Source organism: Magnolia sinica, chromosome 12, assembly GCF_029962835.1.
Source record: "Magnolia sinica isolate HGM2019 chromosome 12, MsV1, whole genome shotgun sequence".
Lineage (NCBI taxonomy): Eukaryota > Viridiplantae > Streptophyta > Magnoliopsida > Magnoliales > Magnoliaceae > Magnolia > Magnolia sinica.
Genome location: NC_080584.1, coordinates 29,054,221 through 29,126,309, shown reverse-complemented (window position 1 = coordinate 29,126,309; position 72,089 = coordinate 29,054,221). Strand labels below are relative to the sequence as shown.

Genomic DNA, 72,089 nt, shown 5'->3' with positions numbered 1-72,089 from the left:
AGTGCAACCACGTATAAGCTTTTTCTTTCAAGGACAAAGGAAAGAGTTTCAACCTAACCATGTCCTTAGACACGTTAGGAAAATATAAAGTGGTTATAATCACGTTAAACTCTTTCAAGTGTAGATATTGACTTTTAAATTCAAGTACAAGGAACTTCGAAAGGAGTTGGATCGCTCTTAGCTTGATATCCATATATTTTCTGGAAAGTCCATACAGGAAGGGGTGGTCACCCCCACCGATTATAAATAGTCTCGTAAAGTGCGAGGCGGGGGTGCTCGATGCAACTCATTCTCATCCTGGATTTCCTCAACCCTAGGTTGAAGTGGATTTGGAGGCTAATTGGCAGCCACAACTTCAATTAACTCTATGGATCTCGAGTGGTGTCTAATCATGTGATGGATAGATAACCCCTCAACCAATCCTCCTTCACTCAAGAGATGTCGAGTGTTGTCACAGACCCACTTGGGCATGAAACACTCCCAACCCTCAATTTCAGAATCTAACCTAAACCTAAAAGGAAAGAGAGAAATAAAAATCTAGAAATAGAAAGAGAGAGAATTAGAAAGAAGTTACCAAATTAGAAGTTTCTATATTGGGATCCTGCAGAAGAAGAAGGAAAATAAATTAGTTTCTAAAAATAAGAAAGCAAACTAGTTTCTAAAAATAAATTAGGAAAGTTTCTAATTCTAAAAATAGAAAGTAAATTAGTTTCTAACAATAAATTAGAAAAATCCTAACCTAAAAATAGAAAGTAAACAAACCCTAATCTTAACCTAATTCTAAAACTAGTTAATTTTAGAAAAATGTAACTGTTAGTCCTCGGCAATGGCGCCAAAAATTGTTCACAACCCCAAGTGTAAGGTCGTGATGTAGTAATAATCTTGGTAAGACCGAGGTTGAATCTATAAGGACCAAGCTTGTGTGTATTCTGAAAGCAACTAGAAGTAGAACTAGAAGAAGATGTGAATCTAAATCTGAAATTGTAAAGAGTAATTGTGAATTGTTTAACTAAAACTCGTAAATTCAAAGGTGGGAACTAGGGTTCCCAAGGATCCACTTGTATCAATCAGGGTGATTCCTTACTTAATTCAAGTAACACAATTGGAATTGGAGTCCTATCCTATCCAATTGGAAGATATAGCAATTAAGATCAAATCTGAACTTCCTTTGACCTAATTCTTAAACGAGGAGAATTATGATAATTGGCAGGGATTTCATCACCAAACTATGCCCATGAGACGATGGGAAATAACATGATATACCAATCCCATAATCTCAAAACAGGAAAAGAAGATGCTCAAATCTATTGCAGATCTACTGTAATTTAAGTCACAATATATTATTAAAAACTGAAAGTATTCCTTAAATATTCAATTAGAATCAAAGTAAGTTCAGCATAAACATGAATCAAAGCAATAAAAATATCCCATCACGCTACAAGCTTCATCTCTTAGCCCTAGCTAAGAGGTTTAGCCAACCATAGATATGATTGGATCTAAAACCCTAGAACAAAACATAAAAACTAAGGAAGAAAGGAAGAAAAAAGCTTGATGACGGCTCTCCACCCTTGTGCTTTACTCCCCTAAACCCTAAATGATCCCAGGGATGCCCTGGGGACTCCTATTTATAGTTAAGCAACACCTCCTTTCTCGCTGACCTGGAAGGATCTAGAAACCGCCTCAAATTTATGCAGTCCGCATAAAATCTGTGTAACAGCTTCAATGCATCGAAGGTCTTTCGATATGATTTTTGATATAAGCTTCGATACATCGAAGGTCTTTCGATATCATCGAAACTGGTCCAGAACTGTCCAACGAGTTTGGCTTAAAAATCCTGTAATTTTTTATTCCACCTTCGATACATCTAAGTACCTTCAATATGATCTTCGATGCATCTAAGTACCCTTGATATGATTGAAGGTGATTTTGACAGTTTTTCAGAATTAGACTTTTCTAGTCCCGGAATTTGTTTTCAAGACAATTTTCAGGATTCTTTTTCTTTACTTTAAGTCTTCGATTCTTTTCCTTTATCACTTGGTTTCCTTGGATCTTTATCATGTGAATTCTTCAATCTTGGTCTCCTAAGATCCATCCCTTGCCTTGGTGATCTTTGAGCATCAAATCCATGTTTTTAGCACTTTTTCTAATCCAAGCTCTTAAATTTACCTCGCAACACAAACATGAGTAAAATAAGACATTATGTAGTATCATATTCATAAAATTATGATATAAATGGGGGATAATATGCAATATTTGACCCTCAACATCCATCCCTTTAAGGGCATATTTATCATAAACTTCTGAATTACCTCACATGACAAAAACATATATAATTAAATCAAATCATCAATTAAATGTCAGGAAAACTAATGTAATTAAAGGGTTAAAAATATGTAATATTTGAGTCTCAACAATTTACTTACACTGAGTTTAATGAATATTGCAAAGATAAAAGGATTATTAGGCACAACACTGTGTGTCACACCCCCGAACAAAATGGCGTGGCTGAGCATATGAATCAGACTCTCTTGGAGAGGGCCTGTTGCATGTTAAGTAATGCTGGGTTGGGCAAGGACATATGGACTAAGACTGTTAACATGACTTACTATTTGGTGAACCAGTACCCTCCTACAACAATCGATTGTAAGATTACAGAGGAAGTATAAAGTGGTCATAAGGCTGACTACTAAGATTTATGCATATTTGCTTGTGACGCTTACTCTCATGTACTGTCACTTGAGAGAAATAAGCTAAACCATAGAGCCAGAAAGTATATCTTTGTTGGCTATGGTGTTGGTGTGAAAGGTTATAGGTTATACAACAAGGTCACACGCAAGGTCATCACTAGCCGTGATGTCAAATTCGACGAAAGCTCCCTATTCCATAAGAATGATCAGGAGGAGTAAAAGGAACCTAAAAGGTTAGTCGTAGATGTTCAAATTAACACAGATAATACTCAGACAGAGACAGATGCAGAAACAAAGGTACAGGAGTAGGTGGAGTAGCACCTGTGAGAAGAAACCCACCGGGAGATCGCAGGTTACCAACAAGATATAGGGACGACTCGAATATTGCATATTCCCTCATAACAAATGATTTGGACCCATCTATTATTCAGGAGGTTCTTGATTAGCCTAATGCAGAAAAGTGTAAGGCAACTATAGACGATGAGATTGACTCTTTGTACAAGAACTATACATGGGAGCTGGTGGAGCTCCATTGAGACAAAAAGAGATCGGATGTAAGTGGTTATTCAAAAGGAAATAAGATAGATACAAAGTGAGGCTGGTAGTGAACGATTACACTCAAAGAAAATAAATCGACTTTACAGAGATATTCACACCAATGGTTAAGTAGGTGTCTATTAGATTCATGTTGGCACTGGTTCCCCATTACGATCTCGAACTGGAATAAATGGATGTGAATACTACATTCCTGCACTAAGAATTAGAAGCACAGATCTACATGATACAACCATAGGGCTACGAAGTTAAAGGAGTGGAGAACAAGGTTTGTAGGTTAATGAGGTCGTTGTATAGCCTGAAATAATCGCCTAAGCAGTGGTATAAAATTTTTTATTCTTTTATATTGAGTCAGAAATTTATAATGAGTGAATATGATTACTATGTCTATTACAAGGCACTAAGTGATGACAAGTTAATCATCCTACTAATGTATGTTAATAATATGTTGATCGCCAGTTATGATGTCTGAAATTGACATACTGAAGACTCAATTATTAGAGACATTTAAGATGAAAGATCTGGAGGCAGCAAAGAGGGTTCTCGGCATAGATATTCATAGAGACAGGAAGAGGAATAGGCTTTGGTTATCACAGGCAGAATATCTTGAAACTGTGTTGATCAAGTATGGGATGGACAACGCAAAGCCAGTGAACGTTCCCCATGCAGCTCACTTCAAGCTTTCATCAGAACAATGTTCTAAATCTATTGATGAAAAGTAAGATATGTCCTGTGTGCATTATTCGAATGCGGTTGACAGTTTAATGTATGTCATGGTGTGTACAAGACCAGATATTTTATAGGCAGTTAGTGTTGTGAGCAAATATATGTCAAACCTCGTAAGCAACATTGGTAAGTGGTGAAATGTCTACTTCGATATATTCTACGTATAAAAGACTACGTGTTAACTTTTGAGAAGATAGGGGCAAAGTTGGTAGGGTATATGGATTCAAATTACGCATGTAGTATGTGTAAGTGCACCCAACTTTGCACACTTGTTTGTCAATCACGTGACTAGTTATATCTAGTAGTCGAATGAGTTCTTAGCAAATGAAAACCAGTGGCAAAACTAGATTAGAAGCATCGAAACCACACTGAAGACAGAGAATTGCTTCTACGATCTTGACCTTGCAAATAGATGATCCCAATCTGAATAGGAAAACCTACTTAAGTCATCTATTCAAAGCCAATTACGAGTTCATCTTTTCTATCATTTAGTCTTGGCTTTAGCAAGTCCCAAGTTGATGAATAACTAAATGGACAAAAAGGAAAATCTGTCCACTTTCGGTAAGAAGAAGGTGCCACTGAATAGCAAATTCGGTATCACCAAAGGTACCTTTGGTGTTATCGAATGAGCTCAAAACAGTCCAACAAAATTACAATGATAATTTGGTGTCACCTTTATAGGTATATCTTATACAAGGTTCTTAATCATGAAGCTGAACCAACAGAAAAATCCAAGCCACGCGATCGGGGGAGCACAGGGAAGCAGATTCAAGCACAAGAGCACGAAGATCAAGCAACTCAAGACGAGTTATAGAAGAGAACTAAATCTGACAAGTAAGTGTCATTATAAAGAGTTTAAAGTTTAGTCTTTATCCTTGTGTAGGATTGAAGCTAAGAGTTTGCTATCAACAAACTCGCATAAGTGCCTTGTACGGGACCTTAGCTGGTAGGCCTAAACATAGGTGCCTTGTGTGGGACCTTGGCTGGTGGGCCTAAACGTAGGTGCCTTGTGTGAGACCTTGGCCAGTGGGCCTAAACGGAGGTACCTAGTGTGGGACCTTGGCTGGTGGGCCTAAATATGGGTTCTTAGTGTAGGACCTTTGCTCTTGCGGAGAGCATAAATTTATGTCCTTAGTGTAGGACTGTAAAGGTTATTGGTGAACCGGTTTTAAAATCATTAATAGTGGAATCTGATGCACTCTGAGATTGAGTGTGGATGCCGAGAGTGGAGTAGGCATGTAGCCGAACTACTATACATGCTTGTGTTTGGAATTGTCATTTGCACATCTATTTAATCATGTTTATATATGCTTGAATGTTTAAATCCTTATACATGATTAAATGAATGCTATAAATTGATAGGAAGCACATTACACACACAAAATCACAACACTAGGCTAGTTGTTATATTCTCATATATTTAATAGCCTTTGTGATTGGATCCTCTATTGGCTTGGAAGCCTTTAGAGTTATATTATCTTATTTGTTTTTAAACTAAATGATTGTTTAAGTTAGGCAATTAGGATTTTTAAAATAGGAGAAACAATTGAAAAGTCCTATTCACCCCCCTCTAGGACCTTCTCTCATATTTATTCTTCAGTATCAGTGGTATAAACCGCAATTTCAGTATGGATTCTAGAAAGTTGACTTCAGGTTACTTGTTTGTACTATCAGGTGGAGTAATCAGTTAGATGTCAAAACTTCAGTCCATGGTGGCTCTTTCCACGATCGAAGTTGAGTATATGGTAGTGATAAAGGTTTTTAAAAAAGGTGTTTGGTTGAGAGGCATGATAAATCAGTTAAGGCTTTAGTAGGAGGTCGTGCCCATTAATTGTGACAGTGAGAGAGCTATCAATTTGGCTAAAAAATTTATTTATTATTCACGTACTAAACACATTGATGTTTGTCACTATTTTATCCGACAAGTGCTTAAGGAATTAGGTGTAACTCTAGAGAAAATTCACACGAGCGTGAATCCGGTGGACATGCTCTCTAAGGTGGTTCCTATAGAGAAGTTCAAGTTTTGTACGACTTATTTGGGCTTGACGAAGGCATAAAAGGAAGATAGAGTGTGCACGAGAAGCATTGATAGACCTATGATGCAAGGCATAGATAAGAGAAGAGGAGAAGAAGCTACATGTTTGATAATTGGAGACATGGTGGAGAATGTTGCAATTGTTGTCTTAAATCAAGTCAGTTATAGGGCCCATCGATGCCATCGACAGACTGTTCGATGTCATCTTTGATGAATGGTGCTTGATCCCATCGAGATTTTTCAGATTTTCTCCAGTTGGTCTGTGAGACCCGCATCCTAGCCCGTACCATTCCGTAGACTTCCGCGGTCCTCCTGGTCGAATTTTGGTGACCCGCAATTCGTAGACAGCATTTATGCGTAACCATGAATTGTATCCCATATTTCAGAGTTGGCTTAACCTGAGACTTGTACCCTAGCGACCACACCGTCGCCACGATTCTGATGCCGCGTCTCGCGCGCTGAGGAGATACCCAGGCCAGGAGATGTGAGCCCGCGTTCAGTTCGAGAAAATGTCATGCGTTTGCAAACCCAAGAGAATCTCTAATCAAATCAATCCCATTAATCACCATATCATGTCAAGTACAACACCATCCCCAAAGTCAACTCTCTCTCTTACACACCCTTACATGTCAAGTACACATCACTTCATCAGACATCACTTCATCACCCATCCCTCTCTCTCCTTACAACCCTCTCTCTCTCTCATTTCTCTACCCATTCTCCATTTTCAAGCAACCGTCCATGGCTTCCACCCCATTTCAACCCATTGCATGCACCATCTCCCCCATCCCAATCCTCTAAGTCTTATCCACACCACTGAATCATGTCCGTGGATCTCTAGGATGCTTTGGTGGAAGAAGGAAGAGAAGATCAAAGGTGGGTGTCTTTTTAGGATTAGAATTATATTTTTTGCTTGGATTTGATGATTTGATGGCCCACTTATGGTGGGACCCATCTTGATGTATGACTTATATTATGAGGGGCCCATAGTGGTGGGGTCCCTCCCATCTCCACCATTCTCTCTCTCTCTCTCTCTCTCTCTCTCTCTCTCTCTCTCTCTCTCTCTCTCTCTCCCCTGGTTGTTGGCCCACCTAGGGACGATTCAGACCGTCCAGCAGGTGGGACGGCCTTGCTGCCGACCCTACTAGACTGACCGTCCAGATGGGCAATCTGGATGGAGGGAAAACACGAATATAAGCTTGATTCAAAACCTTAGTCGACCCCACCTTGATGTACGCAATCCCCATCCACACCGTTCGTCCAGTGGAGAGGCCAGGCCACATTGGACACTGTCCAGATGGGTTAAGTGCTGCTGGATGGTCTACTGTCTAGCAGCAAGCTTGGCCGGTAGTTTAAAATTATATAAATATATATATAATATAATATAATATAATATAATATAATATATACAATATTATGGTGGGCCCCATGTGGGACCCACCTACCTGGAAGCATATTGGCTGGTGCATCATATCAACTATATAGCTACTGATTTAATGTCAGCAACCCGAGGATCTGATCATGAGGTATGTGTTATAATCCAGACCGTCCACTCTCGTGGACCCCACACTAATGTGTATTCTAGATCCACCCCGTCCATGCATAGTACGTGGGGCCCACCTTATTACTACCATATGTGGCCTGCCATGATGCATGTATGTGTATATCCAGCCATCCATCTATTTTGCCATGTATGTGTTTCAGCACCATCCAGCAGTTGCTGGACGCTGGGGCCCACATTGATAGATGTGCATTATCCTGGCCATCCACTTGCAGTTATATGGGGCCCACTTTGAAGGCATGCTGCCTCCAGCATGTGAGACCCACCTTGAAGATGGGCTGCCTCCAGCATGTGTGGCTGTTGTTATATTGGCTGGTGTAGAACAGCTATACAGCTGCTGTATTGACGTCACTAAGCTCCGTGAGACCCACTGATGTATGTATTGTATTCTACACCGTCCAGATGGCTGGGCGGTGGGACCCACCATTGATGTATTTATTCTATATCCACGCTGTCTATCAGGTGGACCACGTTGCAAACAGTAGGAGATTGAACACTTACCATTGAAACCCTTTTGGGAATGCAGAAGTTTTGGATTTATATGAAATTTGTTTTTCCTCTTAGTCTAGGCCTTTGTGACCTTATGAAGAGATTGGATAGAAAATAAATGTCGTGGTGGGCCCTGGGAATTTTAAGCAGTGAAAAACATAATCACCACTGCTATTTGTGGTATGGTCCAGATGATTTTCCAATCATCATCTCCGTCGCTATTTAGGGTGTGGTTCATATGATCTTTCGATATGATTCACTTTTGGAAAGTATTAGGCCCATTGATGTCGCCCATTTGATGTATATAGGCCCATTGGTGCAGCCCATATGATGTGGCCCATTTGATGCATGTCAGCCCATTAGTGCTGCCCATTGATGTGGCCCACTTGACGTGATGTGGCCCACTTGTTGTATATAAGGCCCATTGGTGCGGCCCATTGATGCGGCCCACCTGTGGTATATTTGAGGCCCATATGATGTGGCCCGCCTGTTGCGTACCGAGGCCTATGGGCAAGGCCCATTATGATGTATTCGGGCCCAAGAGATGTGGCCCGCTTTGATGAACATGAGGCCTAGGTATGAGGCCCACTTGATATGTATATAGGTCCATATGATGAGGCCCGATGTGAAGTATAAGACTTATAACATGTGGCCCATGAGATGTATGTGTAGCCCATGGGTTGTGGCCCATTGTGAGGTATTAGGCCCATTGACGCAATCCATTCGATGTATATGAGGCCTGTTGGTGCGGCCTATTGATATGGCCCACTAAATATATATTGGCCCATTGGTGCAGCCCATATGATGTGGCTCATGTAATGTACATTGCCCATTGGTGTGGTCCATATGATGCGGCCCACTTGATGTATATTGGTCCATTGGTGCAGACCATGTGATGCGGCCCATTTGATGTATATGAGGCCCATATAGTGCGGCCCATTTGATGTAATGAGATCCATGCATTGCAGCCCATTGTGATGTATGTGAGGCCCATATGATGAGGCCCGATGTGATGTAATCATGGCCCATGTGCTGAGGCCCACTGTGATGAGTATTTGGCCTACGAGTGAGGCCCATTACAAAGTATATTAGGCCTTTGTGTGAGGCCATGGGCCCACTTTATGTTTGGCTCTATGTGGGCCACTGCTTGGGAGCGATGTTGGTTAAATGTCCATATTGATGGGCGATGATGGATAAATATCCACATTGTGACCTTCCCTTAGGCCCTTTCTTAGGGCGATTACCGATTCCGCTTATCGAGGCCGATTCTGATTATCGAGGCCGATTGTTGAGGCCGATTCTGATTCTAATTGTCGAGGCTGATTGTTGAGGCCAATTCTAATTTAGAGTGTCGAGGCCAATTATTGAGACCAATTTCGATTCCGATTATCGAGAATGATTGTTAAGGCCGATTCCGATTCCGATTCCAATTGTCGAAGACGATTGTTGAGGCCGATTCCGATTCCGATTGTTGATTCCGACTCCGATTGTCAAGGCTTATTTTTTAAGCCAATTCCGATTCCGATTGTCGAGGCCGATTCCAATTGTTGATTCCGACTCTGATTGTCGAGGCTAATTGTCGAGGTCGATTCCAATTTCGATTGTTGAAGCTGATTATCAAGGCCGATTCCGATTGTCGATACCGATTCCAATTGTCGAGGCCGATTCCGATTGTCAAGGCCGATTGTTGAGGCTGATTCCAATTTCAAATGTCGAAGCCAATTTCGATGCCGATTGTCGAGGCCGATTGTTAAAGCCAATTCCGATTCCGATTGTCGAGACGATTATCGATGCCGATTTCGATTGTTGATACCGATTCCGATTGTCGATGCCCAATGAGATATATAATGTCACGCCCCAAACCTAGAAATTGAGCTCACAAAATTTTTGATCGCTGAATCCAGTGCAAACAGCCTCTGTAGTACCCCATTCTCAGCTCCCAGCGCGCATACGCCAGATTCCGATCCTGGGATCCTATAAGGAGGATTTTCCAACGTACATTTGTCTCATAATAAGCATAACCGAAACTTTACCCAAATCACAAAGGCAAAATCATCATCACATATCCACTAATATAAACATTTGAATACAGTGTTAAAAGGGAAAATATATATCGAAATCAAAGCTCTAGAAGACCACTGCACACTCCATGCTCAATGCTGCTGCAACCTAGTGCCACCTGCACACATCTATCGTGCATAAGCTTATAGAAAGCTTAAAGGGTGGTGAAAGTGTCTGCATAAGATAAGTGCCAAGTATTCAATAAAGCCCATAAATCATACATCATCCGAATAAGCAGAAATACTGACAAGATCATGAATCATACAATATTAGAGTAAGCGAAAATATACTGGTAAGTCCATGAGTCATATAATATCAGGGTACGCAATGCAGATCATAATGAGCTAAATATCATATACTACGAATGCAATGCAATATGCAAATCCTGACAAGTCTATCTAAGCCACATAAGTACAAAAACATAGCAATCCAAAATGTCATACGACGTGGATGACAAACAATATGCAATGCAAATGAAATGACCAAGTTGGAGTGAAGTCGGGATAATAGTACGTAGTATCGCAGGCTATGGGGTCCATCACAAGGGAATTCTATCCAAACCAGTCCCATACCTAAATTTGGATAGTCAAACACAATGTGGTAAACTCCTGAACTCAGGTTAGTCTCGCACCTCAACTGAAATCCTGACCATTGCGAAGGTATACGTAACAAATAGTTACACACCACCAACCTGAGTGGATAGTGAATGGATAAATGAATGAGTATGTAACTCCTGCTCAGTAACCTGCTAGCACAGTAGCCTGCCAACCACTGGTAGCTCGCCCAGTGTGGTAGCTCGTCCAAGCCTCAACCCCGCCCACATCACACCTGCCCACATCAGCATCGGCCCACGTGCGCCTTCCCACATGTGCAATAGTGATGGGGTGTCATAATAACATCAAGTCCACATATCATTACTGTTCCTCTCTGGGAAATCACTGGGGTCTATTACACTCCACACTGACTATCGCCTCCCTAGCCGCACAACTCGGCGAGCAGAATATACCACACTATTTGCCTGATCAATAGTTTGCCAATACCTACCCGGCTCGTCAATAGCGGACCCATTTACAAGCTAGTCAAACTCAGTCTATCTTACAGCCCCCTCACTCAGGCAGATAAGGCCACACCCCTCCTAACCGACCATGACACAGTGGGAGACGCGGCCTACTGGCATTCGGCACTCGGGCGCTCATGTTTCACTCGGTCTAGACGTTGGGGTGTCTCCTAGCCTCGGAGGTTCTGGGACTTTCACTCAAGGACATCCTAAGTGCCCATAGTGTTAGAACCAAGTATTTTCGGTGTCCCATCTGACCATCCATAATGTGTGTGTGGAGGCCACGGCCCTGATATCGTTAGGACGTATAATGATCATGTCACACATATGCAAGATGCATGAGTCATATCGTATAGTTATGCAGCAATCCCGTGCGTACCACGCGCTCATGTGGGTAACTCCTATCAATGAGTCCCATAAATAATCTGCCTAATGGCATATGCAATGGTCAGTCACTACTCATATCAAGCATACATATGATGCATATGGGCACGAGTCATGGAGTTACACTGAGCATGTTATAAGGTGATGAACTATCCTCATAACGAAGATAGGCCTAGATGGCCTACACACAACAAGTATAAGCCTATTAATGGGCCCTAGGGAGAGTTATAATGCGGACATTTAACCAACATTGTACTTATAATGTGGGTGTCAAACCATCATTGCTCCCAAGGTATAGCCAACCATAAACATCATTACACAAACTATGGTGGAATCACACATTACAACGGACTTGTGTACATCCCATTGGGCCTCAACCCATGGGCCTCAAATACATCTAATGGGCCGTATCACATGGGCCTCATATATATCAAGGTGGGCCTCAATGGACGGGCCACAAATACATCAAGATAGGCCTTATCACATCCCCAAAAGAATCATTTGGACCATACCACAAATAGTAATGAAGATAATAATTTTCACGGTTAAATAATTCACAGGGCCCACTATAAAGTTTATTTTCCAACCAATCTAATCATAAGGTCATAAAGACCTGGATTAAGAGGGAAAAACAAATTCCCTATTGATCCAGAACTTCCGCGACCCAAATGGGTTTCAATGATAGACGTTTAAATCTCACTATTTTCTGCAGTGTGGTCCACCTGATCAATGGCTGGACACATCACGGAGTGGCCCACCGTGATGTGTTTGAGATCCAACCAATTCATAAGTTAACATAGAGATAAATGAAGTGAAAACAAATATTGGCTTTATTGGAAACTACTATGGCCCTTGGAAGTTTGAACGGTGGATGTCACTGTCCACATTGATGGTGGGTCCACCTGATCCTAGATCTGTCTTATTTTTAGTCTCAAGCCTTAAGACAAGTACACTAAATGGATGGACGGTTTGGATGCAACATATGCATCATAGTGGGTTCAATAGATGAACGACATGGGTGGAGCAAGTGGGACCCATGGAAGTTGGTGACGCCACTACAGCAGCTATGAGGCTGGAGTGAGGTACACCAGCCGTCCCACTCCCATGGACAGTGTGGGTTAAACCCACGTTGGGTAAAACAGATACATTATGATGGTGTCCCACCATCCAGATGTCACTGGACGGCTAGGATAAAACACTTAACATCACACGTGGCTCCACACGTACATCACGTGGGACCTATAGGGCATACGGCTGGACCCACGTCCCTACCCCCTTACCGCCCTAGGTGCAGCAGGACGCTGCTGCACGTTATAGAAGTTAGCAGCAGCACCTGTTGCATCTTTTGTTATTTTTTTTTAAAATGGTCTTTCCGCTATTTTCCCCCGGTGGAGCCTACATCAGGAGGATCCACTCCACCCGTTGAATTTTATGGCTCAAAACAAACCAATCAAGCCCAATATTCAATGTATTTCGGTGTGTAGAAACATTAAAATGGATTTTAACGGTAAAAACAACTATTTTCTATGAAATGGCCCACCAAATAATCGAATTGGCCTCATTTTTTAGCTCAACGCCTAAAATAAGTAAGGGAATGGGATGGACGGCGCGGATTAGATCAATGCATCAAGGTGGGGCCTGTATGAGTGGCCCACTCAAAAAGTATAAACTAAGCTTACTTTATTTTTTTCATGTGTTGTTGTGAGTACAACCCACTGTCTGTTCACACTTCACTCGACCCATGTCCAGCATCCAGGGACGCTGGACGGATGGTGAATACATTTCATCAAGGTGGGTTCTACATAGACGTGGCTCATTTGATTTGTATCAATCTAATATTTGTGTCTTCCCATTGCCATAAGGTAGGGCCCACATGGTTTGGACGGTGTAAATCCAACACGTCCATCAAGTGGGTCCCACGAAGGCGGACAACATGGATACATTGCATACATCATGGGGCCAACAACAAGAGAAGAGAGAGAGAGAGAGAGAGAGAGAGAGAGAGAGAGAGAGAGTGAGTGATGGAGGGACCCCGACACTATGGGCTCTCCCATGATTTACAACATACATCAAGTGGGTCCCATTACATATGGGCCCATCGATCAAAATTAATGGTCGAGATCCTTTCTCTACCGAAATGCAAGGTCTAGATAACCCTATCCATGCAAGGAAAATAAACATCATGATAGGATTCCTGGAGAATGGCCCCATCATAGAATGATCATGGGAATCAAGGTGGACCATAAGCCACATCTAAGGTCCAAAGTGAGACCATACCATCAATCGGTAGGCCTCACTTGGTCCATTATAAAAATATGAAATCTGGGCCTATAGAAACACCCACCGTTTGATCTTCTTGGTCCGATGGAACGCCAATCTTCTTGTGTCCCTCTTTGATGGAAGATGATGAGAAAGGAATGTCTAGGATGATGGATCTTGGGGTGGGAAGTGGGCCACACACATGCACTTTTCTCTCATGGAAGAGCTTGGAAGTGCACCACTTTTGGTTGCTAGGAACTGTGAAGAGAAAGAGAGAGAGAGAGAGAGAGAGAGAGAGAGAGAGAGAGGGTGGTTGTAAGAGAGGTAATGTGTGTGAGTGATGGATGTGAGTTGATAGGTGTACTTGACATGTAAGGGTGTGTAAGAGAGGGTGAGAGAGAGTTGACTTTAGGGTTGCTCTTGTACTTGACATGAGGTGATTGATTGATTGATTGAGTGATTGATTGATGGGACATGTTGTAGAGATTCTTTTGGGATTACAAACGCGCGGTGTTTTCCTTGAATTGAATGCAGGCCCACATCTCTTGGCCTAGGTATCTCCTCGACGCGTGAGACGCGGCATCAGAACCATGGCGATGACGCGGTCGCTAAGGTACAAGTCTCGGGTCGAGCCTACTCTGGAATACGGGACACGACTCAGGGTTGTGCGCAAATGCAGTCTACGCATCGCGGGTCACCGGAATATGACTAGGAGAATCGCAGAAGCCTCCGGAACAGTACGGGCTAGGATACGGGCCTTACAGCTCTCCCCTCCTAATAAAAATTTCATCCTAAAAATTTAAAACATGACATAACCAATACAGAGTTCATAAGGGAGGGAAATCCTATCACTATAGATGTAATCATCAAACACCCAAGAGATGGGGGCAACACCTACAAATACCAACCTCTTACTCCCAAGACACCTCATCAGTACTATAATAATCCCACTGAACCTCGGATCCTGGATCAGAAACAATCGAAGCTGGAATACTATGCAACCTCACAATCTTAACGGTAGGGAGCTATATCAGAAAATTTCTAAGTTATTCGAACTCAGTGATCTAATCATTCTAAGTTCTCAACAATCATCGAGTGAAGGGTAGCTATCAGCAGATATGTGATGTTATCTTCAGGTATTCCGAAGTTATGCTTTGATACCATCTTCTGTCATGCTCCAAACCTAAAAATCGGGCTCACAAAATTTTCGATCGCATAATTCGGTGCTAACAGCCTCAGTAGTACCCCATTCTCGGCTCCCAACGTGCATACGCCAGATTCCGATCCTGGGATCCTACAAGGAGGATTTTCCAACGTACATTTATCTCGTAATAAGCATAACCACAAGTTTACCCAAATCACAAAGGCAACATCATCATCACATATCCACTAATATAAATATTTGAATACAATGCTGAAAGGGAAATACATATATTGAAATCAAAGCTCTAAAAGACCGCTGCACACACCATGCTCAATGCTGCTGCAACCTAACGTCACCTACACGCATCTATCATGCATAAGCTTATAGAAAGCTTAGAGGGTGGTAAAAGTGTGTGCACAAGATAAGTGCTAAGTATTCAATAAAGTCCATAAATCATGCATCATCAGAATAAGCAGAAATATGGACAAGATTATGAATTACAATATCAAAGTAAGCGAAAATATACTGGTAAGTCCATAAGTCATATAATATTAGGGTACGCAATGCATATCATAATGAGCCAAATATTATATACTACGGATGCAATGTAATATATAAATCCTGACAAGTCCGTCTAAGCCATATAAGTGCAGAAACATAGCAATCCAAAATGTCATATGCCGTGGAAGACATGCAATATAAGATGCAAATGAAATGACCAAGCTGGAATGAAGTCGGGATGATAGTATGTAGTATCGTAGGCTATGGGGTCCATCACAAGGGAATTCTATCCAAATTTATGTATGATAGTCAAACACAATGTGGTAAACTCCTGATCTCAGGTTAGTCGCTCACCCCAACCGAAATCCTGACCATTGCGAAAGTACATGTAACAAATAGTTGCGCACCACCAGCCCGAGTGGATAGTGAATGGATAAATGAATGAGTATGCAACTCCTCCTCAGTAACCTGCCAGCACAGTAGCCTACCAACCACTGGTAGCTCGCACAGGCCTCAGCCCCGCCCACATCATACCCGCCCCACATCAGCGTCCGCCCACGTGCACCCGTCCACATGTGCAATAGTGACGGGGTGTCATAATATCATCAAGTCCACATATCAGTACCGTTCCTCTCTGGGAAATCATCGAGGTCTATTACACTCCACACTGACTGCCACTTCCCTAGCTGCACAGCCTGGCGAGCGGAATAGACCACACATCCGCCTGATCAGTAGTCTGCCAATACCTACCCGGCTCATCAATAGCGGACCCATTGGTGAGCTGGTCAAACTCAGCCTAGCTTACAGCCCCCTTACTTGGGCGGATAAGGCCACACCCCCTCTCAACCGACCACGACATGGTGAGAGATGCGGCTTACTAGCATTCGGCACTCGGGCACTCATGTTCCACTCGGTCTAGACGTTGGGGCATCTCCTGGCCTCGGAGGTTCTAAGACTTTCACCCAAGGACATCCTAAGTGCCTATAGTGTTAGAACCATGTATTTTTGGTGTCCCATCTGACCATCCATAATGTGCCTGTGGTGGTCATGGCCCTGATGCCGCTAGGGCATACAATGATCATGTCACACATATGCGAGATGCATGAGTCACACTGTACAGTCATGCAACAATCTCGTGTATACCACACGCTCATGTGGGTAACTCCTATCAATGAGTCCCATAAATAATCTGCCCAATGGTAAATAATCTGCCCAATGGCATATGTAATGATCAGTCACTACTCATATCAAGCACACATATGATGCTTATGGGCATGAGTCATGGAGTTACATTAAGCATGTTATAAGGTGATGAACTATCCTCACAACGAAGATGGGCTTAGATGGCCTACACACAATAAGTATGGGCCTATCAATGGGCCCTACGGAGAGTTACAATGCAGACATTTAACCAACATTATACTTACAATGTGGGTGTCAAACCATCATTGTTCCCAAGGCATAGTCTGCCATAAACATCATTACACAAAACATGGTGGAATCACACATTGCAATGGACTTGTGTACATCCCATTGGGCCTCAACCCATGGGCCTCAAATACATCTAATGGGTCGTATCACATGGGCCTCATATATATTAAGGTGGGCCTCAATGGACGAGCCACAAATACATCAAGATGGGCCTCATCACATCCCCAAAAGAATCATTTGAAGGATCATTTGGACCATACCACAAATAGCAATGGAGATAATAATTTTCACGGTTAAATAATTCACAGGGCCCACTATAAAGTTTATTTTCCAACCAATCTAATCATAAGGTCATAACGACCTGGATTAAGAGGGAAAAATAAATTTCTAAATGATCCAAAACTTCTGTGACAACAAAAGGTTTCAATGACAGCCACTCAATCCCCACTGCTTTGTTTTGCTGTGTGGTCCATTTAATAGGCAGATCTGCCTCATTTTGTCTCAAGCCTTAAGGCTAGCTCACTATAGGATGGACGGTTTGGATGACATCAAAGGTGGGATCTAGTGGTCGTCTAGCGGATGGGGGTTCGGCCAATGGTTGGACGACATAGATAAAACACATACATCATGGCTGGGACCCACGATCCTAGGCCCGTCCGTCCATAGCGTAGGAGCGCAGTAGGACGCTGTTACGCGTCAAGCAGCGGCAGCACCTGCTGCCTCTTATTATTTTTTTATTTTTTAAAAATGGTTTTCTTGAGGTTTTTCCCCGATGGAGCCCACATCGGGAGGATCCACTCCACCCATTGAATTCTATGGCTCAAAACAGACCAATCAAGCCCAATATTCAATGTATTTTGGTGTGTAGAAACATTAAAGTAGATTTTAACGGTAAAAGCAACTATTTTCTATGAAATGGCCCGCCAGATAATCGAATTGGCTTCATTTTTTGGCTCAACGCCTAAAATAAGTAGGGGAATGGGATGGACGGCACGAATTAGATCAACACATCAAGGTGGGCCCTGTATGAGCGGCCCACCCAAAAAGTATAAACCAAGCTTACTTTATTTTTTTCGTTGCTGTGAGTACAACCCACTGTCTGTTCACATTTCACTCGACCCATGTCCAGCGTCAAGGGACGCTGGACGGATGGTGAATACATTTCATCAAGGTGGGTCTCACATGGACGTGGCCCACTTGATTTATATCAATCTAATATTTATGTCTTCCCATTACCATAAGGTAGGGCCCACATAGTTTGGACGGTGTAAATCCAACACGTCCATCAAGTGGGTCCCACAAAGGCGGACAACATGGATACATTGCATACATCATGGGGCCAACAACAAGGGAAAATATAGAGAGAGAGAGAGATCGGGTGATGGAGGGACCCCGACACTATGGACCCTCCCTTCCATGATTTACAACATACATCAAGTGGGTCCCATTACATATGGGCCCACTGATCAAAATCAACGGTGGATATCCTTTCTCCACCGAAATGCAAGGTCTAGATGACCCTATCTATGCAAGGAAAATAAACATCATGATAGGGTCCATGGAAAATGGTCTCATCATGGAATGATTATGGGAATCAAGGTGGACCATCGGCCACATGTAGGGTCCAAAGTGAGATTCATACCATCAATCAGTAGGCCTCACTTGGTCCATCATAAAAACATGAAATATAGGCCTATAGAAACACCCACCGTTTGATCTTCTTGGTCTGATGGAACTCCAATCTTCTTGTGTCTCTCTTTGATGGAAGATGATGAGAAAGGAATGGCTAGGATGATGGATCTTAGGGTGGGAAGTGGGCCACACACATGCACTTTTCTCTCATGGAAGAGCTTGGACGTTCACCACTTTTGGTTGCTTAGAAATGTGAAGAGAAAGAGAGAGAGGGTGGTTGTAAGAGAGGTAATGTGTGTGAGTGATGGATGTGAGTTGATAGGTGTACTTGACATGTATGGGTGTGTAAGAGAGAGGGTGAGAGAGAGTTGACTTTGGGGTTGCTCTTGTACTTGACATGAGGTGATTGATTGATTGATGAGACATGTTGTAGATATTCTCTTGGGATTGCAAACGCGCGGTGTTTTCCTCGAACTGAATGCGGGCCCACATCTCCTGGCCTGGGTATCTCCTCGACACGCGAGATGCGGCAACGGCGCGGTCACTAGAGTATAAGTCTCGAGTCTAGCCGACTCCGGAATACGGGACACAACTCAAGGTTACGCACAAATGCAGTGTACATATCGCGGTCGCCAGAATTCGACTGGGAGGATCGCGGAAGCCTCCGGAACATTACGGGATAGGATACGGGCCTTACACATATGCGGCCCGTAATTGAGGCCCGTTGTAATGTGTATTCAGCTCGTGTTTGAGGCCCAATGTGATGTATATGAGGCTTATGTGATGAGGCCCACTATGATGCATTTGAGGGCCAAGCGATGGAGCCCATTGTGATGTATGTTAGGCCCATGTGAAAGGCCCATCGTGATGTATATTAAGCTCTTGAGTGAGGCCCATGGTGTTTTATATTTCCCTTGTGTGAGGCCATTGGTCCATTGTATGTTAGGCTCTATATGGTCATTCCTTGGGGGCAATGTTGGTTAAATGTCCACATTGTCGAGGTCGATTGTCGATGCCGGTTATTGATACCGATTATGAGTATATGATAACATAACATCATGATACATGCCCATACGCATCATCTGCATGTTTATTATGAGATATAATTGACCATTGCACATGTCATAGTACCAGTTGTTATGAGACTCCCTGATAGGCGAAGATTGTCTCACATGAGCACACGGTATGCGTAAGATTAATGCATGAGTAGATCGTATGACTCATGTATCTTACATTGTGTGTTGTGATTACTGTACGCCTTAGCGACATCAGGGTCGTAGCCTCCATAGGCATATCGTGGATGGCCAAATGGGACACTGAAAATATGTTCTACATGGGGTGGTATAGATATCCCTGGGTGAAAGTCCTAGAACTGTCTTGGTTCCAAAGGTTCCTCCAATGTCTAGACCAAATGGATGCATGAGTGCATGAGGGCCATATACCGTTAGGCCACGTCTCCCACTGTGTCATGGTCGGTTGGAAGAGGGTATGGCCTTACCTGCCCGAGAGGAGGGGAAAATGCTAGGCCGAGTCTGACCAGCTCGAGGAATGGGTCCGCTATCAACGAGCAGGGCCCGATATTAGCAGGCGGATAGTGAGGTCTCTTCCACTCACCTTGTTACGCGCGATAGGGGCGACAATCTAGTTTGAAGTGTAATAGACTCCGGTGATTCCCCAGAGAGGAACCGTACTGATATGTGGACTGGTTGAGAAGGAATTGCATACTCATTCATTCATTCATTCACTATCCACTCGGGCTGGTGGTGCGTAACTATTTGTTACATGTACCTTCGCATGGCCAGGATTTTTGTTGGGCGCACGACTAACCTGAGATCAGCAGTTTACCACATTGCGTCCAGCTATCCAAACCAGGTATGGGCCAGTCTGGATAGAAGTACCCTGTGATGGACCCCATAGCCTGTGTTACTACGTACTATCATCCCAACTTCACTCCAGCTTGGTCATTTCATTCGCACCTCATATTGTATTACACCTGCGGCATATGGTATTTTGAGTTGCTATGTTTCTACATGGCCTAAATACGGCTGACAGGTATCCGTGGACTTGTCAGGATTTGCATATTGCATTGCATTCTCGGTATATGATATTTGGCTCTCTATGATTCCGCATTTGCATAACTGATCTACATTGTATACTCTCATACTGTATGATTTATAGACTTGTTAACATTTTCGCTTACTCTAATATCATATGATTCATGAACGTGTCAGTATTTTCGATATTATATGATTTGTGATATTGTATTGCATACTTGGCACTTTCCTTATACACACTTTCACCACCCTAGAAGCTTTCTATAAGCTTATGCATGATAGATGCATGTAGGTGGCGTTAGGTCACAGCATCGTTAAGCTTGGAGCATGTAACGGACTTTTGGAGCTTTGATTTTTGACATGTGTATTTTCCTTTCAACATTGTATTCAAATGTTTATATTAGTGGATATGTGATGATGATATTGCCTTTGTGATTTGGGTATACTTAGGATCCCAGGATCGGAATCTGATGTATAGGCGCTAGGAGCCGAGAATGGGGTACTACGGAGGTTGTCGGCACCGGATTCGGCAATCGAAAATTTTGGGAGCCTGGTTTTCGAGTTTGGGGCATGACATGGCCGCTAGACTAACCGAGTACTTTTTCGATGCCATCGAAGAAAATCAGATTTTCTAATTTTGTCACTGGACAACTTGGGCATTAGTTCTATGACATTGACATGACTTCGATGCCATTGAACTGATCGGCACAGATTTACGTAGAACCGCAATTTTGCGGGATTTGTTTCCGATTTTGTTTAAAATTCCTTCTTTTGCTTATAAATATGCATGTAAATGGGATTGGGAGTGTATTCTAGGGTTTTTAAATCATCCAAGGGTTTCAAAGGGTGTAGCAAGGGTGAGATTTGAGGTTGTTCGAATCGGATAAGCTTTTTTTCTTTGTAATTTCTGCTTTTATAGTGATATTTGTCGATTCGAGGTTGTTTGAATCAGGTAAGCTCTTTTTCTTTATAATTTCTGCTTTCATAGTGATTTTATCGCTTTATGTCATGGTTTTTTTTCCTGCAAGGATTTTTTTCACGTTAAATTGTTGTGTTCTCTTGTTGCTTGGTTTGTGCGATTGAATTACTATCCTAGATTGATTCTACTCCGTGTTCTTCCACGGTTCCCCAATACTATTTTAATGCCACCAAAGCTATACAGATCTTTACATGCTTTACAAGTACAATGGTTATCTAACGCTCTGCGGATGTAATAGATGCGTAATACACTAGCCACTCTAGTATCCCAAGACACAACAACTATATAAAATGCTTAACGGTCAACAGCTACTAAGGATCTTGACACCACCGACTGCAAAGACGATTAGCCATTGCAACAACAATTCAAGCTTCAATGTAGATATTCCAATATGGATGAGCAATGAATTTTTCATTTAGCAGTTTAATGCGTTTAGCTTGCTTATTGTACTTGGTTTTTTTGCTTTTAAGCAAGGATTTTGCCCAGTGATATAATTGAAGGATTGTGCTATTTCACATCCTAGATTGCAAATGTTGTTAGAATTAGTGAAACCGTTGGAAAATATTTTTGGTTGCAAGTATCTTCAATACAAAGAACCAAATAAAACTAAAGAAAAGAAACATTCTTGTAAAATTCAAATAGCATCCTTCGTGTGTACGACTTTACTGAGTATAATACTCTGTATTAAAGACTACTTCCAACGGTAAGGGGTTGTTTGACTAGTAGTGGTAGACAATGGTAAATGTCCATGGTTAACCATCAACACTAGTAGTCATGGATAATGGTAATTGCCCATGGTTAACCAGCAACTCCTTGTACACATGAACCATAAATTGGGTGTCTTTAGTGCAGAGTCAGTCAACAACATTTTTTTTTAGAGTTTTGGTGCAGATGAGGTTTATATTTATTTGTATACATACATGACATATTTTCATGTGCGACAAATATAATTGTCTGATTTCAAACATCATATGTACCACCATCAATTTTCAAGCACTAAAAAATATAGCATGTGTCAATGTTCACATGTTTAAAATGTCAGCATACACATGTATAAGTGTAAAAATGTATGTAGTGGGCATGGGTGGCACGTGAGGGCTAGGCACGAGCGATGTTCGAGAGAGGCAGGCATGGACAGCATGCTTGGGAGCCAGGCATTGGCGTTGGGAGTTAGTGTCAGGCATTGCCGGCAAACATGGCTGGTGTGCTAGGGGACAGGGCATGGGCAAGGGCAGCAGGTGCGTCTGGGATGCCCATGCCCTGGGCATGGGTACCAAATGTGGTCGAACGGACGGCATGGTCATTGAGTAAGAGAGGTGGGCAAGGGTCTAATCAAATTTTAATTTCCCCACACACCACAACTTATCCATGCCATGATCTAGGGTGTTTGACTAACAAGGGATGGAATAGGTTGTTAGTCACAGGATGTCCATGATCAGCTAGCCTTGACAGCATGCCATAGATTGTTAACTACAGAACAATTTTGCCCAGATCCAAAGAAGCCCCTACCATACAACTTAACCATTGCCACACTACATGCCAAGGCGACTGACACAGTTGGTTACATCATTGTAGAGATAGAGATGATGAAGACTTAGTTATATAGTCCTAGAAAGCTTGAAAGTGGACACTGAATCATGCTGACACCACTAAATACGACATTTTCTACATTATCAATGACTAAGAGAATCAACTACAAAATCTCTTTGTTCTCCCTGTCACAAATTCACAATATCTTTGCTTCTTAATGTCATACCTTTGATTCTGGCAAATAATGTGATGGCAAGTATTGAAAGGTGATTCTGATTCCAATACAGTATTTAAAATGACCATTCAAAGTTTCCCACACTTCCAATGTCCTCTAGCTGCAGTAGGGGTGGCATGAACCCAGCATGGGCCTAGCACATGATCAGGCCCAAGACAGCACAAAAAAATTGGTTGTGCCTGAGCCCAACCCAACCTGACTGGCCCAAAAATCTTTAAATTCCTATTTCCCACTTGAATCTTCCTAATCTATCTGTCGATCAAGTGGGCTACACTTGCTCAGAGAAGCAAACATTTTAGAGGAATGAAACCAAGGGTCTACATTAAAGATCGATCAGTTGCCTAACCAAGGATTTGAAAATGACTTAGCCCAGGCCTGAACAGAAATTCGATCGAGCCATAGATGCAATGGCCAAGCCTGGCCCAAAGCAGGGTCGGTGGGCTATCCCGGCCATTGACACCCTTAAAAATTGGATTTGTTTATTGTATGATATAATCCATCGTACTGGAGCAATCCGAGAAGAACGATTAGGGTCATATTCGAGCCATATACATAGACTATCATGCCTTCTTCATTCAGATACATGGATCCAAGTCACGTTCTTCTTGAGTCAGTTTAAAAACTCAATTAGCAACATTCCACTTCTATTAGCAGGATTCATTTTGGTATTCCACTTTGTTTGGATGCCATGGGCACAACTACACCTTAATCAATCAATTATTTTTACAACAGGAAATCTTTTTCATTGTTGGTAACATGAATCATTTATTACAAACATTAAAATACAAAGAGATGATTCACATAACCATATGATTGAAATTACAAGAAAAGAAAAGAAAAAGGTTGGAATAATCTAGACATTTGGAAGGGAATGATTGGCTACATCAGCCTGAAAAAAGCCTGAGACGGGACGTGATGCGCGCACGACAGATTGGACATTGAGATAAGCTCTGCCCACAGTCTCTACAAGTCTGCATTCATATAAATGTTTCACAAAGGCGTTAGGTAAAAGTACCAGTTAATAGGCTAGAAACCAATGTTGTTATAGCTTACCATATGCCCGCATCCAAAGGCCAAATCTTTTGCATTCGTTAAGCAAATCGGGCAGACCTATGTAAACAAGAAGTTAGAAACATAACACAACAGTCGATAAGGTGTGAAAAACTAGAGAGTACTATTGCATTGAGAAATCCCGTCTTCAACTGCCGAGAACAATGCCTCACATGCACCATCTTGCCAACTAGAGAGTACTATTGCCCAGCTCAATCATCATGTGGATCACCTGATTAATGGACTAGCTGGGTGCTAATGAATGTTCATGTGGAGAACGTCTACATGTAGAGCATTTGCACATTGTTCTTAAAGATGGCCCACCTCAAAATAACATTCCTATCATCCTTACTTGAGTTTGGTCTTCCGATGGTGATTGTTGGGATGATTGTAGGTTGCTTATTTCTCCCAGTGGTGGTGGTGGACGGGTGTAGGCAACTGGCGGGGGGCGTGGAACAACTTTTTTAGCTTTCCCTGTCACACGTCTTTCATCCAAAGCAGACATAAGCATACAAAAAGAGATGAAATAAAACGTGTTAGAAGAAGAGAACTTAGCATAGGCACGGATATGCAGTTTATTCTCCCTACCCAAGGATATGAAGTTCCTTGGTTGCTTGATACTGAATGGGAATCTCCATTAGTGCAGCGAGAGCAAATGCAGCTTCCTTCTCAGAGGGGCTGTTATTTTTAGACATGATCGCGGTGAAGTTCACGAACTGCACGAGTGAACATACATCTAGTAAAACACACTTTGTACAAAAGAAAGGGCTATTGTTGTGTGTTGGAACATGAAGAGTCTTGTGGCTTAAAACAACACTCATGTGGCCCCTTTTTGCCAGATGGAAGCCATTATCCTATGGGCCATGCCATCTAGATTCTTTTTCATAAAAACTAGGCTATTTTGTTATCAGGTTAGGATACATACAAATGAAATTAACAGATAAGAGAAAATTGACCAACGATCTACATTTAGTGGACACAAGCTGTCCACCTGATGATCAGATCATCCTAACTATTAAGACAAGAAATCTATAAAGTGGGATCATAATGATGCCATGACCATTTGGAATTTGAAACACCCAAAACTGGATGGATGAAGATGCTTCAACATGCAAGAGCTTGAAGGCATTTCAATATAGGATAGCTTCCTTAAGGGTGTTTTTTCGGTACATAGAAATCTTAGCCATTCCTATGGAAATGTGAGCTTATGTTGTTCGGAAATTGAATTTTCCATGGAAATTTAGTTCCAATTGTAAGTATCTTCCATGGAAGATGCCACTTTTTCCACCTTGTAGGAGTTGGAATCTGTGTTTCCTTGGTAACAAACGAAAGCTTCTTTCCATAGTTTACCATCTCCATTCCTCCATTCCAAGAGCTACTTCCCTCAACGAAAATCCTTATGGAGATCCAAATGAATATGTTTTCTTCATCAGTTACAATGACTGAATACAAATGCATAACCATTACAACACGCTTTCTTTAGAGACCAGCTTTTGCATGCTTTTACAGTCTAATACCTTGACATACACCAATCCAGAACCCTTCATGGAGTGTTGCTCTCATTGCACACTAACTCCATTTGTAGCTTGGAAGAATCCCATAGGTATAGATTGGGAAGCCATTAGGACACTCAGTACCATGTCATATTCAGCGAGTGGTCAGACACTTTTGGGCACTCAGTAGTTGCTCACCATATGCCATCGTGATTTGAAATTTGGCACCCAAAGTTATTCAACAGCCAACTTTCCAAGCTAATGAGGTATGTGAGTGCTTCATGATTCTACCAAGATAGTGATGCCCTATCATTTAACCAATCCCTAAATCCACAGTGTCTGAGGTGCAACTGTGCTCGCCAAAGCATGGATGGAGATTTTGAGAATTTTTTCATGTAGATTCTCCACTACTCTCCCCCCTCTGAATGAACCTCTTCTGCTCTGTCCAAACTGTAATTCTGCAACAATGGCCAGTGATGAACTTCTTGTCACTGTTAAAATGAAATCCCTTGTCATGACAACCCTTTATTTCAATTGGAGTTTACTTCTTGACTAGCAGAATGTGCAATGCAGATGGCCACGACCCTAACAACCTTTCATATAATGTGGCTTTCCCATTGTCCAGCCTCATCTGACTTCATAATTCAAGGAGATTCTCTTCCTGTAATCATGCCGCAAGAATGACTACAGAAATACTAGAATGTTGAAAGATTTTTCACACCTCGTTTGAACTACTTGTACTTCTTTGTTCGGTTGGCGAGTTTCTTGAACTTCGTTGACAGAGCTTGTTTAGTGGTTCCACAAAGACTTTGTATGCCATTGGCCCAAATAGATACATAAGCATCTATGAACTAACTCCAAACAACAGCTCGTGACTCCTTCTGAGCCGATGGTCCCAGTGTATGGTGTCCTACTCTAGATGAAATGATGCTAGAGCTACATGCCACCTTTCTGGAGTTCAATATAGATGCAAGAAAGTAGATCATCACCACCAAAACATGAAAATTCTAATCTAACATATCTAGATTGGAAAATCATTCTCATAAGAATATTTTGGCTTTGGGAAGCAATTAGAATGTTTCTATGATGACTGTCAATACTATCTTGAGCTGATCATTAGTGGAAGATCCACATGCTTCTGCTCACACTTCAAAACTCTTTTTCAAGGGTATCGATTCAGCATGATCTTAATTGGAGTTTCCTTTCAGTCCTTCCAAAAAGTTTCCAATCACTTGATTGTCTCTTGTTGTCCAGTTCCTCTGGTCATGCTTCAATACCAAATGATAAAACCAAAGCAGATGAAGGGGACGAGTCAGCGGAACTCTTGAAGTGGGAGAGTATTGAGAGAGAGAGAGAGAGAGAGAGAGAGAGAGAGAGAGAGAGAGAGAGAGAGAGAGAGGACTCATTCTCGATTGATTCATGACTTGACAACCCACATTAATAGTCTTCCCATGCATGGTCCTCCCAAACCCTCATGATCACCCTAAGATCTATATGAATCCACCCTAAATCTAAATTCTCTCTCCACAATATCTAAAAGAGTTTCTCAAAATCACAATCTCATATTCCTGTGTCATTCTTATTCAGGGAACACCCTGGAAAAAAATAAAATAAAATCAAAATCCAATGCAAACTGCTACTTGTGTCCATAAAGGGTCATTTGGAGACATGGCAAACTAGAATTTTCCCTTTTGATATTGGAATCCAATTCCAAGGCCAATTTCACATTGTGCAACCCAGAATTTTTTGCCACAATTGAATTTCAGTAGGAATTGAATTCTTGATTAGAAAAAATCTATGATTCTTTCTTAAAAGCTCTCTTGGAAATTCCTAAAAATTAGTTTTCTTAAAAGACATCATGATTCTTTCTTAAAAGCTAGCTTTGAAGACAAATCGCTTTTCTTTTCAAAGTAGGTTCAATGATTGGACAAGCCAAACATATTGCAAGTTCATCAACATTTATTGGATCCAAAACATTTTCTTGGTAAGTGCCACCCTAGACAGCCAACCTCCTCAAAATGATCCAATTTGGAAGATCCCACCCTTCCAATTGTTAATTTATATTATTAATTGTTTTTCTTTTTCTTTTTGGTGAGGCCCATGGATATTGAATCATAACCATTTGTTTACCAAGCCCCACCATGAACATCTGACCTCCTCGAATTATTCAATTCAGAAGCTCTTCACCTTCTAATACATGGCGTCAATTATCAACTGTTGCTGAGTGTTCATGCAAGTGAGGCCAATGGCTATTGGATCCAAACTATTCACTTAACAAGCCCCACCATGGATAGCTGACCACTTCAAATTATCCAATTTGGAAGATCATAACCTTCCAACACAGTCCTTCTGTTATCAACCATCGTGTGCTCATGAAAGTGGAGAGCATTGGTGTCAGATCAAACTGTCAAATTGATAGGCCCCATGATAGTGGAAGCCCTTAAAAATTCTACTTCAGAAGATCCTACATATCTAGGAGAAGGTTTCTTTTCAACGTTGCTCTATCACCCGGTTTGATTTCCCCCCCTTAAATACCATATCAAACAGTAGAAAGAAAAATTGCCTTTCCAACAAAATTCAACTGTGGAACCCAATAGCATTCATGCGTTTCATTTTTATTCATGTCCTGAAAATTTCACTCTTGTGGGAAAATGTGATTTCCATGATTTCTTCCTTGTTCTGCTATTTTCATGAAAGAAAGAAAGACACACCCTAAATAAAAGAAAAAGGAAAAAAAAAGGGTGTTTTGCTAGTAATTCACATACACTACTATTTTCATGTATCATGCATGTACATGCACACCTAGAATTTGGCCAAGGACATAACATGCACAATAAATTATATGATGCTCATCAGCTAAGGGTGTGTTTTGGGGCCACTAAAAATGCATTTTAATGCATTTTCCTCCCGACAGCGCATGTCAGTACCTGTCGTAAGAATACCAACAGTTGGGAATAAGCTTAAGATTATGGCCCACCTCTGTATCCAACAGGCCTGAAATTTCATTGGAATGGTTTTTTCGTGATGATAAGTTTGAGCAACAGTTCGGATTTTTTGGGATGACATGTCTGATCAACTTTGGGAGAGGTGATCAACATGCAGACTTAAGTAGAAATGAACAATGTGGGTCAATCCAAACACACCCCAAGTATATTTTCACAGATTTGCATTTTATAGGTGGAATTATAGAGCAGTGATGCATAGGGACATGTTTAGTGTGCTGATGTAGCTAGTCCAATGAAGTGGAATCCATGATTTAGTAATCCGAGACTATTGATTTATTGAGTCCTATCATGGACACAAATATGCCCAACTGATCTGCCAAGTTGGAAGATCCTGGACATCAAATTTCTGGCCTTTTGCAGACCATTGTTGTATCTTTCTCTTAGCCATCTATTCTGGACCAGTAATTGAAGGGCTAGGATCTTCCAATCCAGCAGAATTTTTGGTCATCTCCCATCTACCATAGAGACCATCAAATCAAAGATCAGTGAATGGGCATGTGTTCAGTTGAAGGAATCTGCATGACGGGACCCATCTGATGGACAACATGGATCTTACATGTTTGTAAATGAGTTTGGACTTGCAAAGCTCATGATTTTATTCCTTTTAGACACATCAGTTGAGACATGTAGTACCTGAAAATTGTCGAATACACGTGCAGGGATCTTGTCATCAAAACCCCTCATGTCATCCCAGGGTCCATCACCAACTCCAATGAGCACAATTGATAAAGGATAAGAACTGGTCATGGAAAAAAACAGAGAAATAAAATAAGTCTCAAGGCTTTCTGTAACTATGGATTGCATGAAAACTAGCGAACTTAGAAGGAATTAGCTCTCTTGCTAACAAGAACAAGATATTTACATAGGTATATTCGCATTCCATGCTACCTATGCATAACATCATTTAGAAGCTCGGGGAAAAAAAAAAACAAAAAAACAAAAAAAACAAAACAAAACTCGACCCAACTCACCCAAGTCAACTCTACTCAACCAGATTTCATCAAGACTCCAGAAAAAACTCAATCTGGTCATGAACTGATCGAAACATGAGAAAAACTTGGCACAACTCAACAAAAAACAGGAACGAACTCGACAAAGCTCAATAAAACTCAACTCTATTCGGCACAACTCGACATTATTTATATATTATTTGTACTTTTTAAATATTAAATAATACTGAAAAAGCTTAGGAAAACTAGTACACGTTCTCAAGAAACGCACCCAAGTTTTCGAGTCAACTCAATTGACTAGGTTTTGAGTCGAATTGAGTTTTCGTGGTTTTAAACTATGATGCATAATAACAAGGTTTAGAGTATTGGGATGTAAAACGATAAATTCATGTAGGGATATGATACTAATGTTTGTATTGCAATACAAATATTTATTGAGAATATTATCTTCTTCTTCTTCTTTCTGATACAATACAATAGAAACATATAGAGTATTGGATGTGTCCAAGAAGTATAGGGATATACCTTGCAGCGACTATTGCATCAATCGTGCTCTTCTCCTGTGGGCTGAGTTTTCCATCCTCTGTATCAATGCTTCTGGTGACCTTTATAATTCAAAAGGTATACATCAGATTGCTGTAAATGATAAGAGTATCTAGAAATAGAGATTAGTCTTTTGGAAATGACCTGCCCATCTGCAACGATAACCAGCACATGATATTGCCCATGATGGCTCTCAACGATGTCGATTGCAGCCTCAATTATTGGTCCAAAAGAAGTGGGCCCTTCCAGAAGTACAAGAGATCATGTAACAATTATTTTAAGGACAGAAACATGTGCAAAGTAAAGAATCAACATCATCCAATTTTTATAACATTTGAAACTTTCGGGCATTCCCATCATCAGGGGAGATCTATACATGTCTATTGGAAGATATGGACACTTGTAGGTGCTGACTTATTTGAAATGTGAAAAAATAAAACCCAAACAAATAAATGAATTTTGTGTATCATCGAATAGTGAGAATTTATCGAAGACAAATAGAAGGAAAAAAAAAGGTCAGCATATTAAGAATTCAGTTAAAAAACTGTCCAAGAAAATCATCTCACATACAAATCCGTACCTGATAAAATAGCATTTAGTTTCATAGGAAGGGAAGTATTTCAGCATTCAATGTGTATATCCATAGGAACTTTCCCATTGTGCAATGAACAAAACTCATGGTCCATTGCCATACAGTGAATGTGGCTGTTCAGTGAGTGAATCCTGACTGTCCAATTGGTTGGCACGAGTATGGATGGTCCATAGTATAAAAGCCACTCATAACTGAAAAAATATTGGCAGGTAGTTAACAAACTTCCCCCTTTCTAATACAGACCATTGCACCTTCCTTGTCCATCCAAAGCCCAACAAACCAACAGACAAGATTTCCTGTCCCTTCCAGGTGTTTGTTGTGTTTTGTTTTTCATGGGTGGTCAGTAGTAGGGCCTACCAGATGAATGGCCTAGAATTAATAAGTGTAACACCTGGTCTACCACAAAGTGGTAACAATAATCTAGGAATTCTCAAGGACTTAATAGCATTCTGAGATGATAGTGGCAACTCTATTTAGCAGAAAAACCATAACAGCATCAAGGTTTTAACACAATAAAATTAGAAACTACCTTTTCTACTTTACAAATGATTTTGATGAGGAAAGAAAAAGAATGGAGGAAAAGAAGAAAAAGCCAACCTGACAATTTCAAGTTTGGAACAATCCGCTGATAGCAGGCCAAAACTTCTTCAAAGCCATGGCAAGGTGTATGATCAGTGTGGAAGCTGAACACCATTTGATCATGCGTGGTTGCTGCTATGTGCAAAATAATTAAGAAAAAACTATGCACCTAGTAACACACTACAAAGCATATATCTCCTTCTTGCTTGTAATCTTTATCTTTAATACAGTTTGATCATTGATCAAGAAAGAGAAAGGAGAAGAAATAAATGAAAGCAATATGGTATATGAACTTTCTTATAGTTCTTCCAAAGAATGAGAAAGGATGACTAACCATCACCAAACCCGAAACAAGGAATTAAATTGTCTTCGTCAAAGGGAGCCAATGCCTTTCCAATAATAGTTATGGCTTCTTCATATGGATTGGGTGTGGCACCAATCGCATGCAGGCTCTGGTTTCTGAATGAATGTTTACCTTCAATGAGGAAAATAATGCAAGGATTTCAAGTATGCTAACTGCATAGAAAACAAGATCCCAAGTCCTGCTAAATAAGAATTGTGAGAACTTTCACAAACCTGTCCACTCATTGCTTTTAGTGAAATCTATTCCAAGTATAAGGTTTGATGATTCTAGCCCTGCTTCTCTCAAGGCAACTGTAACCTATAAAAACCAAATGCCCAGTCAGGACTTTGCAAGGCTTATGTTTTGAGATGAAAATGTACTTATAAATCACCAAAACTCTTTGCAATGGTAAAAGTTAATGCAGTTTGTTAGAGTCAGTTCAAAATATGAACACAAAAAAAAGTGAAAAGAGAGAGAATCAAATAGACATGGGTTTAAGATGGTGCCATGATTGGAAGAATTAGTTCAAGATGCTTTTAACTGCAATTAACTAGGTATCAGATACATTGGTGTAGTGTAGTCATGTGTAGTCATCATGTACCATATTTTATTGAGGTATCTAGGTATAGTGTAGTCATGATGAGTATCAGATGAGCTACTTTTGTAAATGAAAAGCAAGTTAGTGTGATTTTTATAGTTATCAGCTCCTCTCTTAGTTTATGCATGAGATTTCATATTTCTAATGAATTGAGTTAGTGTGATTTTCTATATATTATGGGTATATGAATTTTAATGCATGTTCAAGAAGCATGTTGAAGATTTCTTTTGTTTCTTTTAAACAATAGATAAGTTTCCAACAATTAATATCAAACAGCATGGTCTAAAGGGAGGCCTTTGGAAACAACATGATCGTATGGATCTAGATTGATCAGATGTGTGTTCATAAACAACGTGAGATGTGTTTGTGAGTCATGCTATTGAATTTAATGTTCAGCATAGTTGCTGCTATAGTCAGATCATTCAGTCAGGAAATAGTGGTGAAAGCACACTTTGGCATGAAACAAAGCCAAGAGCATAATTTTCGCAAGGCGAGAGACAAGGTAATTAGTGGGTACATCTTCTTTGTGAATGGTGATTTTACAAAGGGCCTTAACATTTCATGATCAATTAGTTTTGGGTGTTTATGTTTCAAACATATGATTGATCGCCTATATCTTTATGAGTTTCAGACACGGATCATAACTTCTGTTGGAAATTCAACTGATTTCTCTATGGAAAAGAAAGAAAAAGGAAAAAGTCGGATCTACGAAAAGGTTTTGAAGATATTGAGAAAATGGTCAGTATACAATGAAAGACTTTAGAGGAGTGCAGTCAGTATGTAATTTGTGGATATACTTTTTGAAAGGTCCCAATTTAAACAAAGCTTTCATTATTGCATTGTAGTGAGTGTTCTAGGGTTACTTGTTTTAAATTAGGAAAGTCTTGAGTAGCTACTTTTAGTGGCTCGCAGAATAAGTACTCTATATTTAACTGAACATGAGAAAGTAGGATTTTAAACGATATAGGGAAATCCCTCTTTCAGAGTAGAATCACAAGTTTACCCCTATATGCACACTAACATCTCTCTAAGGTCCACTTGAGGAGTGGGAATCATGTGCCTACATGTCTCTACACTCGTGCTCAAAATTGAAGAGGATGAATAGCATCAGTTTGTTGATAAAATAATCATGTTGGACCCAAGGCACTGCCTATTGAGATGCAACACAGGGCAGAGTCACTTCACATGCTAAATATTTTCTCCATTCAAATAACAATAGCATTCAATATGCTCTACACGTTCATGGAAAACCAGATTAGAAGCAACATTGAAGGCCCTGATGTTGACACCAGAGGATGGCATAGGAGTTCAAAGATGGATATTCAGGTCATTAACCCTTTACCAACATGATCTCACTATAGACTGAAGGCACTGCTTCATATTCTTCTCCTTCACGGGACTTAGAAATAGTGCATTGCTTCTTACATTTCTAGGAGAAAAGTGAACCTCCAAAAAAGAAACACTAGCCTAAGGTCAAGCAACGTGTATGTGGGCATCTTCGCTCAATCAATGTTAGAATACACTCATAGAAGGAGAGAGCTAGAGGAAAAGAAGAGTCCTCTATGAGTCATGCCCTGAAGGTGATGAACTATACAATGGATAGCACTATGATGGATATGGCAAGGAGCTGTAAAAAGTAGCTCACAACTTCAACAGCATGAGATATATCAGGACAAATCATTGTGAGGTAGATAAGAATTGTCGATAAGCTGTTGGTAATATGCCAGCTCTTATAGTTTCTCTCCGTCATCTTTTTTGTATTAAATATTCTCATTGGGTGTGTCAAAATGCTTGTCATTGTTAATTTGGCTATTCTGGTAAGATCTAAGGTATCAGTTATCCATCTGGAGAATAAGTGACCTCTAAACCAAGAAGGTATGTAAGAGATCATGGATCCTTCATCTTGAAAGAGCCACTAAGAAATTTCTTCAACTGTTGGATATCAGTAGTGTCATCTCCAGTAAAGAGGATGCCATTCACATATAGGAGTAGCACAATAATATGAACTACTCTAAACAGTATAAACAAGAAGTAATCATTGTAGTTCAGAGTGTACACTTCGAGTAACTTGCCAGAATCACTCAAACCATGCGTCTGGAGCCTATTTTAACTAAGATAAAGACTTCTAAAACCAAGAAACCAAAAACCAGTTATGATAATATACAAGAGGATGCTTCGGTCTCTTACAGATTGCCATGCAAGAAGCCATTTTCATCTCCATCTAATAGATAGGCCGTTGATGATAAGTAGAGATAGCTACAACTATATGGATCATCACTCACATTTGTTCATCATCATCTGAGCCTTATCCCAATTAATTGGGATATGCTAAATGAATCCTGTTATGTCATTCAACTCTATCAAGGGCCAGACCTTCAGTTAGACCATAGGCCATCGAGTCTTTTCTTGCCACCTCCATCCATAGGTCACTCACATTTGTTGTGTTTGATATTTAAAACAAGTTGAAATGACTCCTCAACACTGTAAGACCATGTCAAAAACATCTCCTTCTATGATCAGACTTAAGACCCATGTAATGCAATCTCGCTAGATGATTGGCATTGACTTTCCTAAATGTCACTTTTAATCATCAAATTGTAAATTATTTCATACTCTTCCCATACTAAAATCCCTTGCTGAAGTAGGATAAGTTCATCAAAGATGAGTTTTGCATAATCAAGACAAAGATTCATTTTGTTTCATCTCCCCCAATGCCTCATAAAGGGTTGCCTATGGCCATATAAGAAGCCATCCGCATGGTGTCACCAAATAGGAAATCGCCTTGTAGTTCCATCTTCAGAAACCTTTACTCTTTGCTTCTTCATCACAATCAAAGTAGTCTTCGTGCGAGAGCAACCAATCTTGGAAAGTGTTTGGGTTTGGCTTCCAATGAAAGTCTAGAATGTCATCACTTACACACTTTGATCCTTCATTAAATTTATTTCCAACAATCCAATGACCATGTGTTGATAATCTAACATAAAATCATAGTCCATCATCCAAAAATGCAGCTACCCATAAACACTCCCCTGATCCCTACATTCCTCCTTTGGTGGTTTCAAGATTACCATTTCTAAAGCCTACTAGGTGAGGCCGTTCTTACTGACACGCATATGATAAATCGTATAACATCTTAGACTCTGGGCAATAGTTATCATCTTCAAATTTTGAAAGCTAGTTCTCCCTTATTGATCATACCTCCCAAAATGTTTGGGTGTGTGTTTTTCGTCAATGTTGTTAGTCCTTCACAGGACAAACCCATGTTTTGTTCCATTTGTTGTTTGTTTCTAGGTTTACTCTAGTCCTCACGAAAGGCATAAATATTATTGTCACATTACTAGGCGTGAATGTATCATTAAAGTGTTACGTTCTTTAAGGATGTTGCCTACTTTGGGACCAGAGTAGGTCTCTTTGCTTCCTCTTCCAATTTTGGACATGAGCGGGAGACTTTTAAGACTCATAGCTCTACACCATCTGACAACTTGCTTGCAAAGCCTAACGATGCTTTAGCCTCACCTGATCTTCCTATTGTAATTCTTAAAGCTAAATGCTCTCTCTCTCTCTCTCTCTCTCTCTCTCTCTCTCTCACACACACACACACACACACACGCCTACACAAATCCATCTATGGCCTCAGACAGGCCCCACGAGCTTGATTTGATAGCTTCACAAACTATTTATTAGAATTGAGCTTCAATGGATCCCAGGCAGATACGCATCTTTTTATTCGTTAGACAAATTCACACAGCATTGTTCTCTTGATATATGTTGATGACTACATCATTACAAGTAGTGATTCATCCTCTCTCCCATCCGTCATTTTATCATTGGGGAATATGTTTTCTATGAAGGACTTAGGCCTTCTCCATTACTTTCTTGGCCTTCAAGTCTTTCGAGATCACAATGGCATTTTCCTCTCTTAAAACAAATATTCTATGGAACTCCTCACACAAACATCTATGTTGGGATAAAAACTTACCCCTCTCTAGGTATAAGAAAACAAAAATTTGTGTAGGAAAATGCACCTCCTCTTCATGATGTTATTGAATATCACGGTGTAGTCGGTGCTCTCCAAAAATTTGTGTAGGAAAATACACCTCCTCTTCATGACTCAGTTGGATCTCTCCTATGTAGTCAACCAGGTTTGTCAATTTATGCATCAACCTATTGAGGACCACTTAATAGCTATGAAGTGTATTCTCCGGTATATAGAAGGCACACTTACTCATAGCATTCACATCTCATCAAGTGCCCTTGATTTACAAGCATACTCAGACGCCGATTGGGTTGGTAGCCCTTATGACCGCAAATCCATTTTTGTGTCCATCTAGGGGCTAGTATTGTTTTCTGGAGTTCCAAGAAACAATAGGCCGTTGAACAATCTAGCACCTAATAAGAGTATTGGTCCCTTGCCCATACGACTACTGAGCTTATTTGGATTCAAACTCTTCTCAAAGATCTTCATCTCTATCTACACTCTCCCCTGACTATCTAGTATGATAATATCAGTGCTATTTCATTGGCCTCCAACCCTGTCTTCCATGCCCAAACTTAACATATTGAGGTCGATTACCATTACATTAGGGGGAAAGTCATATGAAGGATCTAAACATTTATTATATATCATCTCTAGATCAGATTGCTGACATCTTCACCAAAAGGCTATCCTCAATATGATTCCAAACCTTGAGAGGCAAACTGAAGGTCTGTGATCTCCCCATCAGTTTGCAAGAGGTTATTAGACCATCATCAATATCATATTCTGTGATATCTCATACAACTCACAAATCCCTAGAAACAAGGAAACCTTGAAATGTACAACATATATATGGCCAAAAATCTGACAAAATCCTATCCTCCTAATTGAGAAAATCCTCTTTGTAAATCTAGAAAATTCCCCTTGTAATTTTATAAATATCAAAATATAATTAGCACAAAGTGTGTCGGAAATTTTCAATTCGAGATAAACTTCCTTTACCAAACTCATGGCGCCATCAATCAGCTAGGCCAGGCTAAGCAAAATCAAATTTTTTAATAGGATGAGCCCATTGACAGCCCTACAAACACAACCTAAAGAAAGAAAGGGTTGACGCATGAATCTCATGTTGAGAAGCGAATTGGTGAAATATTTTCTACGAATTTCTTTTTATTATTTACTTTGTTCTCTTCATCTTTGTTCAAACATAGGTACTTATGTTTTCCTCTTGGATGTTTGTTTGTGTCTATTTACATGTTTCATTTCTTAAGATGGCCAACGACACACTAATTACCGTAGGGTACAGATCAATTGGTTAGGAAGATATATGGTGGGGCCAATCAGAATCCACCATGGATACGGTGGAGACTTGGTAGGCCACCAATCAGGTGGACCAGTCCTTAACCAATCTTTCTTCCCTCCCCAATTATCACAATCTGCATCTCAACAAAGGGTGCATTTGGTTGCACCTAGTATCATGAAATTTCATGGTTAACCATGTTAGACAGACTGAAATATACCTTGTATAGCTAGCATACCTTGTATAGTTGGTTTCCATAGGTAGAGGATTTCGATTTTATTACTTTCCTTATATAAATGTTGTAATCTTTATATATTCAACCCCTTTGGGCTGTCTCAAATACACAAAAGCTTTCAGCTCCTCTCAGTTTATATGGTATCAGAGCTTCACTGATCCAAATCCGGCATCACCTGTTAGATCCGACCATCCCTGCTGCATCCAGCCACCATCCCTGCTCGTCCAACCACCCCTGCGTCGTTCGGCCACCCCTGCTGCGTCGTCCGACCATCCCTCTGCTCGTCCAGCACTCCCTGTTGCTGTCTCGCTCCCCTTGTTGCAGATCCGACCACCCCCTGCTCGTCTAACCGCCCCCTGTTGTAGATCCGACCACCCCTCTACTCGTCCGATCACCCCTCTGCTCGTCCAGCATCACCCCTCTGCTCGTCCAGCATGCCCGGTCACCTCTATTGCTCGATCTATTCGAGTTCCAACAACCCCTGTTGCTGTTGCTCCCATCCAGATCTGTTGATGTTGCTGTTGCATCACCAGATCTCGATTATCCCGATCTAGCTCCAGATCTCGCTTATCCAGATCCAGATCCACTATTGCTGTTGCTATTCTGCCAGATCCAGATCTACATTTTCCGATCAATGGACAAGAACTCATCACGTACAGAGGCCCCACGGTGTAGTTTTGATGGTACCAACTATTCGCTATGGTCCACCCATTTTCAGAACTTCCTCAAGGGTCATGGTTTGTCGGGACTAATTGATGGATTTGTTACTATTCCCACTTCCACAGATGCCGATAAATTGGCTGATTGGGAAATGAACAATGAATGGATTATTACCTGGATTCTCGATTCGATCGATCGGTCCATTGCTGTTGGCCTCACACCTCATCGCACGACTAATGTAATGCGGGAGCATCTTCAGACAATTTATCAACAAAGTAATGCGGCCCGGTCATATCGTTTGGAATAGGATCGTGTTAACCTTACTCAAGGTGATGACAGTATTCAATCATTTTACTCTAAATTGTCACAATTTGGACTGAGATGGCCTTGATGGATCCAATATTTTCTCATGACTTTAGGATTTTCTAAACTATGCGTGAGAGTGCGCAAGTTCGCCAATTTCTTATGAAGCTGCGTCCGGAATTCGAGCATTGTCAGGCTGCTCTCTTGAACCGTAGCCCTACTCCTTCATTGAATTCGGTTATTAATGATCTATTGGCTGAGGAACAACGACTGAAAGTTCTCTCTCTTCCTTCCTCAACTCCGGGATCATCTGATATGGTGCATGCTGTGTCCACCACTACACCAACACATAGCTCCTCTCCTTTGACTTGTCGCGGCTGTAACAAGGTGGGTCATGTTGTCACTCAATACAAAGAATGGTGCGCTTATTGTCGACGAATTGGTCATGGTATTCAGGACTGCCGTATACGTGCATATGCATCTTCTTCCGGCCATGGACGTGGTGGTCGTGGTCGTGGCCATGGTCGTGTTCTTTCTGTTATTACTGCCACTATTTCTTCCAAGCCGTCTGTTAGTGATTTTGCATCTTCTGCTGAAGGTTTTTCATCACCTTTAACTCCTGCAATGCTCCAGCAAATTGTTCAGGACCTCTTTGCAGCCAGTATGTCAGGTATATCCCCATCTTCTCCATGGTTCTTCGATTTGGGTGCTTCTAATTATATGATTGGTGCTGTATCAAATCTTCGTGACATTCGACCCTACACCGATAATCAGGCTATTTCTACTGTAAATGGTACTAGACTACCTATTCAGTCTGTTGGATCATTGACTTTCTCTCCTTCTGCTCATCGCCAGTTCACCCTTCGTGATGTGTTTCATGTCCCAAACCTCTCCTCCAATTTAATTTCAGTTGGTCAACTCACATCCAATAACTGCTTAGTCATATTTCTTCTCAACTATTGTTTTGTACAAGATCTGGCAACGGGGAAGGTACTTGGGAGGGGTAGGCAACATGGTTGTCTGTACGTGCTAGATTTTGATCCATCTGTCACTCCGGCTCTTTGTTTTTTTTTCTCCATCTTCATCAGATATTTGTTCGGCAAATAAATTGTGGAAACTATGACACTTTCGCCTGGGTCATCCACATGTCGATCATTTACTTTAGTTAATTTTGTCAGCATGTTAGGGAATATTTCTCTTAATAAAAATGATTTGGATTATTCTTGTTCTTCCTGTTGTCTTTCAAAAAGTAAGTGTATTCCCTTTTCTCTAAGTACTACAAAATCATCTTCTATTTTTGAACTTGTGCATACGGATGTCTAGGGTCCTTCACCAATTATGTCTCTCTCTGGATTATGATACTATGTTATATTCATTGATGATTTCACATGTTACACTTCGATTTACTTTCTGCAATCAAAGTCACAGGTTTTTGAAAAATTCAAGTTATTTCACTCTATGGTGGAGACTCAATTTCGGGTTCCAGTTCAAACTCTCCGCTTTGACTCAAGGGGGGAATATCTCTCAACCGATTTTCGTACAATTCTTCAAGGGCATGGGATTATTCATCAAACCACCTGTTCTGATACTCCACAACAGAACGGGGTGGCTGAATGAAAAAATCGTTATATTGTTAAAACTGCCAACACACTGATGACAGTTATGAGTGTTCCTCGTTCTTTCTGGGCGGAAGCAATGTTACATTCCGTCTACTTGATTAACCGGATGCCAACCAAAGTTCTGAACAGTAAATCTCCTTACTTTGTTCTCACCAGCTTACCTCCTGCATATTCCACATTTTGTGTTTTTGGTTGTATCTGTTATGTTCACCTAGCTTCACGTGAACGTAACAAACTATTTTCAAAATCAGTCAAATGTATGTACTTGGGATTTGGGAAAACTCAGAAGGGTTTTCGATGTTATGATTCGGTTTCTCGTCGTGTTCAGGCTTCAAGACGTATTATTTTTCTTAAACACATTTCTTTTCATTCATCTCTTCCTCCTCCGCACACTCCAAATTCTCCTGGTCTAACTGCCTTTCCAGAAATTCCATTTGCCTCAAATACTCTCCCTCGTCCGTTGCAGGTTTACTCACGTCGACCACGTACAGATCCACCACCTATTACTCAACTTGAACCTATTGTACCTGTTGCAGATCCCGAACCTACCTCGATACGTCGTTCCATTCGTGAACATCGAGCGCCTGATCAGTTGATATACTCTGTCTGCCATGAATGCTACTGTGGATATTGTTTCTATTCCTACTTCATACTCTCAGGCAGCCACTCATGATTGTTGGAAGAAGGCTATGGCAGAAGAACTTGCAGCATTGGATGATAATCATACGTGGGACATTCTCACTCGACCTGCTGACCAACAGCTAATTGGTAGCAAATAGATTTATTCTGTCAAGCTCAAGTCTGATGGATCATTGGATCGATACAAGGCTAGACTTGTCGCTCAAGGATACAAACAGAAATACATAATTGATTATGATGAGACTTTCGCTCCCGTGGCCAAGATGAAAACTGTTCATACTCTTCTGATTATATCTTCTGTTCGCTCATGGTCACTCGCTCAGATGGATGTGAAAAATGCCTTTCTTCATGGAGATCTCCAAGAAACCGTATATTTGAAACCTCCTCCCGGCTCTTTAATCCCTGACAATAAGGTATGTCGCCTAAAGAAAGCCCTGTACGACCTCAAACAAGCACCTCGGGCATGGTTCCAACGCTTTTAAGATGTTGTTACAGGTGCTGGCTTTACTCAAAGTGGTCATGACCCATCCTTATTTTTGCGCACCACTGCTCACGGAATTGTCATTGTTCTGGTGTATGTTGACGACCTCCTCCTGAATGGTAGCGATATTACTGGCATCTCGGCTTTAAAGGAAGTTTTGCAATCCTCCTTCAAGATGAAAGACCTCGGCCATCTCACATACTTTCTTGGGCTTGAAATTTCACATTCTAAACATGGGATCCTGATTAGCCAGCGTAAATATGCCAAAGATCTTCTCGCTTTGGTATCATTGACAGATCAGAAAATAATTCAGACTCCCTTAGAACTTAACATTCATTATGGCCGCAACGATGGTGATCTACTTGCATAGCCCGACTTATACTACCGTTTGGTTAGGAGTCTAGTTTACTTAACTATGACTCGTCCTGATATTGCCTACGCTGTCCAAGTCATCAATCAATTTGTTTTTGCTCCTCGGACTCTTCCTATGACTGCGGTGATACGCATCATACGGTACCTACATGGAACTCTAGATCGATCACTGTTCTTCTCGGCGACTCTGGACGTTCGTGCTTATTCGGATGCTGATTGGGCTAGTTGCGCTCTCACACGAAGATCTACCACTGGCTATTGTGTTTTTCTCGGCACTTCTCTCATCTCTTGGAAGTGTAAGGAGTAGGTCACTGTTTCCAAATCAAGCACAGAAGCCGAGTATCGGGTGATGTCCGCTGCGTGTAGTGAGCTTGTTTGGTTACGTGGACTTCTTTCCAACTTGGGCGTTCTTGTGCAGAATCCTACTCCACTCCATGTTGATAATCTTAGTGCCATTTAGATTGCCTTTAACATGATTTTTCATGAACGGACAAAGTATATTGAAGTTGACTTTCACTTTATCCGCGAGAAATTTTAGTCTGGGCTCATTTCTCTACCATATGTTGCATCCCATGATTAGATTGCAGACATTCTCACCAAGTCCTTAACTTCTGCACGTCACTTATTTTTCGTTGGCAAACTATTACTTGTCAATGACCTGCATTAGTTTGAGAGGGGATGTTAGACAGACTGAAATATACCTTGTATAGCTAACATACCTTGTATAGTTGATTTCCATAGGTAGAGGATTCTGATTTTATTACTTTCATTATATAGATGTTGTAATCTCTATATATTCAACCCCTTTGGGTTGTCTCAAATGCACAAAATCTTTTAGCTCTTCTCAGTTTACATGGTATCAGAGCTTTACCGATCCAAATCTGGCACCACCTATCAGATCCGACCATCCCTACTATGTCCAGCCACCATCCCTGCTCGTCCGACCACCCCTGCGTCGACTGACCACACCTGCTGCATCGTCCGACCATCCCTCTGCTCGTCCAACGCCCCCTGTTGCTCGTCCCGCACCCCCTGTTGCAGATCCGACCACCCCCTGCTCGTCCGACCGCCCCCTGTTGCAGATCCAACTACCCCCTGCTCATCCGACAACCCCTCTACTCGTCCGATCGCCCCTCTGCTCTTCCAGCGTCGCCCCTCTGCTCGTCCAGCGTCTCCCGGTCACCTTTATTGCTAGATCTGTTCGAGTTCCAGCAACCCCTGTTGTTGTTGCTCCCATCCAGATCTGTTGTTGTTGTTATTGCGTCACCAGATCTCGATTATCCCGATCCAGCACCAGATCTCGCTTATCCAGATCCAGATCCACTATTGCTATTGCTATTCTGCCAGATCCAGATCTACATTTTCCAGATCCAGAGCTCCTGTTGTTGTTCCTATTCTGCCAGATCCAGATACCGTTACCCCTTGGGTATCTCTTGCTGTGCGGTATACCTAAAATATTCTTATGCTACAACTCTTTGCGTGCTTTACATTAATTCCATTCAATGGACAAGAACTCATCACATATAGAGGCCTCACGGTGTAGTTTTGATCATGCCAACTATTCGCTATGGGCCATCCATATTCAAAACTTCCTCAAGGGTCGTGGTTTGTCGGGACTAATTGATGGATCTGTTACTATTCCCACTTCCACAGATGCTGATAAATTGGCTGATTGGGAAATGAACAATGAACGGATTATTACCTGGATTCTCGATTCGATCGATCGGTCCATTGTTGTTGGCCTCACACCTCATCGCACGACTAAGGTAATGCGGGAGCATCTTCAAACAATTTATCAACAAAGTAATGTGGCCCGGTCATATCATCTAGAACAAGATCTCGTTAACCTTACTCAGGGTGACGACAGTATTCAATCATTTTACTCTAAAATTGTCACAATTTGGACTGAGATGGCCTTGATGGATCCAATATTTCCTCATGACTTTAGGATTTTTCAAACTCTGCGTGAGAGTGCGCAAGTTCGCCAATTTCTTATGAAGCTGCGTCCGGAATTCGAGCATTGTCGGGCTGCTCTCTTGAACCGTAGCCCTACTCCTTCATTGAATTCGGTTATTAATGATCTATTGGCTGAGGAACAACGACTGAAAGTTCTCTCTCTTCCTTCCTCAACTCCGGGATCATCTGATATGGTGCTTGCTGTGTCCACCACTACACCAACACGTGGTTCCTCTCCTTTGACTTGTCGCGGCTGCAACAAGGTGGGTCATGTTGTCGCTCAATGCAAAGAATGGTGCGCTTATTGTCGACGAACTGGTCATGGTATTTAGGACTGCCGTACACGTGCATATGCATCTTCTTCAGTCCGTGGACGTGGCGGTCGTGGTCGTGCTCTTTCTGCTACTACTGCCACTATTTCTTCCGAGCCGTCTGTTAGTGATTCTGCATCTTCTGCTGAAGGTCTTTCATCACCTTTGACTCCTGCAATGCTCCAGCAAATTGTTCAGGCCCTCTCTGCGGCCGGTATGTCAGGTATATCCCCATCTTCTCCATGGTTCTTCGATTCGGGTGCTTCTAATCATATGACTGGTGTTGTATCCCATCTTCGTGACATTCGACCCTACACCAGCAATCAGGCTATTTCTACTGCAAATGGTACTAGACTACCTATTTAGTCCATTGGATCATTAACTTTCTCTCCTTCTGCTCATCGCCAGTTCACCCTTTGTGATGTGTTTTATGTCCCTAACCTCTCCTCCAATTTAATTTCAGTTGGTCAACTCACATCCAATAATTCTTCCCAACTGTTGTTTTGTGTAGGATCTGGCAACGAGGAAGGTACTTGGGAGGGGTAGGCGGCATGGTCGTCTATACGTGTTGTATTTTGATCCATCTGTCACTCCGGCTTATTGTTTTTTTTTCTCCATCTTCATCAGATATTTGTTCGGCAAATAAATTGTGAAAACTGTGGCACTTTCGCCTGGGTCATCCACATTCCGATCGGTTACTTCAGTTAATTTCATCTGGCATGTTAGAGAATATTTCTCTTAATAAAAATGATTTGGATTATTCTTGTTCTTCCTGTTGTCTTTCAAAAAGTAAGTGTATTCCCTTTTTTCTAAGTACTACAAAATCATCTTCTATGTTTAACATGTGCATACGGATGTCTGGGGTCCTTCACCAATTATGTCTCTCTCTGGATTACGATACCATGTTATATTCATTGATGATTTCACACGTTACACTTAGATTTACTTTCTGCAATCGAAGTCACAGGTTTTTGATAAATTCAAGTTATTTCACCCTATGGTGAAGACTCAATTTTGGGTTCCAGTTCAAACTCTCCGCTCTGACTCGGGGGGGGGAATATCTCTCAACCAATTTTCGTACATTTCTTCAAGGGCATGGGATTATTCATCAAACCACCTGTTTTGATACTCCACAACAGAACCGGGTGGCTGAACGAAAAAATCGTCATATTGTTGAAACTGCCAACACCCCAATGACAGCTATGAGTGTTCCTCGTTCTTTCTAGGTGGAAGTCATGTTACATTCCGTCTACTTGATTAACCGGATGTTAACCAAAGTTCTGAATAGTAAATCTCCTTACTTTGTTCTCATCGGCTTACCACCTGCATATTCCACATTTCGTGTTTTTGATTGTATCTGTTATGTTCACCTAGCTTCATGTGAACGTAACAAACTATCTCCAAAACCAGTCAAATGTATGTACTTGGGATTTGGGAAAACTCAGAAGGGTTTTCGATGTTATGATCCGGTTTCTCGTCGTGTTCGGGTTTCAAGACATGTTGTTTTTCTTAAACACATTACCTTTCATTCATCTCTTCCTCCTCCGCACACTCCAAACTCTACTGGTTTAACTGCCTTCTTAGAAATTCCGTTTGCGTTAAGTACTCTCCCTTGTCCGTTGCAGGTTTACTCACATCGACCACGTACAGATCCACCACCTATTACTCAACCCGAACCTACTGTACCTGTTATAGATCCCGAACCTACCTCGATACATTGTTCCGCTTGTGAACATCGAGCATCTGATCGGTTGATATGCTACGTCTGCCATGAATGCTACTGTGGATACTATTTCTATTCCTACTTCATACTCTCAGGCAGCCAGTCATAATTGTTGGAAGAAGGATATAGCAGAAGAACTTGCAGCATTGGATGATAATAATACGTGAGACATTGTCACTTGACCTGCTGACCAACAACTAATTAGTAGCAAATGGATTTATTCTGTCAAGCTCAAGTCTGATAGATCATTGGATTGATACAAGGCTCGACTTGTCGCTCAGGGATACAAACAGGAATATAGAATTGATTATGATGAGACTTTCGCTCCCGTGGCCAAGATGAAAACTATTCGTACTCTTCTGACTATATCTTCTGTTCGCTCATGGTCATTCGCTCAGATGGATGTGAAAAATGCCTTTCTTCATGGAGATCTCCAAGAAACCGTATATTTTGAAACCTCCTCCTGGCTCTTTAATCCCTGACAATAAGGTATGTCGCCTAAAGAAAGCCTTGTACGGCCTCAAACAGGCACCTCGGGCATGGTTCCAACGCTTTCAAGATGTTGTTACGAGTGCTGGCTTTACTCAAAGTGGTCATGACCCATCCTTATTTTTGCACACCACTACTCATGGAATTGTCATTGTTCTGGTCTATGTTGACGACCTCCTCCTAACTGGTAGCGATGCTACTGGCATCTCGGCTTTAAAGGAAGTTCTGCAATCCTCCTTCAAGATGAAAGACCTCGGCCATCTCACATACTTTCTTGGGCTTGAAATTTCACGTTCTAAATATGGGATCCTGGTCAGCCAACGTAAATATGCCAAGGATCTTCTCGCTTTGGCATCATTGACAGATCAGAAAACAGTTCAAACTCCCTTAGAATTTAACGTTTATTATGGCCATGACGATGGTGATCTGCTTGTACAGCCTGACTTATACCGCCATTTGGTTGGGAGTCTGGTTTACTTAACTATGACTCCCCCTGATATTGCCTACACTGTCCAAGTCATCAATCAGTTTGTTTCTGCTCCTCGGGCTCTTCATATGACTGCGGTGTTACGCATCATACGGTACCTACGTGGAACTTTAGATCGATCACTATTCTTCTCCTCCATGGCGACTCTGGACCTTCGTGCTTATTCGGATGTTGATTGGGTTGGTTGCGCTCTTACACAAAGATCTACCACTGGCTATTGTGTTTTTCTCGGCACTTCTCTCATCTCTTGGAAGTGTAAGGAGTAGGCCACTGTTTCCAAATCAAGCACAGAAGTCGAGTATCGGGTGATGTCCGCTACGTGTAGTGAGCTTGTTTGGTTACGTGGACTATATAGTCATAAAGGAGCAGATAAATAGAAACATTTATAAGTTGATTATGAGTAGTTCATCAGGTGGAGTTGTAGCATCCATAGCGAATTCCACATCTGCACGTATGTAGCATGCATGCTTTGACCACATGAGCGAGCAGGGCATCAAAGTACTTTCTAACCATTATTTAATTTAAGTTTTTAAAAGTATTGATTTTAGTATATGCGAGCATTGTAAATATGATAAACAATCAAGGTTGTCTTTTAAATCTGGAAAATATATTTGTAAAGAGGTTCTAGATTATGTGTATTATGATGTATAGGGGTCATCGCTCATAGTTTCTAGTGGAGGGTCGTCGTTCATAGTTTCTAGTAGAGGGTCGTTATGGTTTATTACATTCATTGGCAACTATTCTAGAAAAGTGTGGGCTTATTTTATGAAAAATAAATCTGATGTTTTCACTAACTTCAAATAATAGAAGGTGATCTTTGAAAAACAGTTAAGGCGAAATGTGAAAGTAATGAGGGGAGATGAGGGTGGGGAATTAAGAATGAATGGATCGTAAGGCACAACACAATGTGCCACACATCAACGCAAAATGGTGTGGCTAAGCGAATGAATCGAACTCTCTTGGAGAGGTCTGATGCATGATGAGTAATGTTGGATTGGGCAATGAAATACAGACTGAGCCCGTTAACACATTGCGTTACTTGTTAAATCGGTCCCCTTCTATAACTATTGAATTTAAAATTTCAGAAAAAGTATAGAGTGGTCAGCAAATAGACTACTCAGGGTGGATTGTGCAATATTAAAACCAAACATGAATGCAAGTACATACCTAACGCAAGCGTGTACTCACATTCACTTTCGGTACACATTTTATTCATGTTTAATATACGGTCATATTTGCGGCGCAATCCCACAAAATGGTCCTAACTCTCTCGTTACAGATCGAATCGAGGTGATCTTGAGTTTGTTAGAAGAATAATTTGACGACCTTTCAAATGAGATTTGAATTATCTCATTTAGACACCATTTAACCTTCTAAAAGTGGGGCCAAAGTCTATAATAGTGTTTGTGAACCATTCAGTCTCGTTTCCACATCTCAGGATCCCATGAAAATGATTATAACTCCCTCATTATAGGTCGAATAAGGTGACCTTAGGATCATTTGAAAGATAATTCGACAAGCTTTTACATAGAATTAAAATCATCTCATTTGAACATCATCTGACCTTTCAAAATTGAGCCTAAAGTCTAACTCACGAACAATTTTTGAAGAAAAAAGAAAAACTATATATTTGTTTTAATCTCATGTTATCTTATTTTCTTCTCATACAAGCTTATAACCCACTTTTCTAAGACAAGTTTCTGCTGAAGGAGTAGTAGGAAAGCATGATATATTACCGGAGAATAATGAGAAAGCACAAAAGATCATTGGAGATAAAAAGAGGAAGGTTTTCTTGGAGCTGAGTGTATACGGTAAATAAAAAAAAAAAAAAAACCCCCTTTGTTTTTTTTACCAAGGGCCACTCAGCGTATAAAGGTATAATCCGTTAAAATTAGTTGTAAATAGCTCCCCTGAGTTTTGGATGGTCGCAGATACCTCTTCTCTTTTTGGTTGAAATAGGAACATTCAATTTGAATTCCGCGCATGGTGGGCGTGCAATTTAGAAATAATTTCCAAGCGCCTACTGTGTGATCTGCACATTCTACATGTACCAAAGTTCTTCTCTTAAAAGGTAACGCCTGCTGTCCTGAGATGGCCATTCGCTGTGGATGCAGATTGCGTCTTGGCTGGTCCAGGTAGTTACTTGTGGTGCCCACCGTAACGTCTGTGTTTTGTCCATCTATTTTGACATATTAAAATGAGACCAAAAGGGAGGCCGATGCAAGGCCACCGTTTAAACCATCTTAGGGCCCACCCTGGTGTCTACTTTTACACACGCACTCATACTCACACACACCCATCCACTAATACTACAGTGATTTCACCGCAATGGGTACTGGAACCAACTCGTGTTGAAACTCTTGTGAGGCATGCCCAAATACTCTTAAGGTAACATAGACCTTCCCAAGAAATTTCTAATCCTGCATGCTCCACTTGATCATCTTAAGAAGTTTCTAATCCTCGGGGTCTGCTCCACTTGAGCCATGGATCTGCCTCCTATCTAGGCTAATACTATAAAATGATATATTTAAATGGATGGACCACGTAGATAAAACATAATCACAGTAGCTCCTACAAAGCCACTGCATGGATCAAGTCCCTCCAACTAGGGGTAGAATGGAAACGGATTGGCTACTCCCCCTGCCACCATCCCCTGTGGCTGGTGTTCGGTGCTCTGTGGGCCCCACCATGATGTATGTATTTCATCCATTTCGTTCATCCATTTTTCAGATCATTTTAGGGCTTTATCCCAAAAATAATGGGATATAAACCTCAGGTGGACCACACCACAGGAAAACAATAGTGATTGGATATCCATCATTTAAATGCTCCTAAGGCCCACTGTACTGTTTATTTGACATCCAATATGTTGATTAGGTCATACAGACCCAGATGAAGTGAAAAAACAAATATCAGCTTGATCCAAAACTTTCGTGGCCCCTAAAAAGTTTTTAATGGTCAACGTTCATTCAACACTTTTTTCTGTAATGTGGTCCACTTGAGATTTATATATACCTCATTTTTGGTCTCATACCATAAAATGATTTAGAAAATTAGATGAACGGCATGGATGAAACACATACATCATGGTGGGGCCCACAGAGCATCGACCATCAGCTAATGGCTGGTGGCAGGGGGTGTAGCCAATCCGTTTCCGTAAAGAACTCAATCCGCATCCATTTGTTGTGAAGGTTGGACAGGCATGTTTCAGGTGCTCTAGTCAGGACGCAGAGCCGGAACCATGACTGCAGGATCTGCCTCATGCTTGGGCTCATTCCCAAAATGAAATAGCGAAATGGATCACAGTGGGCCCCAAAGGGGTAGACGTCCTATGCAATCCCCCTCCCTCTACTTTGGAGGTGAGTTGCCTACGCCACGGGAAGTTCCTGCAGTTGGAAGGTACGAAATGTTCCTAAGAAATCCATCCGGACCATCAGTTTCTTGGGCACATGTTAGGACATGATAAAATATGATTATCAGACATCCAAAACTCAGACCACACTCTAAGAATCATTCTTAGTGGGAATCAAAGCCTACAATCAAAATCTTTATGAGGACAGAAGTTTTGAGTTAGGCTAATATTTTTGTTATCAGTTCATCCTCTTTAGATTGAACTTATATATGCATGGTTTAAATAACATATAGACGTCATGGTGGCCCCCATACGGTTTCAATGGTGAGCATTTTCGTTCCCACTGTTTCCTGTAGTGTAGTCCATTTAAGTTTTGAATCTACCTCATTTATAAAATAATGTTATAACATTCATCTTCCAACTAAGGGAACTATCTTTCACGGTGTTCAGGCAATCCCGATCGTCCAGTCAGTGAGATGGTGGCAACTCACGTGTCACCTGGGCAACACGTGCGTGGGTGTTGCTATGACCGCCGGGCACACCTTGATGTATGTGTCGAATATCCACGCCCTTCATTAGTGTTTTTTTTTCTTTTCTTTTCTTTTCTTTTTCAGATCATGTTAGGCATGGTCTCAAAAATAAAACACATCTAAATATTAAGTCGACCTCACCACTGGAAACAGTGGTCATTGAACACTTGCCACACAGTTAAAAACTTTCGAGGGCCTGGCAACGTTTATTTACATACAACCTGCTCATAAGTTCTTATCTGAATGATGGGAAATCACAAAGCCTTGTAAAAAACTTTTGTAGCCCATAAAGAAGTTTTAAATGCTGGGCCTCCAATCACCGAAGTGGTAGGTGGTGTGTTGACGTCAGGAAGTTTTGTTAGTCCCATCACGAGGTATGTAATAATCCAAACCGTTCATCCATTTGGTGAGCTCTTCGTAAGGGTTGACCCATAAGATAGATCTAAGAATCAAGTGAACCACACTGCAAAAAGTAGCTGGGAATTGAATGTCTACCATTGAAACCCTTTCGGGGTTACAGAAGTTTTGGATCTATGTGATATTTGTTTTTTCTATTTATCCAGATCTTTGTGACCCCATGAACAGGTTGGATGAAAAATAAACGTCATGGTGGGCTCTATTAATGCTTTAACGGTGAAAATCATTATCCCCGCTGTTATTTGTGGCGTGGTCCAGTTGAGCTTTGAATATGATTCATTTTTTAACTCATGATCTCAAAAAATGGATGAACCGGATATAATAAATACATCATTTTGGGGCCATGTAACTTTGATCTCATTTGAACCGTCTACCCACGTGTGTGGTACACCTGCCAATCTGCCTCCCCTTCGCACGACTCATACCCACACCAGCTATATTGCTTCCTCAATCACCACTGTATTCTGTGATGTGTCTTCTTAAAATTAGGATATACTTCATTTATTAGTTTACGCCCTAAAATGAGTTTGCAAAAAAATGGACAATGGAGCTCATGGGAACTTCCCATAAGGTCGTTCTATGTGGGGTCACCATAATGTAGATCGAACATCAACACCGTACATCTGATAATCGCCCACACAGCTCGACCTCGCACAGAACCTTTTCCTATATATATATATATATATCACGGACAGGACAACGCCAACAAACGTGTTACCCGGGTCACACCTAATCCGGTCCTGGTGGGTAAATTGGTCGTGGCACCTCAGCACGTGTCTCACGTGACGAGACAGGTACGACTAGACTCCAGCGTCACTTTGCCACAACTAACTCGGCTGTAGCAACCCTCTGTATAAGACAGTCCCATCCGTACGCCCACCGTTTCGTGGATATTGTAGCACAAACGTCACATGGGCCGTAAGATTGTAGCCACAACTGGATTCGGATGGCTAGGATCATCCCATCAGTGAATTACATGCGTGACTGTAGTGGGATGCAGATTGCGCAGCGAATAAATTCTGTTGGCCCACAGTCATGTATGTGTCTTATCCTCTCTGACCATCCCATGTTTTCAGTTCATTTTGAGGGCATGAACCCATAATGAAGCATATACGAAGCTGAAATGGACCAACATGAAACAGTGTGAGTTGAAAACCTAGCGTTGAAAGCTTCATGTTTTGGATCAAGCTGATATTTGTGTTTTTCCTTCATTCATGTCTGTATCAGCTTATGAACATGTTAGATGACAAATAAATAATCCCATGGGCCATAGAAAGTTTTAAACAGTGGACGTCATTTTCCTCCTAGTCCTGTGGTGTGGTCCACTTGAGCTTTGGATATGCTTCCATTTTGGGCTTATACCCTAAAATGACATTATAAGAAAGATTGACAGCGCGGATAATACACGGACATCACCGTGGGTCCCACAGAGTTCATTATGGTACTTATGGAGGCTGTTTGGCCGTGACCCCAACACAAACCTGCTAGCTGATGTCAATTTTCTGTGGGTCCCACTATGACGTGCATATTTTATCCACACCATCCATCCATTTTTCCAGCTCATTTCAGGGCATGAACCAAAAATTAAAGCATATCTGAAGCTCAGATTGATCACTCTACAGAAAAGAAAACAGTAGGATAATGATTTAAACCATTAAAATCTTCCCAGGGCCCACAGCCACAACGATGTTTATTTGCCATCTAACCTATTCATAATTTCACACATATGGATGAGGGAAAAATACAAATATCAGCTTAATTCAAAGCTTCACGGTATTAGACGGGATTAATATCATTATTGCTGGATGATTGCATGTCTTGAAATTCCACCATATTATAGTCCTCCAATCACATGTTTGGAATAAAAATTTTGCTATAGGAAACACCAGGTTAAACAACATCATATTTGGTGAACCATGGAATTGTAATCAACTGACCAAATTTAGAATGGACATTGTTCACTTGTACGCATATATACTCAGAATGTTACATGTAAACGGTGTATACATATGGACGGCATGGATAAACACATGCATCAATGTGGAGCCTGCAAGTCTACTGGATTTCAAAATCCACAAAAATCCTGTATGGTATCAAATGCAATTCCATGGAAATCTGATAAATGAAATTTCATCTCACCTAATCCCAACCTTTTCCATAAATGCTGGATGCTGGACCAAATGCAATTCCATACTACCTAATCTCATCTAACACGCCAAACGCCCCATCAGTGGCTCCAGAGAAGTTTTGATAAGCGTTTATCGCTGGTGGGGCTACTTGAGCCTTGGATTTTTTATTTTTTATTTTTGTTTATTCTCTAAAATGAGTTGGAAAAATATGTCACCAGCGTGGATAAAACACAAACGCTAACGTTGGAGCCACGGAGCTTCTATATAGCTGGTGGTTGGCTGGTGAGGGCTCACCAGCCAAACTCCGTCCGCAATCCTATTCAGGTGATGGACCACCCGCCGGAGGAAAACTTTGATACTCTGCTGTTGGATGGACGCAATCCGCTTCCACTCTACCGGCGTATTCTAGACCTAAACAACCGCGACTGACACGGGCCACGCGTCCAGCGCCGTAAATGATCATCCACGCACCCAAAGGCCCACCCATCAGAAAGAAAAATAAAAAAAGAACGGATGATGATGATGATGATGATGCTGAGGATGAAAACGGACGATGATGATGATGCTGAGGATGAAAACGGACGATGATGATAATGAAGAGGAGTAAAGGAGTGACCAACCTGATCGAGAGTGTGGTAGTTGTCAGGAATGAAAGCATACTTGCTGAGCTTCGGAAGGTGAGATTGGGCATGTTGGGAAGACGAATGGGACGTGCTCCTCGTCGGCGGAGCTTTCCTCCTCTCTCCTCCTCCGTTGCTTACGCTCCGTTCTTGTACCCCCTGTCCGACACAATTTCCCATGCCTCGAACAGATACCCAAAATTCGAAACGAAATGGAGACGTAAAGACTAAAGCGAGAGGCGTTTATAAATTCTATGATCCTCGACCAGAATCAGATTTCCTCGTAAGCGGGTTGCCTATGGGGTACGCCGGGCACATAGATATATATATACATACCTGTGCCTGGGGCTGTGTGGGATCCGCAGATATGTACGTACAAATCCACTCCGACCATCTGCTTTGAAAGATCACAATAAGATAGGAATATAAAAATCAGGCATATCCAAAACTCAGGTGGGCCATGCTAACGAAACAATGAAAACGGAAACGTCCACCGTTAAAATCTTTCTAGAACTGAAAATGATGTTTATATACCATCCAAACCGCTCAAATGGTTTTTACCACTCGTATAAACTGTAGGAAAAAATATCATCCTACGAAGCTTCTGTCACACCCAGGCATTCAATCTTCACTCTTTATTGCCCACATGAGTTTTGGATCCGATTTTTAGAATCATGTCCTTGCAAAACAGATGGACGGAGAGGATTTGTTACAGACATCTCTCTGTGGGCCCCACACAACCTCAATCATAGGAATATCTCTGTGCCCAGGGTCACGGGCTTAAATCTAACCCGCAAGCCCATGACACAACGTGGCCTGGTCCGGTAAAATAAATGGGATGGCCTGGTAAATTAGCTGGTGGTGCCGGGCTTCAATGTCCTAGCCCGTTAAGGGCCTGTTTGGCCGGACGGATCCCATGGGATTAGGAGGGATGGGATGGATTTTAAGGTAATGATTGTGGTGTCATTGGGTTGGTTTAAGATCCATGGGATTGCTATAACCGGGGATAAGTTCACCGAATCTATTTGGCACGCCGGGCATATCCCGGGATTTTACCTTCCAATCCCTTCTAATCCGTCCAACCAAACACGCCCTAGGCACGATTGAACGGGTTTAGGAGGGATGGGAGGATGGGATCAATTTTAAGGTAATGATGGTGATGTCAGTGGATTGATTTAAGATCCATGGGTTTGCTATATCCTGGGACAAGTTCATCGGGTCTGTTTGGCTCGTTTGGCATATCCCGGCATTTTACCATCCCATCCCTCCTAGTCCCATGGGATCCATCCGGCCAAACACACACTAAGCATATCAGGCAGGACTCGCAGCATGGCAGTTTGGCACAATAAATGGTCGGCTTGACACAACCCTTAAATGGTTATTTTTGTGAAATTGACCATTTTACCTTCCTCCCAATAGCCATAAAATGCCTAATTTATGAGTAAAATTGCTTATCTACATTTACAAAACTATAAAAAATGAGATCACACCATTCTCCAAAGCTATTAAATTACATTTCTCTCTCTCTCTCTCTCTCTCTCTCTCTCTCTCTCTCTCTCTCTCTCTCTCTCTCTCTCAAATCTCTCGGGTTCTCTAATTACATAAGCTCTCAAGCTCTTAGGCTCTCAAGTGATCAAGTCCACAGGTCTCAATTTCTTGAAGGTCTCATGCTTCTCAATTCAGAAGCTCAAAAAATCTCAAGTTTTTAGGTTCTGAATATCTCAATTTCTCTGATACCTTAAGTTATCAAAGTTTCATAACTTTCTTATTTAATTTTGTTTATTTTATCTTTTAATCATAATATTATATAATTAATTACCATTTTCCATCACTCTTACTATAATTAAGATAACTTTTTTATATATATTTTATTATATATATATATATATATATATATATATATATATATATATATATATATATATATATATATATATATATATATATATATATATAATTCTAAAGAAACTAAAATTACTAAAGCCTCCGAAGGGAGTAGCATGTCTACATTTAGTTTTAACCAAGCAAATGCTTGACTATAACTCGACAAATTTATAATTAAAACTAAATAACCACTTACTTTTGCAGAAAATAAGAATTTCTAATAAATTATTTGAAATTTTTTTATCCCTCAGTTTTTAAATTTTTCAAAAAATATAACTAGAAATGATGATTTAAAACTATTTAAAAAAGAGAAGGATGCTTTAATTAAAGCTTTTATAAATATTCATGAAAAAATAAGTCTAACTTTACACTTAAGGACTTCCAATCAAGATTTAGGTTATATATGTGTAACTGCTCATTGGAGAGATTCAAATTGAAAATTATAGAAAAGATGCTACAAGAAAAATAGGCATTACCGGCGGCCAAAACCGCCCCTAAAAGTCCAAAACTGCCGATATAAGAATTACCGGCGGTCGGGCGGCTACGTGGCATTCATCCATTTTTAGTGGCATTTTTGGCGGCCGCTGCTAAAGTTTGCCTTTACCGGCGCTTATTATATTTACCGGCAACTCTGAGTAAAATTGTAAAAGCGCCGGTAAAAATAATATGAAGCGCCAAAAATGACACGGCGCTAAAAACTTAAAAAATTGCCGCTAAAAGATATGAGGAACGCACGTAAATTTGGCAACAAACGCCGCTAAAAGTAACAACAAATGCCGGTAGAAAGCTATAACAATGCTAATGAGAGATTAAAAACGCTGATAAAATCTGTTTAAAACGCCGGTAAATCAGTTACAATGTAAAAGAAAAAATAATAGAAACAATTAAAAATTTTGTTATGCTAAATCTTCTAAATCAAAAGACCTTTACAAGATTAAATTAGCATTCAAACACAACCTGTTAATCATTTACAACCAGCCTCATTTCCAGGGGGCCTGAAAATGAAAAGTTACATAATGGACAGAAGATTTATAGATTGAGACAGAAGGAAAAAAAATAAAAAATCAACAAACTTCAGCGACGCCCGAGGCGAGACTTCTCAAATGCACCCCAAGAACCAAAAATCATGCCATATAGAGGACCTTTGTCAGCACCACCCTGCCATGCATAGAGGTCAGGTAATAAAATAGTATATACACTCATAATCTGAGTTACACTATCTAAAATTAAATTTTCAGCCATAAATATTTTCTGCAAAAACAACCATACCGAATGAAGTCCATATCCATCCCCATATGAAGCAGCAAAGCCCCCCTCTGTTACTAATGCTCCACTCTGAATGCTCCACCTTCAGTTACCAATGCAAAGACAAAAGTTTACAAAACAAAATAAAATAACCAAAAAATAAATTTGATATAAAATAAAAGGAACCATAAATACCTACAACTAGCAGATGGAGGAGAATAGTTATGGAATTATTTTTTTTATAAATATGTGGACAGATTTTTCTTCCCTTTTTCTTCAAGGATAAAACAGCAACATAAGCATCATAGCATGCAACTCAATATGAGCCTTTTTACAGAAGCATTAACTAGCATGTAACTCAATATGGATGGACCTAAATTCAGCACAAGGAAAGTCATATAGTGGCTTGTACTTGATGAGCGGCTTTGATCATGCATCCATGTAAACATTGTGGACCCCTGAGCCTACACTCTATATAGTTACCTCCACTTTGAATAAGCATCTTACAACCAAAGATAAATACATGATACAAGTCAAACATTATGGAAACCCTTCGTTATATTGAAGCAATGAAGATTGGTAAGAAAAATAAAAATATAATAATAAGCCAAGGGTGTGGGGCCCTTGCTTTTAGTGATCCTTACATGGAGTGGACTTGCCTGATTTTTGGACCGTGGCATCAAGTAGTGGGGAAACACCTGATGGAAAGCTTGGATATTGCACACCTTCTATCCAGGCCTGTGTTGGATTGTAAGATAGCTGGGTTGCACAAGCTCGAGGCTTTCCGACCTCAATGCATCTGTGTAAGCATTCGATATAAGGATAATTATTGGTTGAGGTTCATTTCTCGGCTCAAGCAATTATGGACAAGCCAAGCACACATGATTGTATATTTTGATGATCTGAAACATCCCTCTGATGGATCCTTATGTATCTGGACAAATTAAAAATTACTCTAGCAATTGCATTTTTATCATCGAAATGGTATCCCTCAAACAGGGCTAAAAGCAAAAATAGTTAAAGTTCATCAAATCTATAAGGTGTAAAAACACATAATGATGAAAGAAAAGTTTAAATGGTCAGACCAGCTCTACTTTTATCCAAAGGGGCATCAATGGTATAGTCTTCAACCATACATCCATGTGTGCCCATTCATCGATAGAGAAAGATGGTCCCACAAGTGAGATCCATACAAAACGTTCTTTATTGAGGTAATTCATCCAATAGTTGGTACGCATGATGTACAACATGTATTATACATTGTTCTTTCTGAAGTATTACAGAGTACTATTTCAATTTTCAGTTTGTACAAGTAAGCTCATTGGTCAGTGGCCGAAAATGTCACTAGCAAGATTTGGTATAACAGACAAATTACCAACAAACAAAGAGGACAAAAAGGACAAAAGAAATTTGGACCATGCACATGTGCCGACTCTACACATGTGAATGACCATGGATGCAGGTCCAAGAGTAGTATTCCTTCAGATAAAGTTGTCTAACACCCCTAGTGAAGTACTCCCAAGTACAAAACCTACTACAAGCACATGCATACTGTAACATCCCGTCCAATCGGTACCGTGTCCTGAGGCGTCCACGTAGGATTTTCCGCAGGACCGAACATTTAAAACATTCATGGCAGGGATACCATAAACTAATTAGCCTAGAATTAGCCCGTTTGAATAAACTAGACAGGCCTTGGCAAGACCGAGTGCGGGCCGCCAAGCTGGATGACCATTTACATTGAGCAACAGCCCGTACGGGCTATACCGCAACGCCGAAGGGTTAGAAAAATCTAATAATTTAGGGAACGATAGAGCTCACTAGGCTTGTGGTCCATCGCGGACCGCGGACCCGGCAGACACCTAAAAGTGGGATCTGGCACTGACTAAATGCACCCCACCCATGCCAGGACCAAATCTGGCGCTTGCAAATGGAACCAAGATTCCAGATTATCTGACCATCGGATCTCTTCCATATTTACCGTGAAGGTCTAATGGATTTTCCTACACCCGTCCACCAACTCTGGGACCCGATCGTGGGTCGGTGACCGTCGATCACAAATCGGACCCGTACGATCAAATCCCTGGTCCGATCGTCTCCAAATTTTGCGTGGCCCTCCATCGGGCCATGAAGCACCCATCCTAGAAATTTCATAGCCTGAGGACCACCAGAATTACTCAAATCACCAGAATGGACCCCACAGGGCCGTTTAAAGGTCAAAGCCGTTGACTCAAATCCCACAATCGTCCATCCGTTTGTTCCCAAATTTTACACGGGCCCCAATTGGGCCATAGGGCACCTACCCACCAAATTTGGTGGCCAAAGGAGTGTTAGGGCCTCTTCAACTCAAAAGGGAGACCTAGTAGGCTATTTTGGGAATTTGGGGGAACTTAAGGCCAAAAGGCCCAAGTCTAGAGAATAAACCCTATCCCTCATAAATCCCTCTCCCATTTGCTACAACCATCAAGAGAGAAGGAGAGTGAAGGAGATTAAAGAGGAGAAAGAGAGAAGAAAGAGATTTGAGGGACCCTAGATCAAGGTGGGGCCCCAAGAAAAGCCAACCTTTCCAACTTGTTGCCTCTCTTGTAAGGAGAAACTCCTCTCCTTAGCTTCAACGACTTCCGCGGTTGCCTAGGTGAGGTTTTCACCCATCCTTCTTGAAATCCATGTAGCAAGGAGGGTTTGGTTTGAAATTCTAACGTGCAATAGCTTGGTTTAGGGATTCCGACCGATCGGCCCAAAGGCCCTCTTTCCTAGGGCGTCTTCCCGAATCTCCAACGAGCCATAGGTGCGGAATATTACTCCTAAGTGGCCTAGCACCAATTTCAATATGAGTTTAATGATTATGATTGCTTGGTTGATACATTTAGAGAGTGTAGAGAAAACTTAGGAATTTATGTCTATTTTAATGGAATGGAATTGTATGTTTTATTTGATTCCCTCACATGATGCTATTCTTGCTTCTCATATGACTTGTTGAATTTTGATTAATGCTTGTGGATGACTTGTTGGGTTGCTCGTATGATGATGCCTTAAAGTATATGTGCCTTATCAATTCTCATGTTGTTGTTTCTATGAGTTGTAGGAAGTGAGCAACTTCCCCACCAACACACACAACACATGCACCATTGCTCATAAACTGTGTTAACTTGCTTATTAGATGAGTCTGATTTATATGATTGAGGTGAGAGAACATGATTACGATTTTGCCTATTGATACCCCTGTCCGTTGACATATTGTGGACCACCAATCAAACCCTAGGGTTGGCCAAGGAAACGAGGAAAGCTAAGGCGGTCTCGTTGGTAGGACCGCCTTGAGGCTAAACCCACGGATTTGTGCGAGTGTGTGTGGGCGACTGTAGTTAGACTACGTGGGTTGCTTGCACCCGATGTCGTTCCGCCATGCGCTTGCCTGGACTCGTGCGGTCTAGCCTACTGTCTGGCCAACCACGATTGTTAACCCTGTTTGCTCACATTTGTATGGAACCTGGGACTCCCCACAACCATTGTAGCCCAACAACAACCCACTCGAAATCGGTCCACAGCCTCGTGAGCCGGGCATGGTGGAATGGGACACTGTGTCCGAGCTGTCGGCCTACGCTGGGGTACCGCGCCTCCCCGTAGTGACCGCGAGTGATCCCTTTCTCTTGGCACTCCTCATGTGCTTGAAGTTGGGGATGAGGAACCCGACGGGATCACGGACCATGAGGCCTCGGCCTCACGAATTGGGAGGCCTTGGCCTCGCACTCAGATCAGGGCATTAATAGGTGGGGTGTACCAGTTTCCCCAATCTGCTGGATGAATGGACCTAACTAATAACTCGGCTAGCACGAGCGCATTTCATCGCATTAGTTAGGTTGCGACTCGGCAGTCGAGGTCGCACTGAGGGAGTGTTGGCATTGGCGATCGTTAGATGTTGTCGCACGAGGGAGCGTTGTGGTGAGGGCATACATCGTATCATTCCTACATGCATGCACATTAACAAGATTAGATAGATGTTTATGATTGATTACTTTTCATTAAATTCTTATTATAATTAATGCTTGTTACAACTTATGGCTAATAGCACCCACTGAGTTGATCACTCACTCCCACTCTGGGACGGTGTTTTAAAACACCAACCAGACCCTTTTATAGATGCAGGTAACTCGGGACTGGAAGAGCCTAGCGAGCTGAGCCTGGACGAGGAGGTCGAGCTATCATACTTCTAGCTGATGGAGGGTTCGCCGCCTGCTTGAGGGGCGAGATAGGATGGCTGGGCAATGGGCTCAGTCTCATTCTTTTGGATATTATATTCTTTTGTTGTTTTGATTGGGCAACGTCTTGGTGCGACCCATTTATTTTTGGACTTGTACATATATACATCGGCCTCTTTCTTTTCAGCAGACTTGTGTGATCATGTTCCATGTTCAGAGAATTTCAGACTGCGCAACTTAAACAGATTAAATGCATAATAATAAAAATCTGTCTAACACCCCTAGTGAAGTACTCCCAAGTACAAAACCTACTACAAGCACAGCATACACTCATAAAGGTAAGGGATTTATAGAACTTCACCTGATCCACATCAAGAGATTTGTCAAAACCCCGTACAAATAAATAAATTATTGCTTTGTATCTGTTCTTACGCTAACGCTTCTAGGTCTCTATAAGTAGACAATGGCTAAAAGACTAGCTGGACTTAAACTTCGCTAATGATTCCTTGTTTCCTCCTGCTTCCCTGTCAGTTTCAACCTACATTTTCAAAACAATAGGTTTATGATGCATCTAATATCCAGTATACTTCTAACCAGTTGGAGTATCTAGCTTTGTGTGATGCCTAGAACTAAAAAGAAATAGGGGAAAAGAGAGAAAAAGACAGATCAATTAACAACTATAAATTGTAATTAGATGTTCAACAACTCAGTTGATCTGTTCATATAAATGCATCTCTGATGAACCTAGATACAATTATTAACTGTAATTAGAGACACTTATCTCTTTCCTTCTTTTCATATCATGTTCAAACCACTCTGTCCAATTATTTCTCATGCTTACATTAGGACAAGAGTCCAAAAATCAGGCAGATCAAAACTCAGTCAATAAATCTATAAATAAGGGTTTTTTTTTTAATTACTTGTACGATCACAACGACTTCCACAACACCAACTACACCGGATTGAGAAGATGCCTTCTCTATGTAGAGAACCACACCCGTCCCTGATCTACAAATGGAAGAAATGAGATCCATAACAAATGACTAGTAGTATGCTTTTTTTCAAGAAGATTTTTTTTTTTCAAATGAAATAAGTCCTACTTCCTCATGAATGTCACAAAGAAATCAATGTTGTATAGCAAAATTGCTACATGCTTTACTTTTTCAAGTCATGATGAGCATTAGTTGAACATATTTCAGCTTGTGACAAAGCCTAACACAACTAGCTATAATAAAGGCTTAGGCTTAGATGATGATGACGACTTAAAAAAATAAATAAATAAATAAAAATCAACAAGCAATATAATCAACAAGCATTACATTCATCATTAAGTAGCAATTTCTAACACAACAAGGAATACCCATTTCCATAGCTAGTTGAAAAAAAAAAAAAAAAAAAAACTGGTCTTTGCTATTTTTATGTGGGGACTGGATGTTAACATCTAGATGATGGGATCAAGGGATAAAATGCCTTTCACTCCCAATGGTTTAATCATTTTCAAACGGGTTCATCCAAACATGACATCAATATTCTATAGAAAAATCAAGCTGCTTCCTATTATACAAGCTAGGTCCATAGTTTTGTTTTGTTTTGTTTTGTTTTTTGTTTTGTTTTTTTTTTTTTAGCATGATATAGAATTTTCCTACACTTAGTACTACATGCGGAAAATGTCCATGCTTCAGTATGCTTTGTGATGGACAACAACCCATACACCAAAAACACCCACAACAATTAATAGGAAACTTCACATTCATCTGTAAAAATATGAATCCACACAAGGAAAACAAAATAAAAAGGAAAAAGAAAATGTGAACTTGTGAAGATGTCAAGACATGATACACAAAGCTCCCAACTCAAGAATACAAACTTGCAGTCAAACAAGGAAAAGCTACATGAAGCACTCCAAATAGTGAAGAAAAAGAAATGTATTCATGGACTTATAACCAATCTGTTTCAGAATTTTCCAATGGGACTCTTGATCCACACATGATTGAGATCCTGAATGTTCATCGGGTGGAGCCACAACTTAGATGTGTTGGCCCAAAACTCGGGTCTATGGGCTAATCATGTGCTCCTCACGTGTAGACAAGAATAGATAGTTAAGAAAACTTAATTCATAGAACATTTGATGTATACATGTGTTCCACCAGATAGCAGGTCCATTTTACAAATTCCAGGTTGGCACGGAAAACATGACTGTTTCTATGGTGGAGAATCATGAACTGCATAGTCTTATGCATAGCGGTTAAATTGCAGACCTATCATGGATATATCATGGACTAACAATCAATTAACTAATAAAATAGACAGAGGGCCTCTGTTTTAGAGAAAACCCAAATCAAACCACTTGAAAATAAAAATTAAATAATTAAATAAACCTTTGTTTTGCAACCTTCTTTTGGAACAATCCAAAAACCAAAAAGAAGAAGAAGAAGCAAAAATCCAAATCAAATTGCTTCTTTACTAACAAGTTATATATATATATATATATATATATATATATATATATATATATATATATATATATATATATATATATATATATATATATATATAACAAGTTATTTTAGACTACTAAAGCCAAAATGGACAATCCTGTAAGTGAACCTGTTAGAATTCCTGCTCCATCTTCGTGTCCTATATAACAAAATACATAAATGCAATACGATATCTAAATTCACCCAAAAACAAAAATGGTAGACATGGGCAATCATTGAACTCAACTTGGTATTCTTTTTTCTTTCCTTTTTTCCTTTCTCTTCCACAAATAATCCTCTGAAGAAAGGGATCAACTATTTACACCCACCCTTTTGATTTACAAACACCACACCCATTTCCATTTTTGGACTAAAAAAGTGCAAATACTTTACTTCGGTCAGTCATAAATCTAAAGACCAATGAATTAAAGTTTTCTTCGGTCAATATGATATTTTGGAGGAAGTTGTGGTCCTTCCTTTGTGGCTGTATGATATTAGGGAGATTTTCTCAGGCATCCACAAAGGAAGGACCACAGCTTCCTTCCTTTGTTCAAATGGTACAAGGATAGCTCAGGAGCATTGGACTATTAGATCTCCTTCAGCTTTCTGTGTCCAATGCACCTCACAACTTTCTGTGACCAGTTGTGGTCCTTCATTATGGTGTAGAGAACACACAAAATAGTCACTTAAATACATCCAGACAAATCACAGTAGCACTTGTCTAACATTCAAATTTTCAAAACCGAATTGGAAAAAAGAGAATCAAAGTAAACTCAATCAGACTTTGTTACTAACAATCCAACAACATACGAATTCAGCCAAACCCATCACAGAAACAGTACTCAAACTTTTTTAAAAAATTTAAAAAAAAAATAAAAATAAAAAATAAAAAATCCCAAAAATAAAATCTTTTGAATTTCCAATCAGCTACACCAAAAATCAGTTTAAAACAGTAGTTGAGAAATCGCAGGTGTTTTTCCCTATAGGTTAGAGAAATGCTTTACACAGGTCCAGGTGAAACAATTTGAGAACAGGGCAACAACATCATTATAGGTTCCTGAACACAGTAAATATCCTCGTGAGGCTAAACCTCTATAATAATACTACAAATGAAGCCAACTACTGCATTCATTAAAACAAAGAAAAATCATATCAAAAATCAAATGATTAAAGATGGACATCAAAAGGATTAATTTGTTGTTACCAGTCCTGTTGCATTTTCCAAAACCAAAAACCTCTCCTAAGAGGACTCAAACCTTTCTGAACTGTCACTCTCTTTCCAATATGCTAGCTTCTCACAACCACTCAATTCCCACCTCAAGGAAAGAGATGATGAGTTTGCAAAAGCCCTTCCTAATGAGGTGAATCTATGTTGATTGTTCCCCTCCCATATATTAGGTTAGTCCACTCATGGATGGGCCAAAAAAGTATGAAAGAAACAGAGAGATTAAATGTACAACAGTGGTACACGTTATTGGTTGAGCATTTCTTCAAACAACTAACCTGCAGATGTCAGCGGCCATGGACAACGGCGGATATGGCTGCCGTGGCTTGATAATTGAATGGGAAAGTGACTTCGGTAGGATATTGCAAGGAGGAGAGAAAAGGGGAGATGGGTTTTGGTAGAAAAGAGGTGGGAGAAGAAGAGGCGCGATGGATTTGGGATAGGCGCGCATACGCGGTTTTGGATATTTGGGGATAGGGCACCGCGCGGGATAGGCTTTAATTTGGGGGTTTTTTTTTTTTTTTTTTCAAAACAGCAGCAGTGGCCTATTTTGTACATGGGTGGCCACATAAAAATGCCCCTCATTTCATCTACAGTGGCGGTTTGTTGTGGCCGCTTGTGCTAAAAACGCTCCTAATAGCCATATTTTTTGTAGTGAGAAAAAATACATTTTTTTTTTTACTTGAGTCCCCTTACTCAATACTCAATAGATTCGATTATATTCGATAGCCTTATAGAATATGGAATTCAGAATAAAAAATTTTCTATAAATTTAGATAATGCTTCATTTAATGATTTAGTAATTGAATTTCTAAAAAACCATATCCCTCTTAATGTTAGTGAAAATTTTTTCCATATACAATGCGCTTGTCATATCATAAACTTGTGTAAGATAGTTCAACATTTATTAGACTTTACATCAAACGTATTAGGCAATCAATACACACACACACACACACACACACACACACACACACACACACACACACACACACACACACACACATATATATATATATATATATATATATATTTATCCTACTAGATATCAAGCCTTTAAAGTCATGTGCACAATAAAAAGTAAGAATGCTTTTTTAAAAAAATTCATTAGATATTAAACATTATTAGAATTCTACCTTCTTTTTTTTCTTTTTTTTTCTTTTCTTTTTCTTTTTTTTAATGTTAGAAGCTTTATGTGAATTTGAAGATCTAATAACAGAGTTTTGCTTAAGTAGAGGTTTTGAGTATTCGACAACTAATATAGATTAGGGCATTGCAAAAATAATAAAAGAGTTTTCACAAGCTTTTTATAATGCAACCGCATATTTGTCTGGTATTTATTATCCAATGTCTAATCAAATTATAAACTATTTATATAATATAAGTTTACTTTTCAAATTACCTAAATATAAGTAGTTTTCAAGAAATTTGTGCAGTAATGGAAGAATTTTTTTAAAATATTGGAGAGATATTCCTATTATTTTTTATTTAACTTTTATTATGGACCCTAAAATAAAAATACATGATTTAAAAGTTTTTCTTTATGAATGTAGCAAAAATATGAATACTGATAGTTTAATCCATACATCCATTATTAGGACAACATAAAACGAACTTTTTGAAGAATATCAAGACCAATTAAGTGCTAGGGTAGGAACAAATTTTACACCATACATCACCATTAATTGGAATTGATCCGTCTTTGTTTATTCTTAATAGAAGAATATATAGATCATCTAGTAATTTATCCTCTAAGTAAGCTATTTATCTTTAAAATGAATAGCTTTTTTTTTTCATACTCCGAATAAAGCCACTCATTTCAATGTTTTGGCCTAGTGGAGGGGATGTGAGACTAGTTTTACTGTTCTTTCGACCATGGTCAGGGATCTACTAACAGTTCCAGTTTATATAGTTGTATATGAATCGGCGTCTAACATAGGTAATCACATGTTGAATGACTACATGAGCAAATTATCAGAAGAGAAGGTGGAGTGTTGTGTGCTCTAGAGGGATTAGTTTAAAGCAGAGAGTAGAGAGCAAAGCTTAATGGATGAAGATGCTCTCGGAGATGAAATTAATAAAGTAAAATTTTAGCAGATTGTTTAATTCAACATTATATGTAATATTTTCTTCTTATTATAGCTTTTTTTAAAAAATTTCTTATAAAAAAAAGTATTATTATCAAGTAATCTTTTTTCTTTTTTTTTTCCTTCTTATTAATCGTCATAGGTGAGTGGGTGTCAACCTAGTTGAGATGTACTTAACCAATGATGAATTTTGTAACCTTCATTATAATATTTGATCCACATATTAAATAAAGCATAATTTTTCAATATATCAATGTGTTTTCCACACATCAGTATGTTAGACATGGGTCGTGCCAGGTCTTTCTTAAAAATGACACAACATGGTACAACACAACACATCATCCGACATGGCATGATAAGAGGCATGGTTGGGTCCGAACTGTTTAAACCCGGCATGACATGGTGATAATATCCAAATATTGCATATTTATCCCCTTAATTACACTAGTTTCCATGCATTCAAGGTAATTAATTGATAAACTAACATCTAGTTTGTTTATGCAATGTAATTTGAGAAACAAAGATTAAATCATACAAAGAAGAATGATTAAAGCTTAAAAGATTAATCAAAAGAAGACTTAGAGAATTAGAAGTTATTGATGAAAAATTCACATGCTAAAGATTTAAGAAAACCAAGTACAAAAGATGGAGAAAAGATTAAGAATCACGTGGTGCAAATAACAAAATAAATAGACTATTCGGTGCTACCTAAGGTTGGTTCGTTCTGACCAAAAGTGCATAAAACAATCTAGCAACAAATGTTGATTCTCGGAGATAATTTGGCTTGACTTTAGATGTAATCGAAGCTAGGTTCGGTGCCACCTAAGGCAAGATCGGTGCAACCTAAGGAATACAAAAACTTAGAGACAAAATAAGAAAACTTATCTGCAATCGAGAGTGATTTTGGTGAGACTAAAGGCTAAATTCAGTGCGACTAAAGGTCCTAGCCGGCTAAAGCCAAAGTGAAACCAAAATGCGTAAATTGGAGTCAGTTCTAAGTCAGTGCGAACTTTTACTATTTATTAAAGTGTTTTAAGTTTTCTTAGGTAAGAATTATGGTATAAGGGATAGAGTAAGGAGTTATGAAGCCTCCAAAGAGTCCTTCAATGATTCAGTTTTAGTTAGTTTTTATATTTTTATATTTAAATTTTAGTTCAATCATGTCTTTGATTGACCAATATCTTAGATAAGACTAAGGGATGAGCCTTTTAATTGATATTTGATGTTTAAGTTGTTTCTTCAATGAGATTTAAGGTTCTTATATTGAATTGTGATTGGATGTGATTGAATTCCAAGATTGGGAAAACAATCAATCTGTAAAGTTGTTTAATCTATTGTTGCCTTTGGATACATTAGGTGCTTTCGATTTCCTACAATGTGATTACCTATATCTTCATGAGAGATTAAGCCTATTATGATTCTAATCTATGTTGGATGTTTTTTTTAAATAATATTATTGTGTTATCTTCTGATTAGAATGAATTGGAATCAGTTTTATTTAAGTTATCAACTCGAGAAAATGAATTGAATTCAAGTCTATTGATTGGGGATTCCTATATCCTTAGTACTTTTTTTATCATTATTTTTAAAACTCTATTTGGCAAGATTAAAAATCCAAACCCACCATTCTTCTTAGATTAAAATATTCTCACCAATTTTCCTATGGATCAACTTTGGTCTTATCGAATTATTACTACATCACATCTTTATACTTGGGGTTGTCAACCATTGGGTTCGATCACATAGCACGACCCATTTACCCTCCTACCATTTGTTACAGACAATCCACTTTCAACTCCCAAGAGGTGTTAAGCATGACTTGATTGTGACCCCGATACCAGCAATGAGGGTAAGACCTTATGGGGTTTTCTCCCCAGGCTCGACCGGTCGAGAGCCTGGCTCGACCGGTCGAGGGTGAGGCTCGACCAGTCGAGGCCTGGCTCGACCAGTCGAGGCCTGGCTCGACTCGAAATCCAGTGACTTCGAGTTTATTTTCTCCACATTGCTCGACCAATCGAGGGGTCTCCTCGACCAGTCGAGGGTCCGCTCGACCAATCGAGGACCCTGCTCGACCAGTTGAGGTTGCACAGTTTCACTTCCGCGATTTTGTGCAGATTGCGGAATTTTGAGGCAATTTTCGTACCCATGCTAAAGGGAGTTTCCTAAACTATAAATCGGAGGTACCTAGGGCTTTCTAGGTAATACAAGAGGATTTTTTAAAGCTTTACAAGGGTTTGCTAAAGGGTTTAAGGCTATCAAAGGTGTGAGAGAAAGAGAGAGAGTAAGAGAGAGAAAGCTTATAGAAGGGAGGTTATGCTCATATAGGTGATCTATTGTGCACTCGATATCTTAGCACTTCTACGTCCTCGTAATCGGTGAGATCTCTCTGTTTTTCTTTATTCACTTATTGTTTATCCACTCCTGCATGAGTGAAGAAGGTTTAATCTAAGGGGTGTGTGCTTGTGATCAGTTGTAATGTTCTACTTCATAGTGGATTGTTGATATGGACAAGGTCCCATAGTTTTTACCTCTTTGAGGGTTTTTCACGTAAAAATTTCTTGTGTCGTGTGGTTTATGCTTTGATTTATTTTATTACTTTATTATCCCATAATTCTAGTGTTTTTGGGAGGCTAGATCCTAAGGTTTTATGCAAGGCCCCCAACAAAGTGGTATCAAAGCTAAGTTTATTGAACGGAGTGAGATCGGTTCTGAATTATGGAAGGTGGCTCATCAAGAATGATCAGTCTCAATGGTTCTAACTGGACCAAATAGAAGGCTAAGATGGAAGACTTGCTTTATTGCAAGGACTTGTATTATCCAATTCAAGGCATATCAGCAAAGTCAAAGGATATGTCAGATGATGATTGGAAGAAATTAAATCGAAAGGTGGTGAGGTTTATTAGACAATGGTTGAACGATTCTATATTCCACCATGTGTCTAAGGAGACCTCAGCCGCTAGCCTATGGCTGAAACTACAAGGGCTGTATGAGAGGAAGACAACCGGCAATAAGATTTTCTTGATACAACGACTTGTGAATCTCGAGTTTAAAGATGGTGGTTCTGTGGCTGAGCATATGAATGAGGTCAGCAATATTTTGAACCAACTCTCTGCTATGAAGATGGTTCTGGATGATGAATTATAGGCCTTACTATTGCTTAGCTCATTGCCTGATAGTTAGGAGACATTAAGTAACTTCACGCCAAACAGAAAGGTATTCATGGAACAGGTAACTAGTTGTCTCTTCAATGAGGAGACAAGGAGGAAGTCTTAGAAGTTTACTCAGCAAGAGGCCCTTGTGACACAAGAACAGGGGAGAGGAAAGAACAAAAAGGGCGGGAAGGCCCGAAATAAATCAAGAGGTAAGTCGAGTACCAGGAAGGATGTTAAATGCAGAATTGTGGCAAGAAGGGTCACTATAAGCATAAATGTCATAAGAATAAGAACAACAAGAGGAAGAAAGAAGATAAATCAGATTCCACTGCGGTCGCTTCAGATGGCGACGTTGTAGTTATTCTTTCTACATATCATGATGTTTGTCTCATGGCTATGAGTTAGGACACCAACTAGGTGTAGACTTGGGAGCCTCATTTCATGCGACTCCACGCAGGGACTTCTTAACAAGCTACACATTAGGTGACTTTGGGACCGTGAAGATGAGAAATTCTGGCGTATTAAAGATCGTAGGAGTCGATATATTTGTGTGAAGACCGATATGGGTTGCACATTGGTTCTTAGGGATGTGAAGCACATTCCAGACCTTCACCTCAACTTGATGTCGACAGGAAGGTTGGATGATGATGGCTATGAAAGCCGATTTATTGGTGGGCGCTGGAAGCTCATCAAGGGTTCGTTGATCACAGTCAGAGGAAAGAAGTGTTGTACCCTTTACAAGACAAGTATCAGTGTGTGTAAGGGTGGGTTGAACACAGCGAAAGATTCAGCTATTGACATGTGCCACAGGCGTCTAGGCCACATAAGTGAAAAGGGCTTCAGGTACTAGGCTCCTTCCAGACGTGACAAGTATACCTCTCAAAACCTATATTGATTGTTTATCAGGAAAATAACATAGAGTTTCATTTGTTAAATCTTCTTTTCATGTTAATAAAGTGCATGCATTAGATTTGGTTTATTCTGATATTTGTGGTCCTATGAGGACAAAAATCTTAGGTGGGGCATTGTATTTTGTCACTTTTATAGATGATGCATCTAGGAGGGTTTGGGTTTATACTTTGAAATCCAAGGACGAGGTCTTTGGTGTGTTTAAATTGTTTCATGCTATAGTCTAGAGAAAGACAGGTAAATCATTGAAGGGCATCCGCTCTGACAATGGTGGTGAATATATCGATGACTTTCATGAGTATTGTAAGTCCCTAGGTATACGGCATGAATAGACGGTTCCCAAGACCCCCCAGTATAATGGTTTGGCTGAGTAAATGAATCGCACCATTGTTGAGAAAGTCAGATGCATGTTATCCCATCCGAAGTTACCTAAGACGTTCTGGGGAGAAGCAATGCACATGGCAGTGTATCTGATAAACAGGTCCCCATCAGCCCTATTGAATGGAGAAGTACCTAAAAAGTTGTGGACTAGACAAGATCCATCGTACAGTCATTTCAAGGTGTTTGGATGCAGGGCATCCGTTCACGTACCAAAGGACGAGAGGTCTAAGCTTGATATGAAGATCAGGCAGTGTGTGTTCTTGAGATACGGTGATGAAAAGTTTGGTTATAGATTGTGGGATCCTACTAAGAAGAAGCTCGTCAGGAGCAGAGATGTGGTTTTCTTTGAAGATCAGTGTATAAAAGACATTGCTAAGCCAGAGAAGAACTAGCCTAGTTCAGGTGAGTTAGAGGATATGGATCCGGTTATTCCTCCCGTGGTACCTGATGACGGGAGAGTA

At 40.5% G+C, this 72,089-nt stretch overlaps 1 protein-coding gene and 1 long non-coding RNA gene across 2 annotated transcripts; both read right to left on the bottom strand.

The window, feature by feature from the left end:
* Positions 1-24,019: 24,019 nt before the first annotated feature.
* Positions 24,020-54,405, bottom strand: LOC131221167 (E3 ubiquitin-protein ligase RGLG4-like). The gene is made up of 11 exons (XM_058216336.1): positions 54,073-54,405; positions 32,109-32,193; positions 31,867-32,007; positions 31,551-31,664; positions 30,506-30,603; positions 30,344-30,423; positions 29,502-29,607; positions 24,959-25,086; positions 24,723-24,855; positions 24,374-24,430; positions 24,020-24,291 (listed from the first exon to the last, which is right to left on the bottom strand). Exons 1-11 carry the CDS (start codon positions 54,250-54,252, stop codon positions 24,205-24,207), a joined length of 1,209 nt encoding a protein of 402 aa, XP_058072319.1. The 5' UTR covers positions 54,253-54,405; the 3' UTR covers positions 24,020-24,204.
* A 2,573-nt stretch (positions 54,406-56,978) lies between these two features.
* On the bottom strand, positions 56,979-61,907 carry LOC131220424 (uncharacterized). Its single transcript, XR_009158574.1, has 4 exons — positions 61,759-61,907; positions 57,397-58,000; positions 57,226-57,304; positions 56,979-57,114 (listed from the first exon to the last, which is right to left on the bottom strand). It is a non-coding gene; the product is annotated as an uncharacterized LOC131220424 (long non-coding RNA).
* Positions 61,908-72,089: the final 10,182 nt, after the last annotated feature.

What these genes read in the sequence shown, in the direction of transcription:
- LOC131221167 (XM_058216336.1), bottom strand. Translation starts at nt 54,252, where the DNA reads ATGGGAAATTGTGTCGGACAGGGGGTACAAGAACGGAGCGTAAGCAAC. An exon ending in TAAAAGCAATGAGTGGACAG is followed by an intron (nt 32,008 to 32,108) that starts GTTTGTGAAAGT and finishes TCCTCATTGAAG; the next exon opens with GTAAACATTCATTCAGAAAC. An exon ending in CATCGGAAGACCAAACTCAA is followed by an intron (nt 24,431 to 24,722) that starts GTAAGGATGATA and finishes TTGTTTACATAG; the next exon opens with GTCTGCCCGATTTGCTTAAC.